This window comes from Coloeus monedula (genome assembly GCF_965178545.1).
Source record: "Coloeus monedula genome assembly, chromosome: 28".
Lineage (NCBI taxonomy): Eukaryota > Metazoa > Chordata > Aves > Passeriformes > Corvidae > Coloeus > Coloeus monedula.
Genome location: NC_138808.1, coordinates 310597 through 382685, shown reverse-complemented (window position 1 = coordinate 382685; position 72089 = coordinate 310597). Strand labels below are relative to the sequence as shown.

At 48.3% G+C, this 72089-nt stretch overlaps 1 protein-coding gene across 1 annotated transcript; it reads right to left on the bottom strand.

Moving 5' to 3' along the window:
* Positions 1-22604: 22604 nt before the first annotated feature.
* Positions 22605-70761, bottom strand: ZMAT4 (zinc finger matrin-type 4). Its single transcript, XM_082298218.1, has 7 exons — positions 70627-70761; positions 54729-54830; positions 43699-43788; positions 38940-39096; positions 33345-33572; positions 27821-27917; positions 22605-23028 (listed from the first exon to the last, which is right to left on the bottom strand). The coding sequence occupies exons 2-7, from the start codon at positions 54828-54830 to the stop codon at positions 23013-23015; spliced, it is 690 nt and encodes a 229-aa protein (XP_082154344.1). The 5' UTR covers positions 70627-70761; the 3' UTR covers positions 22605-23012.
* Positions 70762-72089: the final 1328 nt, after the last annotated feature.

Sequence of the window (72089 nt, the reverse complement as noted above, 5' to 3'; positions counted from 1 at the left end):
GCCACATCCCCGGTGCCATCACCGTGGCACAGGCACTGAGATGCAGCTCTGATGTTTTTCTATTGTTTTTCCATTTCTGGACCTCTAAAAAAAGTGAAGGGAATCAAAGACACTGAAGATAATTGCTTCTTTTTGTTACCATTCCTGCCTGCTGTCAGACAGTCCACAGACTTGCCAGAGGCTACGGCTCAGGGCTGAAGCACAGTCCCAGGCAGCTGTAGGTTGGACAGAGCCAAGGAGCTCTGGAGTGAGGACACTGAACAGGGAATGTTCCTCCCTGCACTCCCTGTGGCTCCATCTCCTTTGCTGGTTCTGTACTGGACAATGTTCAGCCCCAGGACATGTGCAGCACCTGAGATCCCCCCCGAGCACAGCAGGAAGGCACCTCACCGACAGCCACAGCCGCTGGTTCATCACCCGCCCTGCTCGGGGCAGTGGCATCAGGCAGAAGCAGAAAATGTTCAACAAGACTGGCAGCACGAGAAAAGAGCTCCTGAAATCAATCATGCAAGACAGCAGCTAATTACCAGACATCATGCCTTCCCAATCCCTGCTCCCATGGCCCCGGGTGTTACAGACATGGGAAGGGTTTTTTTCAGTGGCTTGAGCCCCTTGGGACAACAGGCTGCTGCATGCTTCCAGCATGGCCAAGACTCCTCTACAACGTTTGGTTTTGGCACTTCAGTCTGGTTTACATTCTCTCCAGTTCACTGGGATCAGGACCTGTACAAACAAATCCTTGTGTCTTCTTCCACAGGTGGGATCAGAGGCTGGGGGGAAGCTTGTGGTGTGAGAACTCACTGCCCTGAAGCATCAAGTGCTAAACAACTGTGCTCTCACAGTGTAATGAGTTGTGTTAATTTGATGCCATTCTTCATCAATCATTAAGGAACTTTCATCAAAGTTTCACCACCAGCTGGATGCTGAGCGGGTGGCTGAGGGGTCCCTGCACCTCCAAAGCTGCAGCAGAGCAGTGCAGGGCACATTCACAAAGACACTGTGAGTGCCAGAGCTCCAGAGCCTCAGAACTTGGGACGTCTGTCACACACCTCTGCTCATCTGGGTGTATCTTGGGGTAAATCTGCAACACTGAACCAAGCGATTTCTCCTCCAGAAAGTTCTCATGGGCTGTTTGTTTATTTTTGTCCAGTCCATCACTGATGGCTCTGTGGCAGAAGCTCAGCCCCAGCTCTGTGAAAGTCCAGAGAAATCACTGTGCAATTCTGCCCTGAGCTGGAGCATCCAAAAGCTGCCACAGTCAATATAATCTGGGCTGCAGCAAACAGCCTGACAGCTGGGTGCAATAACCATTTAGCAGATAACCACATTTTATTCTGACCCTTATTTCATCCTGCAGCAATTAGCCAGGAAAAAAGGGCCTCATGACACTGTCATTTCAGCCTTGTGTTGCAGCATGTTTAGGTAGGCAGAACCTAGACGTACCTTCTGGATCCTGAGTAAAAACACCATTGATGGCTGCTAGTTCACATCAGTTTTCACAACTACAGTGTGAGGGAAAAGCTACTGCTGGGTTTAACCACCTCAGAGGACGATTTTGAACAAACCTGAAGCAACCCAGTGAGCACTGTGAGGAGGCAGCTGCACTCTCGGCAGTGCAGCCACCCGGGCTGGGAATGAGCCCCCCCACCAGCACCCAGACATTTATTCCATGTTAGGTCCTTCCCTTTGCTCCACCTTAAAATAAAAACATGAATTTGATGTCCATATTCTAGTCTTCTGAAATGACATCTTCCCCATAAATATCTTCTCAGTAGTCCCAACCCCAAGCCCAGCTCTAATAAAAGTGCTCTTTATGGTTACTAGACAAGTGAGATGTCACTGGACTGAACAATTACCTTCAAATATCTGCCCAGAACTGGCTGGGAGTGGAAATCAGCTTCTTCCTCCCCAGGTACAAATCCATAATGAGGATTTATTTCCAAGGCAGTGGAAATGAGGTAATCCCTCTCCTTCTTGAGGTGGGATAAGGAGAAAGAAAAAAAAAAACCAACAGAAATAGTACAAGTTAATAGTGAAGCATCTGGAAAAGCAAATGATTTGCAGGAGGCAGGGGCAGGAGGTCAGTAGCATAGAACAGCTTTGAGAAATAAGGGGAAAGTTATGAGTTTGCCTAATGCTGACCTGTGCGGGGGCACGGGCAGGAGGCTGGCACAGGCACTTCCTTGGGTTCAGCCTCCTCAGGGATCCTGCAGCACCTGGGAGCAGGCACCAGCCCTTGGGACAGCCAGCTCCCAGTTACTGTCAGTCTCTCAGTTATTCTTGATTGCTCTAACATCCACCAAAAATAAATGTAATATTGAAATCACCTGAGGAAGCACTGAGGAGCAATGTGCTGTTCCTGCCAGCTGACAGACAAACGCTCAGGACAGACAGACACTGATGGGCCTGGAACAAGCTGGGGTTACTCTGGCACAGGATAAATCTTCACTTGTGGGGATGGCCCTTTTCTGCCTGTTTTGTTTCAGTAAATTAATTACTATAACAACCCTATTTCTGTAAAGAATATAAAATTGCCATGAAATGAAGCAGATGAGGAGAAATTGTATCATTGGGGAAACCAAACTGATGCCCAATCTCTGCTTCAGCAAAGCCACAGTGGATTTGTATTGCCCTGTGCGAATGTAGTGACTTGAGAAACTGTGTAAATTAGGATAAAGGTGTGTATTTATGGGAAGAAATTGAGGAAAACCATCTCATCTCTCTCCTGGGATTCATACCCCAGGTTTGCTATTGGCTTTGCTCTCTGCCGAGCCCCAGCAGCTCAGAGGCAGAATCTGTTGATGCTACAGAAAGCGAAGTCGTGCAGAGCAGTCAATGGGAAATAATAGATATCAATTACACAGCTTGAACTGCCTACTGGATCAGGTTTTATAACTCTTTACTCTTGTGGTCTTCTTAATAAATCCATTGGGAGAGATGTCATATCCCTTATAGCAATATGTTTCAATGTTTTATTTCCTATGGAGGAGCAACTGGCCACTTGACAAAATGCTCCTTGGAGTCTCCCACAGCCTCATCAAGGAATCAAAATTGGTGTGAGATGAACATGAGCTGCTTGTTCTCTAATACAGGGACCAGTTTGCCATAACATTTGGATATTGCTGCTGGAAATCAGACGGATTCCTTCTCTTCTGCTTTACGACACGGGCAGCTTCTGAGGAGTGTGGGAGCCTTCCAGTGAGGTGCTCAAAGCTCAGGTCACCTAAAAGAAAATCACACATTGAGGAGAACCTGCATTTTTGTGGCAGGCAGAAAACAGCATCACTCTGCGGGGGTGTGAGATTTTCCAGCCCTGCAAGTGCAAGGAAAGAGCAGACACATCCCTCAAATGAAGGTAAAAAATTATATTGAACAGGGGTAAAAAAACCCCTCGTTCTTGTCTATCACTTGCAGCCTTTTATCTGCATTTTTATTTAAACCAGCCACCATCTCAAGCACTGGAAGCAGAAATGCAGCCTTCTTCTGTGGCACCTTCCCTATGGTAAATCTAATTAAACAGCCATTAAAATATGTCTTAGCTTGATTGTATCAAGGTGACCTGGAGCTCCTGCTAAACGTTAGCAACAGCATTCCCCACAAACTGGCATCCAAGAGGGAACAGGCAGTACTGTTTCTCCTGATGTGGCCTTTAGATGAATGTGGTTATTAAAGTGCTTTGTGTACCACAGATTTCCAAATAAATGAATCTAATTTTCTGGCAGCTGAAGCGCTCCGTGTGCCCCTCCAGTGCTCCCAGCCAAGGCTGGCATCCCAGTGAGCATCCCGGCTGGGCTCTGGTTCTGCAGCACTCCGAGCAGGATGCCAGCAGCCATGGGGGCTGGCACACGTGGACAAAAATGCCAGGCAGCATTGCCAAAAGCCTGGCCAGAAGAAAAGTGCTAAAATATCAGAAAGGAGAGGAGAGAGGATAGAGTTTTACCTGCAACAGCCAGAGCAGCTTCCACCTCTGTGGAAGGTTCCTCCACCTGCAGACAACAAGGCTGATTGTTTCCTAGCCCAAGTAAACACCTGGCTGGGAGTTTAAATATCTTTAAATCCCTAAGTCTCGATTCAGATTAAAATCTGGAAATATTTCCTTGATTTACACTGGCCTGACCTCCAGTGTCAGAACCACACAAAATTCATACTCATGATGCAAAACTCTGTAGACCAAATTCCACATCCCTCCTCACAACTAGACCTGCTAATGCCCAACAAACAAATATCTGTTTTATAAGCAATTTATCATGCTCAGGTTAATGATAGCAAAATGCTGCTGATGAGATTGAAAACTGGGAACAGTGTCTGTTCATTACTGCAGGTTTTTTCATGCACCCTAAGAAGGATCATTATGCTAAAGAAAATGTTCACCAGGTACTAAATCAGACAGATCTGCAGCTAAAAAACGATTTCCTTTGGTTGTTACCTTATGTTTGACTTCACAAATTTATTCCTTAAACTGCAGCTACAGTTAAAAATAGGAAATATCCCACCAAGCCACAAACTAGCTGAACAGGTGGGAAATGTCTCACTTCCCCCTTGCACATGTCACCAGCCACAATTTGGGCACTGGGGCTACACGACTGTAGAAATCTCCCCCTACGCTGTGTGCAGGGGGCTGGAGAAGCTGGAGACACATGAATGATGAATTCCCAGGTGCAGTGATAGAGGAATGAACTAAGTTTAAAAACAAAATAGAACAAGGAGAGATGGAGCCAGGTGGTAGCACAGAGCTCCTGTTCCCCGGGCTTTGGCAGCCCTGGAAAGCCTTGGAAAGGCAAACACCCTTCCTGTACAGCCCACACAGGTTTGCTCTGGGCACCTTGACAGCGGCCACATATTAAACTCTGGGCTCAGCCCAGGGTATGACAAACATGCTTCAATGAATGACAGTGTGCACCAAGATCACCATAATTTGGGACCAGCTTTACACAGTCACTGAGCCTTTGGAGAAGCCTGGCCAATGCCCTTCCCAACATCACCACGTCTCCAGAGGATTAATTGTGCAATCCAGCATTAGCTGGGTCAGACCTGGGGCTTCTGGCTCACAAGAGCAGCTCACAGGTTTGCTTCTAACAGCAGCACCATGTCCCTGTGGCACTGAGTTTCATAGGGGCAGTTTTTAAAATTCTGGTTTTATTTTCGGATCTTTGTTGTTCTGTCTTGGTTTGCATTTGAATTTCTGATTAAAACATGTTTTTTTATGAATCCTTCAGCTATTATGATACATCTCTGCCGAGTAGGGAAGGCACAGTAAAAACTAATTAAATGCTATCCAAGAACTTCACTCTGCCATTTACAGAAACACATTAAACTATGAGGAACGGCTCCTTCAGAATCATTGCAAGGGATGCACAGCCGGCTGAATTTTCCCATGATGGACAGTCTGGTACCAGGGCAGTCAGCAGGGAGCAGGCTCACGGGCAAAGACCAGCACAGCACGGTACCCTGCTTGGCAGGTGGGAGACGACACGTATCTGCAAGTGCTGGTTTTGAGCAAAGATGCAGCGAGGGAAGGGGATGACAAACACAGCAGAGAAAGGGGGTGATGTACACAGCGAGGGAAGGGGATGACGTGCACGATCCAGAGTCACCATCTGCTCGCCTCCAGCACAGGGCACACGCAGTGTGGGGTTCACAGCCTGTCCCTGCGGGGCCAGGACCCGATGCTGAGATGGGCACAGTGCTGCTCTACCCACCTCCTTCACCTGGGGCAGAGCATGGCCCAGGCTGCTCCCACCTGCTCCCACCAAACCACTTTGTCGCTGTCACCAGGAACACTGAGAGGAATAAGAGCAAAAGCAAGTGAAGGGCCAGCATGGAGGATCGCTCTAGGAAGGGACATGGGGACATAAAGGAGCAGTTCTATGCAGAAATCTACTGTCACAGGGGCTAATGAATTAAATGAAGTGGAAAGCATGGCATGAACGGGAGATTTGTTGTAGTGACTAATGTAATTAACCTCTATTGAAATAATTAAGCCTCCTAATTTGTGCTGCATGAGCAGTACAACTGCAAGGGCAGGTGTGGGCAGCCCTGCACTGACTGTGGGCAGCACCCACCGTGCCGAGGGGCTCTGGATCTCCTCTGCTCTGTGGAGCTCCTTGGCTTGTGCTGCGAATAAACCCCACAGGTTTAGGAAGAAAAAGTTCTGATCACAAATATCCAACAAAATGCTATGGTCCATTCCTCTTGGACTTACCTGCCTCCTCATAAACTGTGACATTTTTTCTTCCTTCAGCACAGGATTGCTTTATGCCAGCCAGAGAAACAGGGTTTGTTGTCTCTAGTTATTAATTTACTTTTATTGACTGCAGTGCCTTTCCTCGTTTTATTACCCAATAGCTCACACCAGCAGAACAGCTTTTCTTTTAGGTTACACATAAACGTTTGACTTTCCCAAGCGGGCACCAAGGAGAGGCAAAACCACTGCAGCTCCTGCTGGGTGCATCTGCTGCCCTGGCCCCTGCTGACCCCAGGGACACCTTCTGCCAGACCATGTCTCTCACAGCCCCATCCAACCAGCAAAAACGCTGATCCCTTTTCCCCACTTTTCACTGCTCAAGGCATATGATGAAAAAGCATAAGATTTAGATTGGGGTTTTTTTCTGTCCTAAAAATATGCTCTGAAATGCTTCCATTGTCCGTGTGCTGCACCCTGTGATAAGACACATTTTCCCTCTATAGCAATTATTTTGAACACCACTATTAGACTGACTGTGAAAACCCAAGAGCACCACAGAAGGTTCTGGGGATATTAAACCACCAGGTTCCCTGCTGCTGATGGACACATCCCGCTGCGGTGCCGCGCTCCGGCCGGCGTCCTGCTGCAGCCGGGACAGCAGGGAGCTGGAGAGATTTTTTATTTTTTTTTGAGAAAACAGACAGCTGAAATGAGTCCTCTACTAAAACAACTATTTGTGCTACAGCTAAAAAACAAAAAGAAAAGTAGCTCAGGTTCTTGGCTGACTTTGAAGCCCAACAGAAGAAATTCCCTGCTTTCCTGGAGCTGTCAGGAATGGGCAATGCAAGGTGGTGGCTCAGAAGAGCATGGCAGCCCAGCAGGGACAAGATGCCTAGAAGCTCTGTCCCACTTCCCACCACATTTAGGGTTGTGCAGGACCCAGCTGGGAGCAGCAGCTCTGGGGCAGAGGATTAACAGTGGGCCAGTGCCAGGGTGAGGGGCAGAGCAGACCCTGGGGATGGCCTAGTGCTGCTGCTGGTGTGTGGAGCTGGGTGAGCACATCCCCACTGGGGCCATCGGGCTGCTGCTGGATTAACGAGAGGCAGCATCAATTCTAATTCACTGCATCCCTGTCAGCAGTGCTGAGTAACACAGCTGCTCTCTAAATTTGATTATAGCTGTATCACCGCTGCAGATAATTGGGGGACATGTCATCAGTCTTACATGAAGTACAGCGTGAATTTTGTCTTTCAGTCGTATTTACTTTAACTTCACAAAAGGATTAAATGAAGTTTACAGTGATATGCAACAACTGTTGTGAGAAGGTGAGGATTCAACTGAGAAAAAGAAAGAAAAATTCCCCACAAATAGGAAAAAATGAGCTCAGCACTGTCTTATCCTCCCTTTCTCACTCTGCTGTAGATGATTTTCCCAATTCTGCTCATGACTCCAGAGGAATTCCTGACAAGAAATTTAGGAGCAATACCTCCAGAAGTGCCCTGGTCCATGTGTAGGAACCAGAAGAGGCACTGCAGCCCTTGGCACACGTGACTTGGAGACACGGGGGCACAGGGCACTGTCCTGCTCCCACACTGCCAGAAACCCACCACTGCCCAGCCCCTGCTGTGGTGCAGGAGCTGACCAGGGCCCAGGTGGGTTCCTCCACGTCTCAGCACCGTTTGCACATGCCTGGCTTCCAACACTTAGGGGTAGTCAGGTGCTATTTTTAGGAGAAAACCTCTCCTGTGGAGGAGATGCTCACCTTTGGGACAGCGATCCATTGCTCAGTCATGCATGCAGCATCTTCCCCCACCCCTTTTTGGTTCTTCTTTTTTTTCAGATTCTGAAGCTGGGACAACTATTTTGCATCAGGCAGTCTGTGTTTTGACAAGTAAAGGACCAGAGCAGAGAGATCTAGGTACAGCAAAGCACTGGCCAGCAGTTCTTGGTCCTGTACCTCCAGCAGCTGCTGAAGGACAAAGCAGGGGCATGAGGAATTCCTGGTGGGTGTAGCTGAGTGCCAAGCCCAGCATCTCCATCTGCTGGCATTCAAAGCCCAGGACATGTTCTGATCAGTAAATTTGTGTGTCTGTGCTGCAGCACGAAGGTGTGCACAGCAGAAGGTGTGAGGAGTTCTCCCTCAGCCCTCCAGACTAACAGGTACAGCACCTCCCCTGGAAATAAGCAGGCACAGAGAGACCCTTGGATGCTTCTCCAGAGCCCCCAGCTCTGCTCTTGAAAGAGGCAGAGCTGAAGATATTAAAGGTTTGTTCATTTGTTTGGGGGTTCATTTCCCTGGAAGACTGACAGGCTCCCACAGAGTGTTTGTATGAATCCATTGAGTCTCTACATTTAATTACACTTGACTGAGTGCATTAACACAACCGTGAATTTTTAAAAGCTATCAGTTTTATTCTGTTTGACTCCAAACCTGACAGTGTGAGTTGCTTTCCAGCATATCCTTTCCTCCAAGCCCTTTTCCCAGAGGTCTGCAGCTGAGCTCTGGCAGCTTCTGAACCTGAGGAGACAACCCCCATACCCCCCTCCAGCAAAGCTACACCACCAGCAGGAAAACACCAATTCCAGCCCACAGGCCCTGTAGGGGATAATACAGGTGCCCTGAGTCATGACAGGAAAGGCTAATTATGAGGGAAGAAATACATTAACAAGTCTGAACTGGCTGAAAGATGAGCCCCATGCACTAGGTCAGCAGCATTTCCCTCTCTAAACCACTGGCTCAATTAGAAATGGCCTTTATTCAGGAATAAATGAATTATGGCATCAAAGTTTGGCTATGAAAAAGTTGACCAACCGTGTCTGTGCCACTAGCAGCAGCAGGTGTTAAAACCTTCGGCAGTGATACTTAAACCTGCTCTCTGTGGCCTCCAATTGATACTGTACAAACATGGCAGCAAGAGATTTGAAAAAGCAAGCAGCAGATTCCAGATTTTGGGACAGAAAAGCACAGTTCAGCCAAAAGGGGTTGCAAGAGAGATTTGTAATCAGGACCTGTGGCATTAGGAAGGTTATTTGCATTTACTCCAGACAAGAAAATACCACCACCTTGCAGGGTAAGTGTGGGTCCCTGAAGGTTTTCATTTAGGTCTTAAAGAACCCCCCACAGAAGGCAGCACACTTCCAGCTTAAATGCATCTCTTTTGAGATAATTTTGTTTACTACACAAAAATATAAACTATCCCAGAAAGCTGCCCTGGATTAATGTAAGGGTTTTTTACCTCTAAAGCAGGTTTCTTGGAAGGATTTCACTATGTGGATGAAAGACTGTTTCAGCCACCTATTATTTGGAACTTATCCCTGTGCTTGCCCCATGGAGAACTAGCAGATTTCCAAAAGTGAATGGCTTAAATGCTACTGACAACACACACAAACACAAGATTTTAATTTCAATAAGCTGCCAATTTAAAAAATGAAGTGGCATAAAGTACAGCAGGAGGGGAGTCTGGCATCAGCAGGGTGGACAGGGAGATTTTCCTGTTAACTGGAATCCTTCCCACAGCCTGGAAAGAGGCGGCATCTTGTGTTATTTTTAATCTGCTCAAACACATTATTTAAATGCTGTGAACTTTAAGTAAAACAGGAACATCTTATAAACATTAGAAAAACATGCAAAAGGCAGCTGCTGCAGGCAGATGAAACCATATTCTGGAGATTAACAGCACCTGAACTTTTGAAAAGCTGCAGTCAGAATGGCCATCGAGCAGTTGTTCCAGGCTGTACTGCCTTGTACCTTGTTTTCTGCAGCCTGAGCAGCCAAGTCAGGCTTTAAATAGTTGTTTAATCGGTTGGTAAATGGGGCAGTTTATTACCTTCCTGCAATTCTACCTTTCACCTGCACTGCAGCAAAGCAGCAGCACTGCTGTAGTACAGACCCTCTGCACCTGCACTTACAGACCCCTCCTGGAGCAATTCCCAGGAGAATGGGGCAGGTGAGGAGCCACCCTGGACACCTTCAGAAACAGCTACACTGGGTGGTGGTTTGAATGGTCTCAAGGTCTTACAGCTAAAAAAGCTTTCATGACCGTAAAAGCTCTCGGTAGCTGCCCTTAAATCCTTTCACAACTTAATGGCATTAGAAGGTGGCTGAGTTATCACAGAATCCCAAAATTATTTGGGTTGGAAGGGACCTTAAAGCTCATCTAATTCCACCCTCCAGCCATGGGCAGGGACACCTTCCACTAGAGCAAGTTGCTCCACAGTCACTGGCAGGGATCTCGGGCACGGAACAGGGGCCATGTGTTGGTGAGGCTCCTCTGTGCTGCCTTGGGGCTGCAGGTGAAGTGTGACCCACCCCAGAAAGCATCCCCAGCCTGGACTGCATCACCTGGCTGCCACCACGCTGTCCCTGGCATGTCTCTCCAGCCCCAACAGTGAGAGATTCCCATCTGTTCCTTGGGCACTGCACCAGCTCTTGCCTTGCATGTGACACTAATTATCAGCATGGACTGATAAGCATCATTAGAACTGGGGAAGTAACAAGGTATCACAAGTGACTCTTTATTAAATTAGTACAATTCTTAACCTTTGATGTGGACAGTTTTCTAGAATTGGTAATTGACTTTGTCTAAACATGTCAGAATTTGACCAGCCAGCACTACACCTCTGGAAATTATCAGGAGCAATCCCCACTGGACGTGCACATCCTGGTCTCCTCACCCATAAGGTATGAGCAGGAAAGGCAAATGATGGACAAAATAGCTCTTTGACTCCCTGTTTTGTGCTTCTGCACAGTCCAGAGACATCTCCCCAGGGAACAAACTCACTTGCAAGCAGATGAGAGCAATGGGGAGACATACAGGGCTGCAGGAGTCTGTCCCTGAAGAGGTTTTGCAGCTGAAGGAAATTAAAGCAGGGGAAAAGTTGCAGCTAATAAAAGAGCTGAAGCTCCCAGTGTCAAAATCCCACAACCATACAGCTGAGTGACAGGCAGTGTTCATCCTATTTAGGAGAACCACAGACAAATTTGTTTTCCTGCCTTAAAGTATATTGACTTTACAAAAACACTTTTCCTTTTAGTAACTACAGGGGTGTTAAATTCAGTGAAGTAGAAGGTGAGGAGGGCTCAGGCAGCAGCAGGACACCAGCAGAGCAATCACATCAGGCTGGAGGGCACAGCTGAACTCCATTTTCCATTCTCTATGTGTCCAGTTTTTGTCAAGTTTGAGGGCTTGCACCCTCCCGCTGAGCCCCTGAATGCCAAATGAGATACAGAGAAGCTGGGTCTCTGGTTTTAGTCCTGTCAGGCCCATCCAGAGTCCTGACTACCACAAGGAAGTTTCCCAAGAGATCCTGGATATTCTGCTGAGGAAGGGCTCAATGCAGTAACTTTAATGGATGCTCTTTTCCCAGCACTTGCTGAGATTTTATTCCTCAATAACTATTTTTTAATAATAATTTCACACTTCTCCATGGAAAATGCACCATTTCAGTGAAGCAGCCATACCTTCCTAACTGTCTGCAACAACCAGCCTGAGTCATCACGATGTAGTTCGTGGGATAAATCACTAATGCAGTAGATGATCTTATGGAATAATTTTGGAGCAGGCACTCTGAGGTTACCAAGCCCAAGATGTGATCAGCAACACTGACATGTGGCCCATTTTTCACATGGCAGAAATATAACATTTGGTGTAAACCAGGAGGAGGTGAGCGATAACAGACGAGTGCAGCCTTCAGCAGCGGCCCCTGTGTGAGGCAGGGCATCGACTCCAATACGATGAGAAAATGAAGAAGGATGACACCTCTTTGTCATTGATCCTATCTATCAGCAATAGCTGCAGGTCACTCCATCCTCCCCAGCTGCCACCTCGCTCATGGCATGGGCTCACAGGGTCTGCACAGGAGGGGATCAGCAGCCTCAGGGAGGTGCATCCTACAGCCACACACTTTTGGCCACAAGGGACATTTGAGGTGGGGATAACACATTTACCTTTATAACCCCAGGTGCAAGGGGAGCAGCTCCACATTCACACAGAGCTGGGCTTCCTGCCAAAACCCCCCATGACACCAGGAGTGATCCTGAGTGCTGCCTTGTCATCCAATTCCAACTCCAGAATTCAGTTGGATAACTGGAGCCTGGAGCTCCTTCATGAACACACTCGATTCATTTCACCCCAAATCCTCTGTGATCTGCTCTCACTTGGTCTGACCACATGAACTGAAACCTGGACTTGTGATGGAGCCCAGATTAGAAAGCCAGTCCTTTGTGAGATAGAAGGTGGTGTTTGGGGTTTTTTTAAAACCTATTTCAAGTTACAGTTCATGCACTGTGGTTTAATTGCATTTGCCCTCCAGCCTTCCCATTAAAAATAAAACAGAAACCAGCACTTCCAGGATGGAAATGAGAATGAGAAAAAGCCCTTTTAGAGAGGGAAATGCTGTGTTTGGAGAGGAAGAATTATTATTGCCACAGGTATAATAAAGAGGGAAGGAGTCTGTGTCATATCCAGGGGCCAAATCCAAGTTATTCAGACCTTTCAAAACGAGGTCACACTGTTGCTGGAGGCAAAATGAGAACTGCAGGTTATGGCAGAGCTCACAGATTGATCTGTTTTACCTGAAATTCTGAGATGCAACGGTAAAAGCCCTGAGCTGGAAAGAATTCAATTCATGATTTTAGGGAACTTCCCCTGAAATTCTGTTCCATGACATCACTGACACTAAACAAGGGCAGTCATCAGGAATGCTCAGGGAAAGCTGGACCCCAAGGCAAGAGCCACAGGGGGACTTCAGGAGGATACAGCAGGGAAACTTTCATCCCAGCACCCTCCCCAGGCTCCAGAAGGAGGAGGAACAAGGAAGCTCAGACCTGCCCAGAGGTTTTCCAGCTTAAATGGCCAAGCCCCATCACCTCTCCATCAGGAAGCCCAGGGCAGGAGGGACACTTCCCAGCCCAGCTGGGGTGCCTTGGGGCAGCCAGGAGCTGTCCTGCCACTCTTCACTCAGGGCTAGTTCTCTTGCCTCATACAATAAGAAATAGTTGTGACTCAAAACCTTGGAGGCTTGTGGCCCTGAATATTAACCACTACATTCCCTGCTGACTGGAATATTTAAAAAATTCTGATTGTACCTTCAGAAAATTACATCACACTTTCTGCAGTGCTATGAACAGAAGATATTTTCATAAGAAAACCAGGAGGGAAGACACCCATTCTTGCTATATGAATAATCTGTATCATCCCCAAACCCAGACCTTGGCAGAGAGAAATAAGTCACCCTGCACAGACTCAGAATAGTCTCATACAAATGCCCTTCTCATCACTCTCAGTCTTTTGCTCTATATCCAGTTGTTCTCTCATTAACTTGGGACTTCTCTGCACTGCTGCGGCAATCACCCAGAGGGACGTCCCATCCCACCACAGGGCTTTTCTCACGCTCCAGTTTGGCTGATCCACAGAGGACCCCCCAGCTCCTCTGGGAGAAGGTCTCCAAAGCAAAGGGAAGGCTCCCAAACCTCCAGGTCCCACCACAGTGGGACATAGCTACATCCTCCCACCCAGGCCTTCCTCGCTGCTGTGTGATGACAAGGGCATTGGCAGTGCCTGGAGAACAGACAGCTGCTCCCCAAACTGGATTCTCATCAGCAAAGTGTGCTTAATTAACAGAGGAGGTTTAATTAGCTGATATTTCTAAGGAGCTCTGAGAGCCTGAGGTGAAAGACTCCAGATAACTGAAAAATGTTCTTGTGCTTCACCAGCAGAGGTTCATCACCATCAGCTCTCCACGCTGCTCTCCCCTCCCCATGTTATGACATCTCTCTAATGCAGAGATCTCCCCTCCCACTCTCCTGCTCAGCCTCAGCTCCTTCTCCAAAAGCCATCTTCCTGCAGGGATGGTGCCTGGTGCTGACACAGCCCTACAGAGGGCAGGGGACAGGGCTGGGGCTTCTGTGGAGGACCAGGCTGTGTGGCTCAGCGATGAGGGAGCTCCCTGGGTGCTGGGGGGCTCAACGAGCACCACAGCAAGGACACACTGACACATGTCACCAGGTTTTGCACTCTGGTAACAGATCTCCAGGCTGGTTTGGTTTTGGGTTGGATTTTCGTGCTGCCACTAATATGTGCTGAAGTCACGGGGAGCTTTTAAGGCAAACTCACCAAGTTTATCTCATGATGTGAAGCATTTGTTCCTCCCACACTTCCCCTCACTCCCAGCTCCCGCCCAGATGGGCTTTGCCTCAGCCCACTCGTCTGTTAAGGAGGCACCAGGCTTGGCAAGAGGAACAAAACACAGCAGCTTTCCACACAGCAGAATAGAGGCATTTGGAAGCAAGGGGGAACAGGGAGCATGAGTTTTAATGGATTGAAGAGGCACAGAGCAAACCAGGCTGCAGAAACTCATTATCCTGCATGGACAAGTTTTAGACTGTAGATTTACAAACTTTGATGCCTAAATACTAGTAAGCATTAATGTTGCTTTCTCACACCCCAGCTCACCTCAGTGAAAAAGCAGCAGCTACTTTGAGTAGAGGCTTTCCTGCCTCTACTCAAGCACTATCCCAAGTCCACACACAGCAGAGACATGACCCATGGGCAGGGAATATTGCTGGGAACCCACTTGAGTAAAAACCAAAACATCACTGAAATAAACATGCCAAAAGCAGGACCCTGCTGCTGTGGAGCAGTAAGCAGTATGTGTTGGCAAACAGATACGGTCAGACGGAAAACAAACAAGATAATTTACTAAACATTAAAGGCATCTCAGCAAAGCACTTCCACCAGAAGGAGACAGACACAGAGAACCAGCTGTAAGGATACTCTGAAACCTGCAGGTTTGCCGTTTAAGGTACTTCTCCTGCAAAATGCATGTGCAGACACACATGGACCTTTTCAGCTCATCACGTCACCTGCCTGTCGCGCCAGGGAGCACAGCAATACCTGTGACAGTGACTGCCTCTGCAACCTCGATAAATCTGCTGCATCACTCTCACCTGACTTGTCACACAAGTAGGTCAATTTACTGCAAGTGATTAACAACAGGGAACCGGGCTGCAAGGTAGCGTGGATTGCTCCAGCACACCAGTCCCCCACCTTACAGTCTGGAGACAAGCGCTGCTCCAGTCAGAGCAGGAGGCCAGCTCGCTCCACAGGTTACACACGAGTCACCCACAGAACAGACCAACCTGCAGGAGCTGGGAGAGATGAGAGGGGACCTGATCTGCTTCTGCTGCAGTAGGATTTCCCTAGCCATCCCTAACTCTGCCTTAATTAACTCCAGGTGTTGCCAGCGGTGCTCTCCTGACTGAGCCAGAGTGCCTGGCTGCAGTTCTGTGGCAGTGACTTACGGTGAGGACAGACAAGAAATACTCCACACAGGAGTTTCCAGAGGGCTGATCCAGTGTCTTTCCAGCAAAAGCCCAGCAGAATTGCCTGTGCCAACTGGAGCCTGCAAGTGCCTGGCAGACATTCTGCTGCCTGTTCAGGGGGATAAGCCAGTTAATGAGCATTTCTTTGTACAGCCGTGACCAACGTGGCAACCCCTGAGAGTGCTGTGTTCTCACTCCTGAGTGAAAGCAGAGACTGACTTTATAAGGCCACCACTCACAACAGTTCTGGCAGAGATTTTGGCTGATTGGGATTGTAAATACCATTGCAGCTATTACAGCAGTGTTAAACATGCAAAACAATTTTCACAGTTTTAAAGCAAAAGCTGCTGAGGTGGCTCGTATGAGTGGTTTGTGCATGGTGCCTGCATGCCTAAGTCATTTGGGCTTTGTGATCTCACTGGTCCAGCCTGGGGCACTCTGTGGTAGGTGCACTCACACAAATGGTGCACTCCCACCCAGCACAGCTGTGTGCAGAGCAAGCAAACGCCCTCCAAGAGGCAGGGAGAGGACCCCTGCTCTGCCTGTACATCTACTGCAGGTGGCAGAAACTGCTCTGCAGCTCAGCCAGCCTCTGCTAGACAATAGGAACAGGAATGTTACGAGCTCATGAGCAGGGAACTACTAAGTATCCCCAAAGTCTGCTATTTTTGGTTGAGGCATGGTTAAACACTAGCACAGACAGCACATAAAAATCAGCACATTTTGCACTCTGGATTCATTCTCTGGCTGATGTTTTCTTTACACAAGTCACCCAAGCTAGTATGCAGGAGGCATAAAAGCACTGTTTCTTCTTTGCTGGTTATCAAATGGAATTGGCCAGGGACACTCTGGGTACACGTTGAGGTGGAGAAGCCAGAGCAGTGAATCTGCATCCTGCAGGAAACAAATGAGTTCAACAGTTCTGCAGCAGATCAGGCAAAGAGCCACCCCTGTCAGCCCCGCTGGGTCAGTTATCACCCTGCCTAGTGCCAGTCTGGGTCAAAGTTTCAGGGACTGTGTCCTCCAGCATCTGTGTTGCCTATATGACAGCACTAGCAACAATACATTGAATTGCCACAGAGTCTTTCACGACCAAGCCAACCGCCCTGCAGACACCCAGGTGTGGCATTTGTTGCTCTCTGGAAGTCAGCAAGTGAAAAAACGTGCAAAGTACAAATACAACCGTGGGGGGAACTGCCTGGCCAAGAAAACTGAGGAAAAGTTTGAGGGGAGAACACCCGGGAGATACTTAATGACCCAGACTGACAGTCTGATACAGCACCAGAGATAACAGCACCTCCAGCCCCCAGGGGTGGCCTGCTGGGGTGTGAAGCTCAGCAATGGCACAGGCAGAGCCATGTCATCCGTGCTCTGTCACAGGAATAAATCTTCCCAAGGGGCCAAATGACTTAATAAGCCTTGGGTCCTTCTCAGCAGCAAATGGGAGGGACTTGCTCTGGGGACCAGCATCATCCCCAAGGGCACTGCTCAGCAGGAAGGAGACAGCAGTATCCTGGTGACACACTGAGGGGCAGAGGAGCCACAGAGCATCCCTCTGCAAACTGGATATATTCTTTAACTGCGTGTTTAATTAAATAGAATACTCGTGTTTTATATTAAACTCACACAGCAGCTGACTATTTAAAACACATATATTGAAACCCGCCAAAAGGGAATGGCTCCAAAGCTGTTCTCTAGATTGACTTCCATGAGAAAATGCTCCTAAATGTCTCTGAGGCCTTTCTAAACGCCCCTCCTGGGACAGGAGCCTGGTGTTGCTATGCAGAGAAATGGATCTGAACCATTGTGTATGAATTTTAAATATTACTTTATTTCTCATCATGAATATACCGAGGCAACTGGCAAAGAGGGGAGGCAGGGCCAGGCGGGCTGTCAGTACGTTTGCCACGGTGCTCTCAGTGCTGAGAGGGTGATGGATTATTTCCTGAGCTCCATTTGCTATTCCCAGCACTGCTTTCCCTCTCCCCTCGCAGTGGCTGCCAGCCCTGTGCAGGTCCGGCTGCTGCAGGAGCCACCGCTCCCACTCCCCGCAGAGCTGGGGTAGATGCAGGGGATATGGGCTCCTGTGTTAAGAGGAAACCTCAGAGAGAAGCAGGTGGGAGAGGGAAGGACTGGTGTGACCCAAACAGGCATCCCACTGTGCCAGAGCCTCTCTGAGGTGAACAGGGTTTGGCTGGGGGAAAAGAGACGCAACTGAAGTAAGTCCTCGAAAACCCGAAATTAATCCAACTATATAGCACAGTTTAAAATAATTTATTTTTAACACTCCTATTGCAATGCATGTCTATGTTTGTGCTCGCTTTAGAACTGGCACAGACAAAAATATCCTGTTCTCAGAACAGAAATCACCACGCTGGGCATTTTCACGTACAAATGCACGATGCTGAATGGCAACAGAGGCTTGAACAAACCCCCAAACACAACCCACAACATGTGCAATCACAGCTGGCAGCTGGCAGTTCCAAATTTCTGTCCAGTGCAAAACAACAAATTTATTTCAAACCCTGTGAAATTAGGTGATGATTGTAACACCATTTAAACTTCCCAAATTTGAAATAATAGATTAGGTTTATACTACTAAATTTTACAGGGACTTACTACCTTTTCCCCCAAACTGTCCAATCTGTTGCCATAATTACGTTAAATTGAAGCTGAATTTTTTTCTAGTCTAGATCTAGCTGGAAGCTTGTTGTTCCTATTCCAGATCCAAAGAAGAGTCTGTTGCCCTAATGCCTGTCTGGTCTCTAAATCTATTGGATACTCTAATTTCACTATACACCTAATTATCCTATAGTCTTAGATCCTCACTATTACAACACCAATAGTAAATTACATAGAACTAATTAGAAGGTTGAAATAACCACCTCAACTGTGCCAGGGAGAAGCTGCAGACAGGATACTTGGAGAGGAAAACGACCTTTGGGCACAAGAGCAGAGACTGATTTCACCTTCCTGTTTCCAGAGCCCGTAGGTACTTACTGGTCAGTGGCCATAAATGCTCAGGACAAGAGAGTGAGGGCTTTGGGGTTTTTATAATTAGCTTTGCCTTTTTGCTGAGATCCATTTTAACGCATCACTGCACTGCTGAACTAGAAATCTGCATTAGAAAGTGAACCACGGTGGCAGCAATCGAGATACCATTCCCATGGTTCAGAGGTGCATGATGGCAGCTGGACTCTGGACAGACTTTTCCAAATCTGCAGCTGCCTAAACCTGCAGAAACGCCAAAGGCAGCACCTGAGCAGCCTGTGCCTCATGCCACTTCTGAGGGAAGAATCCACAGTGGTTCCAGTTACAACCAGAGCACTGCTCCTGGCAGCCCCAACCAAAACACCCGGAGGCACAAACCTCTCCATCTTTGTGCTCTGCGAGGCCAAACATCAGGCAGCATCCTCACAGCATCCATTCGAGGGTCCCACCCATCCCTGGCACTGCACCATCGTGGTTTTGGCACTAGCAAAGATGCTTTTCCATTACTTAATCCTGTGCTCCTGCTGAGTTCCACATTCCCTAACACAGTAATAATTTCCTCATTAGGAGAAGCTATTGAATTGGTAGCATCGAGCAGTGGGTGAATTGAGGTTGTTTGTCTGTTAAGACCAACACTGTTAATAAATGTGTGAGTGCAGCACTCCCCTCGCTGCAGCAGGGCTTGCTCTTCCTCCAGCTCCTTTCGTGGAGCTGGGCTGAGGCAGTGCTTTTTCCTTGGGTTTTTTTCTTTGCATTTTCTATTTCTGTAGCTCTCCTTTACTCAGGGTTTGCTTTGAGCCATTCCACGAGCTCTCTCTCATCCCATTTCTCCTGTGCGTCCTCCGTGGAACAGCAGCCGTGCTCCATCAGCCTCCTGTGCCATTGGCACCTCCGTGGCCCAGCCTCTGGCACTGAGATGGATGGTGAAGCCAACACCTGTGGAGCTGTGAAAGGCTGGAACCTGGAAAGCGAGCAGTACCATGGTTCATTACAGCATATTAATTATTCTTTTGGGTCACCTGCAAAAAATGGCTCCCAGAGCAGGGCCACCTTTTGCCATTTTACAAGTCAAAACCACTGAACAAAACTGCTGTATTTAGCTTGGAGCTGTCACAACAGGCACAAAATCCTGTCCTAGTCTCCTGTTAAATGATCCTTGTTCTAATGGAATAAAAGGAGTTTAATGAATGCATCCATATGAGCCATTAAGAGCAAAATAAAGGCAGAGATAAAGGAAGATAGAGACAAAGAATGGACGATCCTCAGACATGTTTTCTGCCAATGTCATTCTTTACATAATAGATGCAGTTTCTTTCTTTCCTCAGATGGGAAGATGGGCTTGACACCATCTCATCAACAGCAGCTGTAATAACAGCTCCTTGCTATTAACATGCAAATTGAAATGCACACACTGATTAAAAACATGTTAGACAAAGGCTTTTGTCAGAGACCTGCAAGTGGGCGACAGGGCTCAATTAGGGAGCAGTGGCCCACTACAAAATTTTTCATGAAGTCTCACACTTGAGCCCAGTGCAGTAACTTCAGCAGGGAACAAACACACTGTAATGAACATTTGCTCTCTGTCTCTTGCGATCTCGAACGTTCAACCCCTAAACTGGGTCCTGCTTGTCTCCAGACTTGCCCCAGCCCTGGGGATTCTCCACAGCCTCTTGCTTTGGAAGAGGGCTGGCAGCTGGTCAGGTCAATGACCTCAGACAGGTGCAGGAAGCTGCCAGCACAGCCCAGAGGAAGAATCAGACTTCCACATACTTAATTTGGAGATTATGGAAGGTGGTTTTAAAGGCCAGGACTTGCTAATTAAGTTGATGCAATAGGAACTTAACAAAGGAAGCACCACTTACGTACCAGGAGCATTCTTCTCCCATGATTAATCTCTGCACGAAGCTGCATGTCTCAGGGCAGCCTCATGTTACACCCTGTTGCCATAGAGCTCCATTGCCTCCACACAAGGAGCCAGATAAAACCACATATTGTTTGTGTTGAGCTGTGTCTGAGCATAAAACACCACTGAAAGTCAGTGTCCTGCCCCTGAAACACAACCTGACACACTCGCACCAGAACCTAGAGAGCTGCATTAGTATGGGCTACAAACTCTAATGAAACACATCTAAAACATTACAGTTTCAGTGTTGGCAGCCACATTTGCAGCTGTCTCCCACTGCCACCAGTATTCCAGTCAGCACTGTCTGTAAAGTGAGTCGGGGGAGAGACCCAACCAGACTGATGATAAATTATTGAGATTTACTTTCTTTACAGACTATCTTGCACAGAATTTTAAGCCAGAAAAACATTTGGCCAGAACAGACAAAATCAAATTGTTATGTATAGATGTTCTGCATAAAAAATGCTGAGAGTGTTTCTGTTTTTTTTTTTTTTTTACTTAAGAAAATATATGCAAATGTTTTCACCCTTCAGATTAAAGTAACCATGGGGGATGCAATGGTTGCACTGAGCCATTTTCAAAGCTCTCTAATACTCTCTGCTCACACATTTCAGCCTGGGGTCATTGGACCAGGCTTGACATCAGAGATCCGGTGGCACTTCTACAGGGATCACTGACTTACCATGAGGAGATTTGTCTTTTTATTTGTCTTGCTTTGAAGGCCTAATGAACTTAGGAAAAGCAAGAGATTAGAAGGATTTAGGGACCAAAGCATGATTGACTGGACCAGGACAGTATCAGCAACAAATGGAAATATTGCACTGCTCTGTCACTCCAGGCAGAAGTTGGAGAGACAGGGAGATGTGATGGGGCACCTCAGCTGCCTCTTGCTCGCCAGGGCTGGGCGGTGTGGGGTGGGATGTGGGAATCCCGTTGGCAGTGCTGCCCCTCCTGCTCTGCAGTGCCACAAGAAACACCATCTACCTGAGAGCTGTCAGAGTGCCACCAACTCTAGGCCAGGCTGGAGACCCAAGGGAGAACAGCCAGCCTAGCATGGGCTGGGAGCGGAGTCTGGGTCCAACCCAGCTCACTGCAGAGCTGTCTTCACACCTGCCTGGGGAAATAAATTGTGTTTGTGCTGTAATTAATTTGCTGCAATTAGCTTGTTGTGATTACGAGAGCACATAGAAGATTTTTGGGTTTGTCTCCTGACAAAAATGCCTCTGCAGCACCCTGGATGCTTCTTGGCAGAGGGTTCCTTCGGGGAAAGAAGGCTCAGAGAAGTCAGGCTTGAACCCACATGACTGATGTGCCCTATTTCTGTAAATCATTCTCTCTGTAAAGAGGCAGTTTAGCTTCAGGAACACTGGCGGCTTGTGTTATTACCCAAAACACAATAAATGAAACCGCCCCACAGCTATGAAACCCAAGGAGATGTTTACTCATCTGTGAAAAACCCATTCTCCTCCACACATGAAAGGCATCGATGCAAGAGCACAAATTAATCACACAGAGCTTCTGCAGTGGCTCTAACCGTCCCCACAGAGTGAAAGAGGTGATGCTGCAGCTTGCCCGAGCTGTCCCTTCACAGGACTGGAGGCTCAAGTACAGCCCAGGGGGCTGAGGCTGCTGACCAGGGGAGCTCTGGGCAGCCCCTGGGATGCAGAACAGTGAAGGCCTCTCCTCCGACTCGGCTCCTTCTCTCTGCTCAGATCCCCAAACCAGGCAGAGGGAGCGAGCTGCTGCTGGCTGGTGCACGGCAGAGTCAGAGCTGGACTCAGTGCAGGGATAACTCCGTGTCTCCGCTGCCTCTCTGCAGGTGCACAGGTAACCAAGCTTACCTGCATGGGGTGGCCTGGCCAGCTCAGCCTCTGCCATGGCTCTGGTCCCACCGTGCTTCCTGCAGCTCTCCAGGAGGGCTGTGTCTCCCAGAAATGGCTGGTGCACAGAGCAGTGTCCGACCTCAGGCTTGCAGCAAAGTCAATAAAGCAAACAGCTTCTGTTGAGCCTGCAGGAATCCTACCAGCAGGAAAAAGAATTCACACTTTCTTTTCAGTGTTCTTTACTCACGGAACCATTTGTTTCTCTAGAGACAAAGAGGGAAGGAAGAAACTCATCCATTACACAATCCCCACGATTCACTGCTGTTGCTCTTTATGTGTTGACACAAACCATGCTGGAGAAGGTGAAGAAAGTGTGTTTATTTCTGATTGAAGACTGATTACATCACTATCATGGATAATGTAGTAGAATAATCTTATACTCTTGGGAGAAATCTAAGAATAAATATGAAAAAGTAAAATAGTTTGTTTCCACTGTCCCTGAAGATGACTGATGAGCAAGTGCTGTATTTACAGGATAGTTATCATACTCTAGACTCTGTGCTGAATAAATATTGTCTTGAAAGGGTAAAAAAATCCATCGAAATATTTTAACTCACCACAAAATTAAAAAAAAAAAAATCCATGTATGTGTCCAAAGCGAAGGTTAGTTACATGTTAATTATTGAATCCACACAGGATCACTGTCCAAGAAAGCCTCTTCTCCTGCTGACCCGCTCCCCCTCCACAGAAGCAGCGTTAGTGCTTGTCCTCTTCTCCGCTGACGAGCTACTATTGGTTCTTCAGGCTGCAAGACAGAAATGATCCCCGAGTCAGGATCCATCCTGGTGGCTCCCATTCCGCTCCAGAGCTCTGCCTGGGGACCTGGCACTGGGAAAATCTGCAGCTCTCCACAGAATGACTAAAGGAATGTTCTATGTAAGCCACCAGGAGACTGCCATTCTGAAAAAATATATCAACAAACTCTCTCTACCTAAAGCATATTTACAATTTTAAGGACACTATTGTGTTTTATGAAAGAAAACCACCATAGCCATTTGGAAAAAGTCTCATTTCTTTAGGTCCTCAATTTGAATTTAAGAGCCTCACAAATCCTGCCCAACTTGCCTCCTCCATGGCCCAGTGCAGCTCAGCTGATGAGGAATTCCTCACTGGAATTGGCGTTGGCAAGCTCAGGTTTGTGCTTTGAGCAATTAGTCCAATATTTAGGTTTTACATTAAAATAATTAATCCGTACATCCAACACCACAACACAATGCTGTATGGGCTGTTCTGGGGCTTTCAAATTATGATCAAAACAGAAGATACCAGAGATATCTTTATTTTCACTTACATTAAAAGGGAAGGGAGACAATTTAAATCTATAATGAGGGGAAGTATTACATTCTCTCTCTTCACAGGCAGTGTAATTATTCAGCTGCTCTCTGGAACTGAAACTATGACAAATTAAAATGCCTGTCAATTCCATCTACCTTTTGTAACTATTCATCTTCTGGAGTTGTTAGTGCTCTAAAGGCTTCTTTAGGCATAAGCCACTATATATTACAAAAAGCACATAGAAATGTTACCATTACCAAGTGTTACTGTTACCGTGGCCACCAAGGTAAGAACAAAATCATATGGCTTGGGTGTAAAGTACATGATACAACTCATTTACTCTAATTTCCAGAAATTTAGTAGAAATCTTGTATCAAAGAATGCCTTCCTTCTCAGTGAGGATGTGCAGGAGGAGCTCAACCTTCTGGCACCGGGGACAGGGCTGGAAACATCCAGGAGAAACAGAAATAACATTTGGCACTAAATCTGACCCAAGTGGAGCAGGGCCAAACAGCCCCAGAGCCTCCCCTGCTGCCACCCATGTGTTGGCTGTGCCAGACACACAGATCCCAGGACATGCTTCAGCCACAACAGGCTGTCAATATTTGTTCACACTTTCTTAAATAGATGGGAAAAGCGATGTAAACGCAACCACGGGAAAGGGTGACATTTCTCCAGGCACGATATTTACAATATTTTGATTAGCTCATTCCTGAATAGCCATGCAGCTTATGTTGATAAATTGTTCCAATTAGACATCTGTGTTCTCAGCCTGAAAATAGAGAAAAGAAAAGAAAAGAAAAGAAAAGAAAAGAAAAGAAAAGAAAAGAAAAGAAAAGAAAAGAAAAGAAAAGAAAAGAAAAGAAAAGAAAAGAAAAGAAAAGAAAAGAAAAGAAAAGAAAAGAAAAGAAAAGAAAAGAGGAAAGAGCCTGCTCAGGCCCAAGCTTGCTGTCTCTGCTCCTCAACAGGACATCAACTATCTGGGCTTCCACAGGGCACAGCCCAAAGTCAAGGCTAAGAGTTGTGCAGGAAAGGCTGCAGAGCCACCTCCCCTACTGGATGTGACCATTCTTAACCCCTCAGAATTAATTTTGACCATTGAATTGGTTTTATCCCAACGATGGCTGCAGGATTGGGTCCCCTCACTGCAAAAAATCCTGAAATTAACCAGGAAGCCTGAGTTTGAAAGGGAGACCCTTATGTGTATTTGCATCTATGAAAGTGTAAATGAGTAGTTATAAAACCCTGGAATACATTTCTGAGCTCTAGATGTGGCAGAGAGGTCTGGCTGATCAAAGAGACAAAATGAAGGCAAGAAGATAAAATTCTTCTTTATGGAAGTGAGAATCGTTATCCCCACACAGTCAGACTCTTAATTACTAGGGCTGGATCTCAGCCTTCCGTTGCTGCCAGCCTGAGCAGCGGAGGACAGCTCACAGCTCTCTGCTCTCAGCTCTCAGCTCTCAGCTCACAGCTCACAGCTCTCTGCTCTCAGCTCTCGCTCTCCAGCACATTATTGCAGCGGCTGACAGACCCACAGCTGCCCAGGGATGATACTCACCCCAAATGTGGGTCTGGGCTCTCTGCTCTGTGAAAAGCACCTCTGATCTTTCTACCCACGTGCCCAGAGGAGGTACTTCAGACCCAGATCCAGGCCCTCTGGAGTATCTTCCCTAAAGGCAGCTATTTTGTCTGGGCCGCAGTGATGACCCAGCACCCGTTCCCAGCCTGTCCCCAACCCCTCCCCAGGAAGCGCTTTTTGCAAAGCCCCAGGGTAACATTCTGCACAAGCATTGCTTTGACCCCAGAAACTGAATATCCTGTCTCCTTTTACAACTATCTGTGGCTTTAATCCCCATTGTTTTTTGCAAACCACTTTGAGCAGTGATTTTTCATCTTCGCAGTTTGCATAAAGCAGAAGAAGGGGAGGTTTTGCTTCTGCCAGCCCATGGCGAACAGTGAGGAGCAAGGCTGGCATGTGCCTCCCCACCAGTCTCTTGGAAGTAACATTCACAACTGGGATTTTGGCTGCTGCTGGTACCCATAGGAAGGAGCTGTTGGTGCCCACCATGGTTCAGCCAAAGTAGGCACTGGCCCCTCCCTGGCACCCTGCCCAGCACTGCTTCTCTGTGCTTCATGGGGGGAGAAGGGAAGGAGAGAGGAGATTAAAAAAGCCCTCATCTATTTCTGGAAAGCAAGTCAAACAATGACTCAATCATCTCTACACAGTTCATAAATCCCTAATTAAAGGTTTAATGCCCCTCCCCGCTGCAGATGTTCCAGAGTCCATCCACATTCCAAAACTTGCTCCGAGCCAGCACGTGCCCACAGCCAGCGGCATCACCCATCAGAGCCTGAGTTGAGCCCTGTACTCCCCATGCATCCAATGCAGCATTTAACCTTAATTTTCAAATTAAGCTCAAGTACCTGCACCCTGGAGGAAAAAACGGGAGCTGGCAGGTACATCTGCTTCACATACGTGCAGGCTGGAGGGATAAGGACTGGCTCAGTATTAGCTCCCTCTTCCTGCATCTTTTACTCAACACCAAAATACCAGCCAAGACACTTCCAGCTTCCTCTCTAAGCCCTGTTTTCCCCCTCTTTTGGTCCAAACAAATGCAGGCAGCAGCATTCGGGGTAGATGATCTTATGGAAGTTCCTTTGAATGATTCATCTCTCCTGGCCAGACTACTCAAGGAAGAGCTGCTCAGCTGCAGGGTACAAGCCTCAAATTGTGTGCTGCCCATGGAGTCCCAGGACCCCCAGCCCTCCACGGGGCAGTGCCAGGGTCCTGGTTAACACAGCTGCCAGGCTCATGGTGTGTATGGTGGGTTATTTAAGGCAGCTCTAACTGGGGCTCTCAGCATGCTGCTCTCTGCAGAGCTCTCAGGAACAGTAATAAATAACCACAATGCAGCTCATTCCTCATAAAAGTTCTTCTCTCCTGAAGCAGCTTTCCAGGAAACTCATCTGCCTAGTATTTTTTGGGTGGTATCAGCTTCCATCCTGCAATCACTGTTCCCCGTTCACATGTCCCAGAACAAAATCCCTGTATCCCTTCATCCCTGTCCTTCACAAACTGCTGCCCCCTTCTTCAGGTTTGTTTAGTCTTTAACTATATGAAGTATGACAGCTACATAAAATGTTTTGTTGCCTTGGCAACTGCAGTCCAGTGGCTTCAGCCTGAGTTACGAGGCAGAGGACAGTCTTGACATTAACTAACAATAACGAGAACAGCAGAAACCAGTGGGAGAACACTGGCTGGAACAAGCAGGGGACGATCCTCACCTGCCCCCCTGCATGGAGCACACCTGGGAGCCACGGTGCTGCGATGACCCAGTGGGACATCACCGCTGCTGAAACCCGGCAAAGGACCAGGTCTGGATTTCTAAAGTCCTTTTCTTTGTATAGAAGAGGTAATTGCTTGGAAAAGCTAGAGAAACATAGATGCAGCCCTGCCAAAATCTGGTTTTTGTGCTGCCCAACACATTCTTTTGCACTGGGAATGGGCTGAGCCCAGGGCACGTGTGTCATTGGTCACTCCTACAACAGTCAAAGCATGAATAACTTCCCAGCATGTTCATTCACAGCACTAGAAATTAAGATTTCTTAATCTCTGCTAATTGTAGGAGACTGCACAATAGAGCAGAACACCATTAGCAGTCATTGCTAGTTCTGCTCATCCTGCTCACTTTTCAGACTGCCCTCAAAGCTACCTGAAGCACTTCAGGTATATCCCTTTATATTCCTCTCCTAATCTGGGCAGTTCCGAGTGATTCAGCCTGAAATGGTTCCCAAAGCTCACATATAAGTGCATTAAGCGCAATTAGTTCATTAAACTAGTCTCTGATATCATGTATCTCCATCACTTCATTTTAATAATTTGTAGTAATTGACAGAGCAGACTCCCCCCAGTTCTCAGAGATGGGTAATGCATAATTACTCTAAATCACAGAAAAAACTGGTTCACTGGGAAACACCTAATCCCCTTCGGCTCATGGTGTCTCTTCTGAGGTTTCACACATGAAAGAAGCTGCAAACTCAGTATCATTAACCACAAATCAGTGGGACTCCAGGAAGCCCATGTGGATTTGGCCCTGCATTCCTCAACCTGGAGGTGCCTCTGGTATCTGTGTTTTCACAGCAACCAGAGCACAGCCCCCCAGTGCTCCTCTGCTGACAGGGAGTTGGATGCAAAGCACTGTTACAGACAATTCCATCTCGGCAGACACAGACACTGGGAGAAGCACAATGATACTCACTTGGTCTGGTGTTTGGAGCCCTTCAGGTGTGCATGGTACTGCTCTATGGAGTTCAGGGTGACATTGCAGATGTTGCAGGTGTAGCTGCGCTTCAGGCCTGTGAAGAAAACCCAGTGTTGATTAACCCTTGGCTCCGGCTATGCCGCATAGTGAGACCGAGGGAAGCACAGGGCTACACCAGGAGGGAAACACTCCTGTGCCTGGGCTACAGACTACTCAGAGTCAAAATGGCAGCTATAAAGTACAAATAAGTGAAAATGACTGAAGAAAGGGGGAGAAATAGAAAAAAGCACCTATGCCCCAAGCAAACTTCTAATTAATTAGACAGCACTTGGATCCCACATTTCATTTCCAGTTTCACAGAGATTTCTCTTTACAGTGATCCCTCTATTTACTTTTCCAGGCCAGGGTATTCAAGCATTAGAGAAAGCTAAAGAAGTATTTTTAGAACTGAGCAGAGGAAAGCCAGGTACAAAGGCTAATCCCCCCTGAGAGTGTGGTGCATCTCTCTCCTGTGCCCTCCTCAGAGCATCATCACTGTGTTCACACTAACAAGCACTCGAGGTGCCATTTATGCCTCTAGTTTTTGGTAGTGATCACAATACAGGGCAATTCCCCATTAGCATATTCAGCAGCCAGATCACTTAGGAACTCTCTTTTCACCATAGGGATCCATTCTGATGTATCCACCAAAGTGAACCAGCCAAGCACAGCTGCTGGTCTCCAACAGCCCACATTTGGCAGCCCTTGGCTGAAGGTCAAGGCTGGCAGACCGGAGGGGCACCAGGCAGCCACCCAAAGCCAAAGCAGGAGCTCTCTCACCTCTTGGTTGTCTCTTGGCTGCGGTACAGACCATCCCCAGCTGAACTAAGGGCTCTGCTTAAAAACACCGGAGCCATGGGATTCCTTGCAGGGACTGCTGTGCTCCTTAGGAACCGTTCTAATGTTCCTTGTAATGGTCTCTTCTGGATTTCTACAGAATTACTTCTTTGCCGAAATTGTTAAAACAACTCATTTAGAACAAATAACATGTGGCATTCTCAAATTTGATCAGTCCATGCTCACCCTAATTAACTGTACAGGTAATAAACACACTGACCCCTCCCCAGCTAGACCTACAGGCTCTCAAAAAATCCTTTGTCTTGTTTTGAACTCCAGACACCAGCTACACCAAGAGCCCCACTTCTCTCAAACACTTCATAATATCTCTCACCCAGGAATTTGGCACAACATGAAAATCATCCTTAAATAATATTTCAAAATCACTCAGATGAGTGCTTGCAAACAACAAGCCAGCAACACTGCAGAGGTATTTAAGTAGTTTCTGTATTTCTATGTCATGATGTGGCACAGAACAAAAATCAATTTACAGATGTGCATATGTATTTTGTCCTTACAGAATTTATTCCTGATAGAGCAGTGATGGTTTTACAGTCACACCCTTTGCCCATTGCTGGCAGCTCCTGTTTCCTTCATTAAACCAACAGGCATCAGAAGCCACATGAATCTACCACAATGCAGGGGAAGGGATGGGAAGGGAAGGAACGGGTGGGAAGGGCAGTGCACGGCTGGCATGGTGTGTCAGCACAGTGCAGCAGACTGAGAACTTGGACCACATCAGGATCTCCACATGGCAGAGCAGGACTGGGGAACTAAGAAACAGGTGATACTTTAACTTAAGGTAATAAGGGTCTGCTGCTCAGCCAATTTAGCAGCACATTAACAGCAGCCTCAGTGAATCTTAATTACTGGTGTAGGTGGAAACGCCTTCAGCAAATACAGCTCCTAACTGGGGATGATGATTTTCTCCCTCAGCATGTCAAGGCTACTCACAGTGATGAACCAGGGGGAACCCTGTTCCCCCTCCCTGTGTTCTGCACAGGGGAACTCAGTGCTATTCCCTGATGCAGCTCTTCCCACAGGCTGGAACACGCAGCCGCAGACTGGGCTGATTCCATGAACTGGGATGGAGAAAGGAAACCAGCCTCAAATGAACAGCAGGATCAGACCACAGGCAATAATCACTTCCAGGATATCAAAATTACCAGAATTTGACCCCACTGGAGCTCATCAAAGCTGCTACTCGGCTGAAACTGGTTTCGTAAAACTCCCCAGCCAGTGTGCTGCGGCTGAGCTCAGCCCTACGGGCCATCCGCGATTGGAAGGTGGTCCCAGCCTGAGCAGACCATACTGGCAGCTGCTGGGCTCTGGCTGTATTATCATCTCCTTCTGCATCCTCAAGACACATCAGCATTGCCTCCCCTGCAGCGTGACATGCATTCATGTAAAATTGAATGTCCTCCTATCCCCATTAAATAAAATATTAACAAGTCAAGTTATTAATGTCATTCTGCATAAAATGCATTAAAACCCATTCCAGGGGAGTTCTTGTTAAACTGATTCTTACTAACCACAAGTGACAGCACAGAACGAGAAGTATTTGTAAGGCATACCAAGAAATTATGAGCTGAGATGAAAAATGAAACTCAGCTCTTTGCCTGATTCTGGAAGAATGCATCTCCAACACCACCAATTTACCTGAGAACACAAAGGCTCCAGGTGACATCTCCATTCCCTTGTCCATCTGTACTGCAGAGGCTGCTGTGCTTTATTTTAGGGATTCAGAGCACCTGTTGCAGGGTTCGTCTTGGCCCCAGCACCAGGCAGAGCCCGTTACAAACCACCTGCCACTGCAGAGCCCCCCTGCCTCAGAGAGGGAGCTGGAGAGCTCGGCCATAGGGGACACGAGACGCGAACTAAAACTGGTGAGATGTGCCTTGATGGAGCAAACTTGACATTCCTCCTCCCTGTGCGTGGCACAGGCTGGAGAGGGAGAGCGACCAGAAGGAGCCACATCGCTGCCTCCAACCGAGCTATGGCCACTCTGCTGAACAGGCACAAGTTGTCACAGCAGAGTTGGAATTTGGGGGTTGGTACTCACCAGGTTTTATCTTCCTATGATCTGTGCCAGGGTGCAGGGGCAGCCAGGGGAGGCAGCTCTGCAGGAAGAAAACTCCCAGTTTCTTCCTCTTTCAGGGTATGTTCACATGCTTCCCTGTCTAGCAGGAGCAGCAGGGATTCCAGGTCAGCCACAGAGCAGGGTGGGTCCCAAAGCAGCTCTGTGCCACGGCTGGAAAGCCACACAGAACTGCTCCAAGAGAGTGGGCTGGACCCTGCACTCCATTTGGCCAAGGGAAAGGGATATGTGTGTGCCCATGCACTCCCCTGTGCTGCAGCTTTAACTCAACACAGACTGCAGAAACAATGTTCATTTCTCCTTTTTTTTTTTCCCCTCTCCTCATTCTTATTTCTGAGAAGAAAATAAGACTTCAAAATTGCAGGATGAGCTCTTGGTGAGAAGAATCAATGGTTTTGTTTCCTATAAATATAAATTGTCCAAAAATGTATCTCTATTCTTATTTCTCCCAATACACATTCATATTTATCAATAAATATTTTATTACAGCCATTATCAAAACATCAAAGGCTGCTGAAATGTTGTACTTCAACTGACACTGCTTGTTCCAGGCTCACACAATGCATCAAATGTTCATCTCCCACACTAGTCAAAATAGAATTAATATTTAAGCTGTGATGGGAGAAGCCACCAGGGATGAAGAGGAAGGAGATGACTTTGTGATCCAGGGGAAACTGAGGCAGCAAAGACAGTGAGGAGCAGGGAGTATATGGGGATGTTGTCCCCACCATGGCCATGTCCTGCTGCCACTGTTACCTTGTAGTCAGACATGATGTTACCTGCCAAGGTGAGGCTGTTTGCTCGGGCACAAGGCGGATATCATTCCGTGCTGGCCATTGCAGAGACTGCTTTCAACACCTGTAAAGATCTGCTCTAATCTTGCAGCTAAATGCATCCAGGAGAGCATCTCTAGATGGACACAGATGGACAGATGGTCATGACCTAGTTAGAAAAACTGAAAAAGAAGATTTCCCAGCTTGGCAGGCTCAGCCTCCTTGGCTCCCTGGGCCTGACTGCAGCTCGCTGGTGCTGTGGAGCACTGGGCACTGCAGACTGAACCCCTGAAACAGCACCCTGAAGTGTCCAACCAGAGGACCATACCTGTTCCCCTGTACCAGGCACACACATAGCCAGGATACAGCTCTGCTGTCCCCTCTCCTGCCATCCACAGACACTGGCAGGACCACACTGGATCCAGTGCAAACCCCAACCATGCACAGCACCACTGTGAAGGTAAAACCCAACAGCTGATGAGGCTGTGAAGGCCTCCAATTTCAACTCTTCCCAGTAGCTAAATGAATAAAACACTTCCCAATTGATTTATTCACAGTTAATGACATCTTCGGCCACTCTTGAGCTTGGCACAGTTCAAAGTACTGAGTATTTCCATGCTATTGTCCCAGGTTTTATTCCCACATATTTCCAGTAGCAAGCAGTGACTCAGCCAACATGAATCATTGATGGCACTGAGTCACACTAGGTAGCACAGGAGGATCTAGACAACCATTACGAGGTTTTACGGGAGATCAAGAAATGCCCAATATACTCTACAGTCATTAGTATCTCAAGAAAAATTATTTCATTTAGCAAGGAGAAAGCCCCAGGAATATCAAAATGGTACTGCAAAGCCTCACTGGCAAACCAGAGCTCTCCCATGTAGTTCTGAATCAAACTTGTCCTCCTTCCTCAGCTGCCCCAATCAGGTCCCTATGCGCATGTGGGATTGTGACCCAGACTGTGGAGACGAAAGGCTCGTGCCTCTCCTGCACTTACGCCTTAGAGTAAACAGGTACTTGTCAAGATTCAGTCCTGGACACATCCTCAGCTGACACAAATTGCACCTCTCCATCACAAGGAGGGCCCGGGGATGCTGGGGGGCTCCAGCTGCTGAGACTGCCTGGCTGTGGCTCTGCTCTGCTTCAGGGTGGCTCCCAAGGGGGTGCAAGGCCCAAATCTGTGCAACCCCAGGGTGCAGTTCCCACAGGGACCCCGCAGATGCCAGAGTCTCTCCCTGTGGGGCCAGCATGGATGGACTGACAGACAGATGAAGAAAGGCTGCTCTCCCTTCAGCAGGAACACAAAAAATTTCTGTTTAACATCCCTGCAGCAAATGCTCAGCTCCTCTTGCTGCTGCTGACCCAGGGCTATTGAAGCCTAATTAAATCACGGAAGACAGTCATCCTGCTCTCCATCACAGAGATGTAGGGAATGCTCTGCCTCCAGCAACATCCTCCCATCTGCACTTCCGAGCTGTAACGGGCTCTCCTCTCCCAGGGACAGGCCACACTTGCTTGAGGACAGGTGTGTGCACTAATGGAAAGGACTGTTTTAGGAGGAGGCAAGAGAGACACCTAGGAAACATCTGTGAAAGAATGCTGCTAAAACTGCAGGCTGGCATTCCAGAGCAGGGGATTCTTTTACAGAACTGGGAACCTCAGGAAGCAGTAACAGCATCTCGGGCTCCCTGCACCACCGGTTACTGTAATGGGCAAGGGTCACGGGATCCCACAGGGAGCAGGTCCCTCCTCTCCTGTGCAAGTCTCTCACCTCTCAGCTCCCCCAGGTCTAGGGTTTTCCCCAGCTGCTCCAGGAGGTCGGCTCTGGCTGCGTTCTTCTTGTGCTTTTTGCCGTCGTAGTGCTGCTGTGCCATCATGGGGTTGTTGAACCAGGCTGCGCAGAGCTGGCAGTACCTGTCCGAGTCCCTCCGCTGGGGCGGGGACGGAACCACCGGGGAACTGTCCGTGTGCGGGGGCTTCAGGGAGCCCAGAGCGGCTTCTGTAAAAGGGATTGTTCAGACATGAGCTTTCCCGGGTTCGTGCTGCCTGAGGAACGCCAGACCCTGAGGCAGATCCCACATTAGACACGGGGAATAATTAGCTGCAGTTACACGGTCCCGGTGGATATTTTGGATGGTGCTGCTTGGAAAGCTACCATTTCCCATTAAAAAAAGCATCATGAAAGGACAGCCCAGAACTGTTCCTCAGCTTTCTGCATTTCACTAACTGGGGAAGGAGGATGCTCCCAGTGCAGTTATACATCTTATCGCTGTTCTGACTAAATCTGCTAAACTTATCCTGCTTGAATTGCTACTCCAAGGAAAAATCATCAGTGGAGAATAAATACACCATGCAGAGCCATCTCCTTCTCAAGATAGAGAGACATATTTATCATTATCTCAGGATTCTTATTTTTCAATTTATTTGGTCTCAGAAAGAATGGGGAAAGCCATAGTCATTGCAAACTGTCACAGATGAAAAAAAATACTCAATACTCAGTCCCATCCTTCAAAGATCTTCACATTGTGAATTGTCAGGTACCAGCAACACACGACCTTAATTTAGTTCCATTTTCCTTCAGATTCATCGAAAGCGCATCCAGGAACACAAACATGACCCCCAAATCATTCCAAAGAAGAGTGAGTGATTAGTTTTTATATAATAGAGTGCACTTTGTTCGACAGAGTTTCCCAACTTCATACAATACAAGTCACAAACCCATGAAAAAACAGTGTAAAGCAAAATAAAGTTCAGGTAACATTGGGATATAAAAATATACAATGACTAGCACTTAATTATCACACCTCATTCAAAAATTCCCTTTTATGTGGCTTTCCTTTTCTTTTCTTTTCCAGATGAAATGTCTGCTCTTTAAATAATTAACAACCTGCTCTCTCCATGGTACCAGAATAGGCACATTTGGAGGTGGCAAGAGGCATGTGGTGGCTGTCTTTGATCAGGAGATGATCCAGCCGAGCCCTGATGAGCACACAGGGCAGCAAATGCCAAACCCACCTCAGTGTCTGACACCAGGAACAGCAACACAGGGATATATTTAGACATATAATTATGCCTGGAGCCCACTGAGATTGACTCCACAGCTTGAGAAAGTTAATATTGTTATAAATCTTCTGCTGACCTGCTCAGTAAGGGACACCCTTCAAGGAAATTCTATCTTACATATAACATTACTTACAACCTTATCAATTTCCAGGGGTTTATAACCTTCTATTGTTTTTGATGATGACTGCCAAGGTATCAGAGTTCCAGCAGCGATCACACTGCCTCTGAAGAGCTGCTCTGGGCAGGGCCAGGCAGGGTCTGGCTGGATTTTGCTCCTAAAAAAAAGTCTTTTCTATGGTTCCAGCAAGAGAGACACAGCCCAGCCCCTCCAAGGTGTACGCAGCAGAACTGCCAGTGCAAGCAAAGAGCAAAGCCAGGGGCCAGCACAGTCATTAGGAAGAAAACTAGGGAATTGCAATATTGCCTGTTCAAACTGGGATTACACAGACTTTGCACGTGCTTGACTCATGAAAAGCAAGCACAGCTTGCTTATTGCAAATGTGTTTCTGCACTCGCCAAGGAGCCTCCCCGCAGGAAGCAGTCCAGGCCCAGAACCCAGTGATGCCACAGGGACTTGGAACAGCCCTGGGGATGCCAGGGGGACCCAGCCCTCTGCAGCACCCCAGGACAGGGCTGAGTCCAGGGAACCAGACTGAGCTGCAGAGATATTTGGACCATTATAAACAACCAGCAATTTTGGCAGCCCAGGAGCTCTGCGACAGATCTGACTTGCTGTTCCACAAGCCCCAGGCTATAAAGTTAAATCTATCCAATCTTTTGGTCAGCTTTCTCTTTGTTTCTATGTATGCTGCTGCCGGAGGGGAACCAGGGAGGCTGAAGCTCACGGAGCTGGTGATGTCCACAGGAGTTACATCTCCTGCTCACTAAGGAAACCTGACAGAAGCATCTCCACTCTCAGCCACTGGCCAGCCCAGCAGCCCCATGGCTGTGCCTCTGAGCCCCTCTCCATGAGGCTGGTGGCTTGTGCTGCCCCAAACGCCATGCAGGAGGGAGGTTGTCAGGGGGACTGTCACTCCTGCTTCAGGGGATGGCACCAGAGCCCCCCATGCCCACCCCAGCCCTGCTCCAAGCCCACATCCACACCTGGCTGCCATGAGACCATGGGCTACAGATCCACAGCAGAGATCTCCTGCCTGCATCACATGGGAGCTGCCATGGGCAAGGATTTCCTCTTAGCACTCACAGTACAAAACATCTTGTAAAGTCACATTCCTCAGGGCCCACTGACAACCCCTATCAGTCCTAAGGTGTGCTGATCCCAGCCTGGCAATTAATGAAAACATCCCACATCTACCAAATTCTCCCAAAGAGAAATAGATGAAAGTTGACTTCTCTGCAAATGTGAATTTATCATTTTGATATGCACTACATAACTGCTACAGAACAGCAAATGCCATCATTCCCTGAGCAGCGACACGAAAATTAATAATAAACACTCATGAAACGTCAAATGTTAAAAATGTTTCTCCATCTAAAACACAAACATAAAAGCTGAGAGTTTGACTATTTCAAGTATTTCAAAATGCTAAATAGCTCATGACAGTCTGCCTTACGTTCCCTTTCGCTGTGGGAGGGAAGTGAGAAAGTCTTACTTTGCTGCAAGAGGCAAAATACAAAGTTAGAAACACTTCAGCACTCCGGCAATGAACTAATGTTTGACTTCTTTCTCACATCCAAAGCTTTTTATTCCAAGCTGGATTTAAATGGCACCCAATTTTTTCCATTGGCACACTCCAGGAACTCAGCATGAGGACAAGAAACTGAGCCTCAACAAGGGAGCACTGAGAAACTCAGTTTTCTTCAGAAGAAATCCCAGAAATCTAGGACTAAGACAGACTCCAGTTGCTGCTGGACAAATCCTTGCACCCAAACCAAAAAGCCATTTACTCAGTCCCTTCTGATGTCCCAAAGCCAGAGCCATTGCCACTTTCCCGGAATGATGCCTGCAGGTCCTCGCACTTGGATTGATGAAGACAGCAGCTATTTCCCCCACAATTCTTTGGTTTGTAACTCATGGTGATGATGGGATGCAAGCTGACAGAGGATGTTGGAAATGACTAGAGGAATTCGTCAGCAATAGTGATGGCATAAAGCCTCTGAGGGCTACAACCTTGTACAGCAGAGCAACAGGAAAGATCACAACTACTTCACTGTCATGATGAGATATTGTTTTTGTGAGAAACCCAACTGTTGGGCCACTTCTTCTCCTGAAAGCACTGGCACAGAATGAGACATTTGTGTTCCATCTGTATGGTAACAGTGAAGGAGAATGTAGATCTCTGCAAGGGGACTAAGAATAGACATGATTTTCTTCAGGACTGATGAGAGAGAAACCCCAGAATATCAAGCAATAGAATATCCTCCCCAGGAGCATCCAGCACGCTCAGGGCTGCACTTGGTTGGCTCTCAGGACTTGTGAGCAATGGAGTCTCTGAAGCTCTCTCTGAGAGACTTAAAGCTCCCTGGTGCCAGCCACAGAGGACTGGGACAAAAATCCAGTGAAAATTGCTGGGTGACTGCAGGAAGCCCAGAAATGCTGTGTCCAAAGCACATATTTCTGAGAACTCCTGGAGAGCAAGGAGGTGCTTATTAATGTATTCCTGAGCTTGGCTTCATCTTCCAGATCAAGTGGCTGTAAGAGCTGACGAGTCCTTGAGTTACTCCTTCCTAGTGATTAGGATGGCTGAAGAGCCCATTACTCCAGAGCACACAGCATGGCTCACTTAGAGCCTTGTGAGGCTGATCTAGATGATTAAAAAGTGAGATAAAAAACACAGTGCAAGGCTGCAGCTCTTAGCAAGCCCTGCCTTGGCCAGGCCCCACAGCCTGTCCAAACTGTCAACTTACATGGGAATCAGTCCATGTACTATTCTGAGACCCAGCACTCCTGAGAACATCAGCTCACCTGGACTTAACCAGGAATACCAGGGTATATGGTATATATGGCATATATGGTATATATGGTATATATGGCAGGTCCTTCGGTGCTCCAGGAGGAGCTGGCAGGTTGCACATGAGGGATGGGGTTCAAGCCCCGGACAAATAAACACCAAACCTGAGTCTCTGCTGCTCTCTGTGCCGCTGCAGCTATGTGCCAGCTGCAGAGAACAGCCTGAAGAGCCCGACATGAGTGAAAGACCACGACAGTTCATGTGAGAGCCTTCCTCTTGGCGGACCCAGGCGTGGTCCCCCAGGTTGCCACGGCTGTACCCTCACCTCCCACAGGACACACTGGTGCCGGAGTGTGTCCAGTTAAACTGAGCAAACCACCACGTAACACAATTCCCCACATTCCCACAAGCAAAGGGGCCAACAGTTCCCAAGCCCACCCTGGCAAAGGACAAATTATATTCTCTGTATCAGCACCTACAGTCTGTGAAGTTAAAAAGGCAACAAAACCACACACACAGAGTGCCAACCCCCGTTATCTAATCACATCTAGGATTTACGTGCTAGGCAGGGTCCAGTATACACAGCTCCATTTGTATTTTGTGCTGAAGGAAGTGCCACTGGCAGCAATTCTGGGTCACATCTGTCTGCAGGACCTCAGCCCAGCAATCCTTCCCAGAGAACGAGGAGTGCTTTGTTTGAACATTCTCTGCTTCCACAACCAAAGAGGAATTTTTTTTCACAGATTATTAGTGGTTTTCAGGGACTTTATGGTTAAGCAAACAATAAGACGGTTAAATTGTCCAATTCCAACATTTGACTTCTTAAATGTGGAAGTTAATAGGCTGCATTACTAGAATCACTGCAGAGGAAAGCACGAAACCCATCTGGGCAAAAATCAAGAAACAATCAATCCAAGGGTTTTTAAAGCCTGGACTTCCTTCTGTGGTAAGAGCAGATGATGCTCTGTACTGTACAGTAACACCAAAGGTTTATTAAACATATTAGCTGAGCTGATAATTAAACTGCTGATAATTAAAGTCAGGCTTGGCTATCTGCACCCACTGGAGACATTGTCTTCCACCGAGAAAACACTTTGGAACTGTGGAACTGGAGATAGGGCTCTCGCACCAGGGCCAGTCCCAGCTGATAAACTCCTAATCTACATAAACAAAGCAGACAATAATGAGCATCAGGAATTTTTAAAGGCTGTTATGACAGCAACACAAATGAACAGCCACTTCTGTCAGCCGCCACCGCTCAGCTGCCCGTGTTGTATCCGTTTTCTGCCCGCACACGCGGAGCCAGCACCTTGGCCAAGCCCCCTTGGCACAGTGAGCCCGCACCACTCTGCACCAGCCCCTCCTGCTCCGCTCGCTGCCTCTGGACCTACCTGTGGCCTTTAATGCTGGTTGTTCCCCTAGCAACAGTTTTAACCTTTTGGCATGGATTTTCCCTTGGTAATGCGATTCCGCCACCACTGCTGAGGTAAAGGACATGTTACATAGTGTGCAGCATTTGTTCTTATCCACTGAGTCACCATCACTGCCCTGGGTGGAGACAAAAACACAGACAAAAAAAAGAGGTGCATAAGCCCACTAAGCACAATCACAGAGAAAGAAGAGAAGAATAGAAGAGAGGAATCTAGGTTGTTAGCCAAGGCCATGGCTGCCAAGTGTTTCCCTTCCTCGTCTCCCCCAGCCTTTCTCCCGTCTCATCCCAGCCCTGTCCAGTTTGGGGACACCTCCAACGCTCCAGCACCTTCGCTCTCGTCTGCACTGGGAGCTCAGCCTGTCACTGTATCCCATACAGCCACGGAGCTCCCGGCACATCCCTGAGCCTTTATTCCTGTTCTCTGGCTGAGGGAGTCACACAGACCCAACACCAGCCGTCCAACACCAACCCTTCCTCCCGATGCACTTTTTTAAGAGACCCCAAAACATCTGGGGGGACAGGACTGGAGGTCACAACCCTCTCTGCAAGTGGGAGAAACAAATGAACCATCTGAAATCACACAGGTCCCTCCAGCAGGATTCAGCACCAGCCCTGGGCAAAGCTAACACAGAGTGGACACCTGACCCACCACTGAAGGTCATTTTCTTCCCCCAAAAAAGGACTATTGGAAAAACGACTGATTTTCATCACTTTTTTCTTGTTGATAACTGTAAATCAAACCTTAGGGAGAAATCTCAAGAGGTGATTAGTACTATTCTGAGTGTAATTTGCACTTCTTTTAAATAGCTTTCTCTCAAGATATTTTATGTCTTCAAAGGGAAATCACTTGAAAGTTAAGAGCAGAGTAGAAAATTTCCAGTATCTATTGATCATCAGTGGCAACATATAAAGAGCCTCCAACAGAGCTCGTTTGAAAAGCTGATACACTTCGTTGTTAATGCACCAGGGTCTCTTCCTCTGCCAGGGCTGCTCTTCAGTGACATTTTTTTCCTTTTCAACCTACTTTCTCAGCTAGACTGCAATTAAAAATAAAAAATTAAAACCCCCTCAAAGAGCCCTCCAATACCTCATGTAGAGTTCAGGGTCCCATTTACACTGACCCACAGCTCACTGTGCAGCTCATCTGGGTTCACCCAAGTCTCTGGGTGAGTGTGTCTCTCAATGTGTGGGTAGGAGTTCAGCCACCAGCAGGAGAAGAGTGTCCCCAAACCCTTGGTGGGTCTGCAAGCCCCTCTGCACACGTGTGACAGACCTCTGCTCCCTAACAGCCAGTTTTATACACCAAGTGCTATTTGTTGTAAGTGGGATGCACAAGGTATTTGGGCTCTGCCATTATTAAGCATTTACCAAGGTCTGTATCATCCCTTAGCAGCATCACCTCCCTTCCCTCCTCCACCAACCAAACCCCTGCACAGAGCCAGAGGTGCTCTAGGTTGATCCAGCCCTGAAGGGTAATTATGCCTTCTCATTTGTCAGAGGCTGTTTTACCTGAAACCAAAGAGGTTGGGGGAAGTCAATCCGGGTGTCTTTTGTCACCCGCTGAATGACACCGCGCTGACAGGATCGTGCAGGTGATGAAATCACACAGCTGCTCACCCAGGATGCCTGAACTGGGGCACAGGGCTCTACACAGGGCAGGTGGCTGCTCCCTGGGGATGTTCTGCACCCATGTGCACCCACCCATCCCTTCTCACCACTATCCAGCTCCTGGGGCTGAAACAGTGAACAGGCACTAACAGCTCCACTGAGCTTCTGTAAATCTACACAGCAGCTCCTTAACCCTGTGCTGCCAGACCCAGCCAAGGAATATTTCTACATTTTGTTTCTGCAGCTTTCTCCAGCCGATCCTGTCTCGCCAACCTTCACTACAATGCAGCACAAAAGCCACTGGCTTCATACAAACTGAAGCACAACAGAACACATCACTGGCTTGGAGTTAAAGCATCCATCTCCCAGCACTAACATCCCTTCTCTTCCCCCGCTCCGTAGCTGTACCAAGCCAGCCTAATTTATAGGGCTTCTTTTTGTAATATTAGGAACTTCAAAACCAGTCTTGTATATTCAACAGAATTAACTTCAGTTATTTGGCTGCCTGTTAACAAGCTGCTAAAAGGCATAATTCTCACTCAGGGCCAGGCACTTGCAGTCCTTTGCTAGATGTTCCTTAAGAAATCCACAGGAAAAGTAAGGATTTTTATTCCACAGATACAAATCTGCTGTCTTTATTTCCTAGGTTTTACTAAGAAGAAAAGATAATACAAACCCTAGAACACAGCAATATAAACCACAGCATTAAAGTGTTGCAAAGTAACTTTAAAATTTGAATTAATTTTCGGTGCATGAAGGTGCTGCTGTTAAAGAGCTGCTTTCTGTACTGCTCCATAGGAAATTCAGGACATTTCCATTCTGGAGCCTGTTTTTCTCATGGTACTAGCAAAGAGCAAGTACCAGTTCATGGCTCTCTAAAGCTGAAACACTAAGTCTGGAGCCCCTTAGGCCTGAACATCCTGAGGAACAACCAGCCCTAAATGAAGTGCAAGAGGTGTGACAAGGTCAGCACGTGTCCCACGGCATCCTCTCCAGCAGAAACAGAGCTGCTGGCAGCCTGGAGAGGATGGGGTGACCCAGGATACCCCCCACCTGCCACTGCCCAGATGTGGTTCAGTGAGCATTTAAACCTGTCAGAGAATGAAGTCCTCCATTGCTAATTTCTTTCACTAAACCAATACCTAATGCTTTGGACAGAAACCTCTGGTTGGGTACAAAAGACAGTAAGAATGCTGGCCCTAAAACCAGTCGCTACATCTCAGTCTCAGGGTAGGTGCTGAAGATTTCAGTTGCAGCACGTGGTAAAAACTGCCCCAGAAGCATTAAATGCTCTGATTTCCTCACTGCTTGAGGCCAAGCCTCCTGAGGCAGTTGCAGAGAGGCACAAGCCCTTGGCTCCACCACCCCCAGCACCACTTTGCAGGACACATGTTGCCTCAGCAATAGAATCTAATATCATGCTACCTTCCCTCAAACCATTCATCCTCACTGTTATAAGCCCTTTCCTCTTTAAGGAAGACGAAGCTGGTTAAAGCAATTTACTATCTTACAGTACAAGTGGGACTAGAAGGGATTTGAAGGCTTTCCTCCCATCCCAAAAAAGCGCTTCGTATCACATCAGACATTTTCACCATGTCTGTTCTGATCATAAACAGGGTTAAAAGCAGTGAGAATCAGGATTTAAACCTGATTTACCAATACTGGGACTTAAAGAAATAACTCCTGATTTCAGTAGGGCCCTGATACCTTCTCAGATTACTTTCAGTTGAAATGTTAAGCAGAAATTTAAAATCAAAGGTCAAGACATGAGGTTTTTCCCCTCCTCCACACCAAATTAAACCAATAATGAAGAGCACAACAATCGAGTTGTTATCCATTGGAAAACTACTTGTATAAGCCTTCTACTTCTCACTCCAAAGGGCTAGTGGGTGTTTTGGGAACGCAGTGTTTTTGCAATCCTCAAACAACAGCCAACCCCTCACTTCGCCTCACAGAAAGGTCAGGAAGCAGATGCTGTTTCCAATCCCATTGCACAGAGTATCCACAACTCCAGCCACCTCTCCCTCCTGCTGCCACCTGGCAGAAGGACAGGGTGTTAGTTCTGTGGTCAGCAGAACACCAACCCAATGGCATACAGCCATGTAACAGTTTTGATGAAAAAAGGCTAATATTCCCTTTTTAGTTGCAGATACTTCTACAGGAATTTAATTGGTTTTCACAGATTGTTCATAATGCTCATTAAAGTCACTGTGCCATGGCCTGAGTGACACTGCTGGGATTGGGCACTGCACATGCACATGGTAGGGGTGTTACTGTGCAGCACTGGAGATGTCCTTAGAGATGTTCTGCTCTCTCTAAATGCAAAGGCTTGTATAATATCTGATCAGCAACAGGCCTACTTTGAGCTGTAAATGTTGGCAGATTTTCCCTGCTATATTTTTATAACACAAATAATTTTAGAATTTAGGTCTGGCCTAGCCTAGCATTCACCTAGAACATGAGGACACGTTAATCCACCCCCACTAGGGCTGCCCTTGGCAAAAGCATCAGCAAGCACAGAATTACATTCCTTCTTCATATTGCCCTTCACAAAAGCAGTGGGAAATAGTTCAACTTTGACTTATTTGAGGTCTGATTTGTTCTCTGTCCTCCATATCCATGCTGAGGTGCACATGCACCCTTGAGAGTGGTCTTGGAAGTTGGGTGAAGGGGTCTGACCCCAGTGACCCCAGTGCTGCTCCACACAGAGCAACCACAAAGGCCCTGTCAGCAGCACCCTGGAGTGGCCATCACCCCTCACCTGGAGGCACGAGCTTCCCACAGGCATCACCCCTATCACCTGCCCCAATTGCTCACCAGCAAACCCAGCCATCACACTGAAATGGAGTAAGCCCTGAGTATTTGCTATCAGCATATTTTTTCCTATGAAAGGACATTCGAATAACTAAAAACACAATTACTGTTGCTGATGTACATAATAATTCTTGTGTAGTTTATTGAAAATTATTTCCAGTTACTTCGCATTTTGGCTAATCTAAATGTTACCTCTGGGCACCTGATCATCTGTGGCTGTAACAGAGAGAATGCTGTAGCCCAGAGTCAAAGATTCACAAAGCAGCTGAATAAACAGGGACTTGGATTATACCCACATTTTCTGACCGGAGCTTTTTTGCCGGGCAGCCTCCATCGATGGGGTGAAGCATGTAATAGAGGCGGACTTTGCTGGCATGCTTCCGACTCTGGAATGCAAAAAGAAAAGAAAAAGGAGAACTGAAGTTACAAGGAGCAAGAGGCTCTGTTGCTGTGCTCACTACACCAACCCACAGTCAGATTTCATATCCCCTTGATGTATATATCCAACACCAGGGCAGAAAAGGGGGAAGGATCCGGGCGAGGAGCATTTGCACTTCTCAGAGTTTTCACAGAGCTCTGCACCCAGCTGAAATGAGCTGTGGGATGAAACCTGCCATTAGCAGAAGAAGTGGTCCACCCTGGCCCCTCTCCAAGTCCCGCTGCCTGCAGGCCCTCCAAGACACAGCAAGGATCAGACAGCGAGGGAAGGACAGCATTTGTTATCAGACCATTTCCATGGTGGGGCAGATTGAAAGATGGGGGTTACTGAGCTTCAGCCAGAGATACAACAGCATCCTGAGGTGTCAGAGGCACACACACAAACCAAATTCACAGCTCCTATGCTTCTAGAATGATAAAATGTAAGAGGGGTAAAAAAATCTCCCATGAGGGAGACACGAGCAGGTTTCACGCTGCCTTTGGGCACAGCTGGAGTTCACTGGCAGGTGGGGTTAGAAGAGACAGGAGATCCCCTAGTGACCCCAGCAGCAGCAGCCAAAGCAAATCCTTGGGACTTGCAAGACTTAAAGGAAGATTTTAAAGCTTCTACAGCAGGAGTACAGACATAAACCTTCAAAACCCTGACTTACATCAGGTCTTGTCTTCCAGCATATGCAGGGGGGAAAAGCCTGCAACCACAAAGTACCTGCACACCCAGCACATGGGCAGCAGACACATGGGGAGCTGCTACCATGCAAATGTTTCCTTTGAATCACCCTTTCCAACTGCCCCACAGAACAACAGTTCTAATGTTATAATTTCAGATCACAGAGCTGCAATTTAAAAATATTAAATTATCATTAGCATGTTCTGGAACATTCTTTTTCCTGTGGTATAAACTTGGAGCTAAATTTGCAGGAAGCTATATTTGTATTCACATGCAGAAATGTGACTGTGCAATAATTTTTTCCACAGAGCAAATCAGTCAAGATAAATAATGTCAAATATCTGTCCCCAGCTTGTCTTCCTGCTGCATTTAGCAAATGTGACCTGCCATGGTCAGGGTGAAGTGCAGGAAACCCCAAAGCTCCAGCTACCACATGAGCAACCCAGACAGCAACTGCATAATTAGAAAATGACAAAATGAATGTTTGAAATGCACAGGACAGAGGTGCAACGCCACTCCTGGTGCTTGGCCACACTCCCAACTTCCTGCCTGAAGCGACGCTTGGCGGGTCCCTCGCACCACACAAGGCCAGTCAAACATACTGTGAAGGCAATGTGGTCAGAGTTTTTCAGCTGAATTTCTTCCCTGAGCATTGACACCCCGCAGAGCAGTCAGCCTCCCTCGAGTCATCCTCCCCATAGTCACGAGGCTCTTCCCTCGGTTGAGTTCATCCAGCACGTCATGATGCCCACGCGCACACAGCCACAGCCTGCTCAGTTTAGAGGGTAAAAAATTTGGGAGGGGTTGCTGGGTGTGTGTAAGCTGCAAAGATGTTAAGAGGAATAATTTTTACGATTCTGCTCCGTGGAGCTCAGCTGGACCATAAATGATGCCCAAATGTCAGCGTTAAAAGACAGCGAAGCTTCAGCCTTCTGTAAAACACCTCTCACCTTTCTTGACACATTTGTTTGGATTTGTGAAAGACAAGACAAAGAAATAACTTATGTTTGGCGTAATTTAAAACTACACAGCTCCTTACGCAACCTTATTATCTTACGGTCATAAAAGCGGAGCTTAAAATCATCCCTGGCCTCCGCACGCATGTGGTGAGCATCTCCTTCCCTCTGAGGAGCAGAGGAAGCACAGCCCATTTGTCATCCATTTTATCTCTGGCATTTTCTACATTTACATGTGTATTTATCATCCCAACACCCCAGCAGGAGCACGGCAGGAGCACAGTGATTATTCTTAGCGTGCTGCTCACAAACAGCACTGCAGGTTATCCTCTCCCTACTGAAAATCTGCAGCTTCAAGGCACAAGGAGGGCAAGTGCCAGACACACGAGGGGCCAAAGGAAGAACCACGAACAGGAGCCAGAAAACTGGGATAAACTGGGATTAGGCCACCTCCAGCCCCCATTTTGATCCATCTCACCACATGCGCAAGCCTCAGGAAAGACAAAACCACATCTGTAAATCCTCAGTCCGGAACGAGCACACTGTCTTGTTGGAGGCACCTCCAACAGCCACCACAACCTCATTTTGGGTGCAATAAGGGTGTTTCTGTGCTCATGAGTATTTCTTTTGTAGCTGTACAAAGTGTTATGCCAAAGGCATTTTTACTTTCCTGTCTAGTGGGAACAGCACCTTTCAAAGGCACTAAGTCTGGTTTAATACTGCAGGCTTGAAAACCAGCCCTGACCATGCAGGGAGCTCCAACAGAGTCTGTTTTCACTCAGCTGCTGCAGAGCTCTGCATTGCAAGCTCATTTGCTACTGTAAGGCTCATCAATAAAAGTAAATAAATGGATCATTTCTATCTCTATCAAATCTACTCTAATACAGAAGATCGTGGCAGAGACAGCAAAGTTCTGGCAATTCAACCCCAAAACATAGAAGGGCAAAGCAGAGCTAAATTGTGCTATGAAATGCAATTTGATATTGCATAAATCAGGTTTTGCAGCACACTCTGCCTGGAGCAAGCGGCGAGAGCAGGCAGTGAAGTCTCTGCGGGAGCAGTGGCAGCTGGCAGGGCCCTGGGAGCTGTGGATGGGGCTGGTTTGGGACATGCAGCCCTGTTGGCCCTGTTTGATGGAGGGGCTTCTCATCCCTTCTCTGTGGATTTACTAACAGCTCTGGGGAGGACTGACCCATCTCCCTTCACACGGCCAGAAGTCGCCAGCTGAGGCATTATAGCCCGAGGCTTGCCAGGTCACACAGACACACAGATCCTCCCTTCCCTGCGTTTGTCCGGGGCTCTGGGAGAGGAGTCCTCTCACCAGCTGCATGAGCTCAGGCACCCCACCACGGCCCCAGAACTGCTCCCACTTCACATCACTGATTCAAGCTGACCTGGCAGTCTAAAGCACTTTGCTTGTAGAGGGCCTTCTTCCCATCTCCCGTCATCAGGTTCGAATCAACTATCTCTGCAGCTTCCCTCAGGCTGTGCTAGCATATAATCTCATTTCCCAATTCCCCATATAGCCCTTCATCAATCCTTGCTCCCTCCTATGCTGGCAGCTTTATGGTTTTGGGCAGTTTACCTTTCCTCTCCTGCTCCTCCTTCTCTGTGACCTCTTCTCCAGCCAAAGGCCAGGGACCCCCACACTGGAGAGCATGCGGCTGCACCAAGTACCAGCAGAGACACAGGTGCAAGATGAAGGAAGGAGCCACCACGGCAGCCCAAATGGCTGCAGCTTCTGTCTGTAATGAATTATTCTTCAGAAGGCCATTGGTTGGGTTTTAATGCTTTTAGCACACACTGTGTTGATTTTTTTGTGTGCTTGCAGTTTCTTAATTAAATTGCCATGCAACATGCAGTCACATGATTATATCAATTTTATTATCTGTATTGGCCCTACTTGTAATCTCATCAAAAGAGAGAAAGTTATTTTGGCTGGCCCAGTTCTCCAAACCTTGAGCAGAAACCCAGTTACATCGTTCTCCAGCCCCTTTCCTGAGCATGCTGTGCCCAGGAGTTGTGCCAAGCTGGACGGCTCCGGCTCCCCGCACGGGACGCCCGGCACTGCCGTGCCTGGCTCTGTGCTTGCTTCCTCCTGGAAACTTCCTCCACTTTCCCACACCCACAGAGGGTGAGCAGTGACAGTGCACAGCATGTGGCCACTGCCCTTCAAGCACCCACTTGTGAATTACTGGACCTGCTGACCTAAACGACATCATTCTGGAATTTGTAATCGCTGCCTAACAACCTTCCAAATTTCTACTGGAATAGAACCAATCTATTCCTTCCTCTATGATATAACAACATCCTCTGCATTTTTTAAATAGACAAGAGAAGTATTTTCAGCAAATGCCTTCCCTTTTCTGCCTCTACTACCCACACAGCAAACACTGTCAAGATCCCTGTGGCTCGCTGCAGAGCTGAACTCCCGGCTGTTATTCCAGACACTGCTGGATGCCAATGTCCTTTTTCTCCCTTTGTAATTTTTGAAAAGCCTCATTTATAATTTATGGTCGTCTCTATCAACTTCCCCTTTTTCCTCCATGAGTTAATTTTTTAAAAAGTGTCTACTCATGCTTTTGCCCTCCTGGGCACACAGATATGTGTCTGCAATTCCTGAGTGCTCAGCTGAATTCTCACCCCCATTAAACCAGCTGCTACAAAGCAACAGGGAGGCACGATATTGGTTTGGACATTGATTTGTTTACACATCAAGGCAACTACTGAGGATCTGTTCAGCCAAGCAACCACTAGCTCCACTTCCTTACATCTGTGATCATTCCACCTGGCTTGCCAGGCTGACTCCAAGTGGAGATCCTGAGCATGAATTTTCTGTCTCAGGAATCACCATTTCAGCTGTGATCTTTAGCTTTACTGCTTCCTATATTGGTTTTGACTGTAGCCAAAGTATCTCTTGTCCAACACACTGCTGGGTGCCCTGTGGAGAGGAAGCAAATCTTCTCAGAGGCTGCTTCCAGAGCAGCATGGCAGGAGCAGCCGGGCTCAGCACCTGGCTCGCGTGGTGCTGCTGCCCACAGACCTGCACCCCACACCCGGGGCTACCACAGACACCTGCTCCTCCCCAAACCCACTGGCAGTCCCTTCTAACATCACTCCCTCACATTCCTTCTGCAGGTGGATCTTACATCTACACTAATGCAACCATGCATTTACTTCTCCGTTGGTATTAAGGGATTTTTCCAAGCAATGTACCTCCCTGAGCAACCTGATTGAGCTGAAGGTGCTCCTGCTCTTGGCAGGGGTTGGACTAGACCTTTAAAGGTCTCTTCCAACCCAACCCATCCTACGACTCTGTAAACATGTCAAGGGAAAGGGGATGCAGGGACAGAGCGAGCAGGCTGGGAACTTCCGAAACGTGCTCCACACAGCAAGCTAAATTCTCGCTGCTCACCTGCAGCTGCAGCTCAGGTCCCTCATCTCGGACCACACTGCTGTTGGATACCGATGTTCAAGGTGTGGGTGGGCTTCACTGCTGGTACAGCCCCACCATCCCAGTACCAGGTAGGCAACAGAAGAGTTAATGTCTGCTGTGCATGTGAGCTGCCCAGCACCAGCTCCGCAGCATGGCAGCACCAGCAGCAATGCTGTTGCTCCCATTCCATCGTCACTGTCTGAGACAAATCCCTGTTACAGCGCGTCAGTGCCAGTCACTCCTGAGAGCCCGTCAGCCCCGAGCGCACGGGGGCGGGTCTGTCACAACACACGATAAGAACTGAAGACTCTGCTTTCAAACACCAAGAACCCCAATCCAAACATGGGTTGCAAGTTTAAAATATTAAAGACAAGCAAGAGTGAATACCCTGAACAAAGAGGTGCCCTCCTGCGCAGCAGGATCAGGAAGGGAATGCTGCTGCAGGAACTTGCCTCCCGGGGACACTGGCCAGGGTGAGCCAGTGCAACCTTTCTTTGTTTTCATGCCATGTAGCTTTAATATGACATCCCTTATGCCTCTCCATTACTGCTAACCCTGGGGTCCCATTTTCCCAGTGTGTTTTACGGCTGCTCTGGAAAGGCCTTTTAACTTCAGCTATTTTTAGACAGCAATAGGCCTCTGTGCAGAGGTACCTGGGAAGGGAGCTGTGCACAGGGCTTCATCTGCTCTGCTGTTGCTGCTGTTTAGCAATAGATTTTGACACTGGGAGTGCATTAAAAATAATGTTCAGCCATTAATGTTGACAACAGAGCAGTAACATAGAGCCTTGTAAAGTCCCATCCCATCTCCACTGGTTCCCACAGCCCACCGTGATGCAACAGCTGCTGCTGCCCTGTGTGCAGGAAGAAAGCTCGAGCCTTGTGCCCTAAAACACTGGCACCCACCTATCTCCCTCATCTGCAATGGGTGGCCACATTTACCTCAACATATTTTAACTGGGGCTGTTTCCATGACACAAACTGCCCAGGAATATCCGCAGCAGGCCTGCATGTGCACACAAGAGAACAAAGCAGCACATTCATCATCTCTGCAACACAAATACGCTCTCTTTAGCTTTTTCTCCTCAAGCCAAGGTTCTTCTATCGAACAGCAGCACGATCTGCAGGATAACAGTAATGTTTGAGCAGCCACCAAAAACCGTGAATACCACAGCAGAGCAGATTCCAGCAGTGGTGGGGACATGGGAATAATGGGTAGGATGTCCCCTCCTCCTTCATCCTCTGAAGGATTTACATGCTACTGCCACCAAAGCAAGACACAACACGGCAGGTGAGCAGCAACAGTGGCAAAACATACGAGAGAGATCATGGCCAGCAAACATCACTTTCCCTTCCATGATCACTGACATCAGAAGAACCTGACATACAATAGCCCTGTGCAGCCTTTATTTTCAGCTGAAGCACATCCTTTCCACTCCTCCATCCTGGAAATGCCTGCAGCATCTCACACAGGGAGCTGGGAGTAGAAACATAACATTCCAGCTCCTTGCTTTCTAGCATAGCATTTATTTTGTTAAATAGAGTATGTGCTCTTGCAGCACATTAATATTTCAGACACAGGATTGCCTTTCTGAGCACACACATCTTGATCCTTAAGGCACTGATGTGCCAATAGTAAACAATGTTTATTATTCCTTCAGACAAGCCATCGCTTCATGCCGTTTGCAGCCAAGGACAGCCCAACTGGAAGCAGATTAACCCCAGCACCACTCCAGCCCGTGCAGACAAGGAGTATTGATGAGGCTGTCGATATCGCTTGCCTGCTTCGCTCCGGAGACAGAGTGAGAAATTCCAAAGCACACTCAGCTCCAGAGAGGAGTCAAAGGGCATGGCACTTGATTTGCTCTCCCCAGTTTCCTCTGCGTTAGAATTTTAATACACTGCCCTCCCCTACTGCTCCACCACAAGCATTCAAGCAGCATTCCCTCATCCCATAAGGTGAGCCGACGCTTGCACGGCCCCCTCCTGGGCTGCTCTTCCTCCAGATCTGGTATCTTCCTTCATTTTAAATGGAAAAGCAAAGCACTATCTGAACACCTGAAGCAATAAAGATTATGGAGAAAATGGAGAAAAGCATTGCAGCAGCTTGAGGAGCAAATGTGGTGATGAAAGTGCAGCTCAGGGTGAAATCTGAGAGCAACTTTGTATATGAGGTAATTTTCCTGCAGGATTTTCAAGGGGAAACATGAAAATAAATGGTAACATCTTCCTAATGGCTGTGAACACTTCTACATAGAGATGAGGACTCAGAGCTAACTAAGAAACCTTAGCTCTCTTTGTTTTAGCTTTTTAATTTACAGAGCAGGTCACCAAAGTGATTAATACAACCTCTCTCAAAGACAGAGTTGGAAGGAAGTGTTCAATTATAGGTGATCCAGAGAGAATCCAGCAGCAAAGAGGCTTCCAGCTCCAGAGGGAGGAAAGATGCAGAGATACAGAAAAGAAAAAATCAATTTCTGGGGCACAGACTTCCAATGGCACTGCAGCAAGTGCGGCACACTGTCACCCCTTGCTACTGACAGTGGAGCACGAGGTGTGAAATACCCTCCCCGCACTGGCCATCACCCCATGTCTGGCCACCACCCCCCTGGCACCCAGCCACCACCTGCAGCGTGTGGATGCTTCATCCAAACAGCCACCCTGCTCCCTTTTGTTCCCTCCAAGGAGGAAAGGGTGGGTAGCCAGGGTACCTCAGGGACACTCGGCATGTCACAGCAGCACCGTGAATGTCACCCAGGGACTCAGGCATCCGTACGTCGCTGCTTTATTCCAGAAGCAGAAATGGGAAGAGAGTTTTCTGATACTTCAGGGGACAAATTAAGATATTAATTTGCTTTAAGAATTAAAATATGCAAATGCACAGTCTTTTGGGCATCAACACCAACCAGTAATATTTGTCTCATCTCCTACTCACGGCTGCACAAAAGCTGCCCAGCATCACCCCCTTGAGACACTCGACACCGCAGTGTGCATTGAGCTCGTTAAGGCATTTCCTCATTCAGGAACGTCATTACAAGTCAATATCCCAAGGCAGCTACTGGGCTCAGCTCTGTCCTGGGGTGAACCCTGGAGAGGAGGGCAGGACCTGGCAGTTTCACCAGGATGGGAAGGAGAGCCAGGGCGCATCAGACACATCAGACAAAGCCAGAAACACAGTTGCACAAAGCACATGTAAAAAAGGCAGTATTTGCTGTATGTCAAGTCAGAAGCAAAAATATGCTGCAAACACTCTGATCCTTTTGCCATTTTTCCACTACACTTGCCCTTGGAAATAATATCGCTTAATACTGCGTGACTGACATAAAATCATTTTTTATTCCTGGCAAAGTAGCACAGAAGGAAAGTTATTGGTTGGTGATTTGGAGAAGGAGATGAGACAGCGATTGGAACTGACTATTCCTGTTTGGCAAGATAAAAACGTCCCCCTTTCATAGGCTGTTTCCCTCTATTTTCTTACAGAGAAATGTCTTATTTTGCATGCACAGAGAGCCAAGATCCCAGTCCCTGGCACAAGGGCTGTAGAGCTCACTTGACTGCGCTAGCAAGGCAGTGGATCAACTCCCTTTCTCTCCAGGCTCGCTCAGGAAGGATAAGGATGCTGCTGACCAAAACAAACCCAGACAGAGCCCTGGCACCCACCATCCCTGGCTGCACCATCACCAAGGGTCCTCAGCGCCCATGGGAAGCTGGGGTGACCACCCCCAGGACTCCTGAAAACTGATTTGCAGAAAATTTAGTCTTCTGAAGTTGATATTTCCTTTATGAAAAGAATCAGTTTTTAACTATAGAACACTTTTTAAAAGTAAGAAGGAAAAAAAAGAAAGGTGTGAAAATGGTGACCAGCTACTTTGATAATTAGAAAGAAACAGTGAATTTTAGACTCTTACTATTAACTAATGGCCTGCAGCAAGGGCTGGCAGCCTCAGGCAGGATGGAGCCCCCAGCTTCACCTCCCCAGAAAACCTCAGGGGATGTTTTTAGACTCTCACCGTGCCTGGGGGCTCTTGGGACCAGGGTCCCAGAAGGTTACCAGGAGAATGAGCATCATGCTCAGGAGTAGTGACCAAAACAGATGCCCTAAAGGGACACTGCTCCCTGTCAAGAGCAGCAAAGTGTGGCACAGCCATGGGGCAGGGGCACTCCCAGCCTATGGGCCACCAGAGGGGATCCTAACTAGCCTTTACAGCTCACTCACTCCATGCCTCTGCTCTGTGTTATGCAACCCACCAGCAAGGTTTGGAAATGACATTATTGTGCCGAACGTCTACAGCGTCTGCTGGGATTTCACAGCGGATGACAAACGAGCACAACACCTCGTACTAAAATATACAACAGAAAACAGTGTTGTTTTCCACATTTCAAAAACATCTGCTATGAATTAATGATTCAGCTCATACCTACAATGACAGGCGCAGAGGAGGCAAGATTGGCTGAGCACCCTGTGGCTCACCAGGCGCTGCTCCTCTTTCTGCAGCAATGCTCCTGCCTCCTGTAGACAAAATCTGGCATCTGCAGTGCCCAGTATCAAAATCCAGAAGGTGTCCCTAAAACTGCAGCCTTCAGCTTCACCGAGTTGCCAGGGTTCCCTGCTGCACACAGAGGGCAGCCAGAGGAGCAGCTACAGAGGAGCTCCTGAGAAATTCACCAAAACAGACATGTAAAGTGCCCTACAAGCAAATGTGCATTCTTGTTCCCATTGTTAATTAATGCAGCACAGTATCCTCAGATCATGTACATTAAGCTTCCCGTACATTCTCCACTGGCCCACACGTCTCCCTCGTGTATCAATTGCAAAACGCTCGAGTCAAGCAAATGCTTGGGGTAACTTCATCTTCCAGGTCCCTGAGTTTGTTCAACAAACTCTGCACCTGTTGGAACTTTGCAGCCACTGGTAGTCTCCGTGCAACCAAAACCAGGAGCAAAACACACCTCCCATGAGTGCAGAAGTCCCTCACCCCCCGGCTTGTCACACAGAATCACAGAACTATTTAGGTTGGAGAAGATCTCCAAGACCATCAAACCAAACCAATTATTCCATATTATCTCCATATTATATATGATGACTATACAGAATTAATATATTCTCTATATACACACTACGTAATATAGATAATGCAGACATGCATCACTTCTGGAGTCCTCCAGGACAGGCTGGACCATCTCATATGCCCCCAGGGGAGGACAGTCCCTCATGCACAGCCACCACACAGTGATCCTGCACCTCTTCTGAAGTTGAACCTGAAAATCTCTGTTCTCCCATCGGGTGAACACCAAGAGTCCCTCACTGTGGCAGGACCTACACCCAGGTCGTGGGTTTCCTTTCCTGAAGGATTTTACAGCATCATACCCCTCCATAATTTCCTCCCTGTTTAATAGAAATGTATGTAAGTTTGTTTTGAAGATATGCAGTGCTGTTAATTGCTGTTCTAACATGTCTCTAATAATCCATCCTTTCTAATTATTCATTGCTTGCTACCTCTTAAGTGCTTAAATACATCCACAAATTCTAATCTATTCTCTGCACAATCAGTGATTCCTACTCAGCAAACCACAGTGCAGCACATTTAATACAACCTGAGCTTGTTTTGCTGCACTCTTAATTGCTGTCCTTGCTAACTGTGTTTCTTTCAGTCCTGATCAAATTGCAGGCTGACTTGGCAAAAACAGAAGAAAAAGCCAGACACGCAGCAGACACCGCTGCAGTGACATCACTGACAGAGCAAGATGCCACCAGTAAAAACAGTTCTTCGAATCCTGAGTCTTCAGAGCAGAACTGCAATGGTGGAGGGACAGACCAAGAACATCCTACCTCATAATGGGCCACGCGCTGGGACTCGGAGATCAGCTGAGCACTGCACACCTTGCAGTAACTTTCAGTGAACAATTCCTGGTCGATGTCAGAGGATTTCATCTGTTCATGGCAGAGAGAAGAGACAAGAAGCAGAGTCAGTTACAGAAAGCAGGCAGATGTGTCTGACAAGGCTCCTACAGAGCCAAGGGCAAGGCAACACTTGAGCCGAGCAGTTCTTGTCACCATGAGGGAATGAAACCAATGTTACACAGGTGCAAATGTGACACACAGACAGTCCCCACCACAGCCCCAATACCTCCCATTCAGAGTCCCCAGGTTAATGCACCAAGAGCCCATGTCAAGTGTTTATTCCTCGCCCTGGGCAGTTCCTGGGCACTGTTGGGGACCAGAGTGTGCCCCCTTCTCTGCTGCAGTGGAAGCAGTCGGACACAAGAGGCCAGGTGTGCCCAAGCAACACCCGTCCTCTGAATGCCTTCGGCTACAGACACAGCACAGGTTCCATGGCATGGCTGTCCTGCCATGACATCCATCTGTGAGCTACTTGGGAACGGCTGTTCTTCATTACCTTTCCTATCTAGAAACATCATGCACAGAACCAGCTGTAGCAGAGATCACTCATGGCTCAAAACATGCTCTTATGTTATACAACATAAAAGAGCTTATAAAGACTTTTATAGAGAAGGCAAACAGCATCACAACCTAGAGGAAGGTGGTTTTAAGCTGGAAGAGCACTCTTCTGTATTTCTCAATTTAGATGTGGAAGAAAATTGTTTGGATGATTTACTGGGCTGTGCTGTTCTCCAGAAGCTGGTTAAATATTTATGTGTTCCCCAGAACTTTCTATGAGGACACTTGCACCTCTAAAACCAACTTGCTGAGCACCCTGATTCACAGGAACACGTTGCTCCTCTGTTCGTAGCCTCCTCCTTGTGCCACTGCAGGTATACAGCTCTGAACTCACAATCAAGGGGTGTATCAGGAAGGTTGAGGCTTAAAACAGACTGAACCCAAGCAGAGCCAGAAAACAACAGAAGCAGCTACATAGGGAGAATATTTAAAACCAAGCCCTATGCAAAGAGGGAAAAGAGAGGCTAGTGCCTTCTAATGCCGAGATAAAATCTATTCATTCACAATCAAAGCAAACCTGAACATAATGAAGACTGATAACATAGGTTTTATAGAGTTCATTCCACTGATTGGGAAGAAAAATAACATGGAAATGAACAGGCTATGAGCTCTCATTAGCAGACAAAGTCGGGTGGAGAAAGGCTGGTCAGTGTCGGGCTGTGCAGCGGAGCTGGAGGTGGTTGTGCCAAATCCCCAGTGTCCTGCCATCCCACGGTTACTGTGGTCCCTGCATGTTTTATGAAAACAAGCAGCTGAGCTGACACCAGAAACTGCCAGCCTGGAGAGACCAGCCGGCCCGAGCTTCAGGAAAGGTTTGCTCAGGTGTTCTGGTTTACCAGACAAAAGACAAATCTCAGAGCTCCTCTGCTGCTGCGCTTGCTCTTTGATTCTGCAAAGACATTTGCTTGTTTTCTCTTGCTATCTGCCTAGTTTTAATCTTCATTTACTCTGTCCAGAGAGATACTGCATTGAGAAACTTTCAAAGACACCAAAAGACCCTTTTAGGAATACAAGAAGTGTTGCAAAATTGCATCAGAGGCAAAACAAAGTGGGAGGAAGAAATCTCACTTAACTCCAACAGATTGACACAAAGCAAACCAAAGAATCTCATTAAACCTCAATCCAGCAACCAAGCCAGAGACAGGTAACATCACCTTCATTTGCATGCAGCCTGCAATGCTAGTACAAACCCTCATTGCAAAAATCAGAGTAAATCAAAAGCTTCTCAGTATTAGTTCAGCATTCTGTGCTCTGGTAACAGAGTCTAAGTCTATTGTCCTTAAATGGAATCATCTGTCCCCCTTTATAGCAGCAGGGGCTGAACAGGCTTATCCAGGAACTGGATCTCAGGCATTTTCTCTAAGCAGTAAGTTCTGATACAGGTGTGGGATGTGTTTCCCTCAATATCACAGGTTGAGCACCAGGAGAACATGGTGGTTCTGCTGATGATGTGACCGTCGTGTACCACAATCCATGTGTAAATATTCGAGTTACCTAATGTAAGTCTCTCTGGAATAGGAGACCCTCACATAATGCACCCAGAGCACAGTTACACATGACAGAAGCTCCCACTCTCCTGCCTTGCTCCCAAATCCTGGTGCACCTTCCCTGCTGCTCTGCCTGGCATCATTTGAGCATCTCAGTGAGGCACAGCTCCTAGCTGCCTCCATCCCACTCTGTGGAGGACAGGCTGGCACTGGGTTGCTCTGACCCCCCCAAGCAGTTCCTCGGATCCCAGTGCTGCCTCCAAACTGCCACACTCCCGTGGAACCGCTGGCGGAAGGATGGGGTGACCCTTTTCTCCCAGGGCAGTTCAGGGACCAGCTCTCTTCGCTTGGCTTCAAGCACTGGATGCACAGGTGAGCAGCAGCAGATCCTGGTTACCTGAAATCTCCCTGTGCCACCGGGAGGCACAGCAAGCCCGGGATTGACGGAGCCTGCAGCATGGCAGGGTCCCCTTGTCCAGGTGCAGAAATGTAACCGGGTGTCCTCATGCCTGGGATCCTGGCAGAGGGTTTCACTGTTGCTTTTTTCAGGTATTGCTTTTTCACCGTGATGAAAAGGACAGCAAGGCAGAGCAGAAAGGAATGGGGATTAGGAAGAACAAAAGAACAAATGGAAGCAATGCCTCCTTCACACTTTTGCATGAATATATTAGGCTAAACTGCTATGAGGATTCAAGCATATGTAACCTTGGCTACTTAAAATCATTAGAAAGCTCTGGTAACAATAATTGCTCTAGACAAAATTAAATTTTGACAAAAAATAAGATTCACCTTAGCAAGGAAGATTTCCACACAAGCAATCCACTACCAGCACCCATTTATAGAAATCACCCTTGCATAATTGCCACTGAAACCAAGACAGAACAAGTTTAAACTCAAGCACAAGTCACTGACTTGAGAAAACAGACAATTACCTGTCCCACAGAAATGCAACAGAGGAGCAAAAGTCTCTTCCCCTCCTCAGCAGCCGCCAAAGGATGTCCAGATAACACGCAGTGAAATGAATGCATGAACATGCCCCTCTCCACCACCCAGGTTTTAAAGCTGCCACAGTCCCCAGGATGGCACCGGCTGGTCTTGCACCAAGACCACAGGGAAGGTCCAGGGCTGGTATTTGGGGATCTGCACAGGAGCCCTGTTGCATGCAAGAACCAAATGTCTGCTTCCTACAAAGGGACTGGTACAGAGGTGCCACGGCCACAGCAAAGCTGGATGATGGGTTCTCTCTCAGAGCTGCAAGGGCTCCCCTCTGTAGCAAGAGGCAGACTCTAGACATGAAACCCTGGGAAAAAGAACACAGCTTTGTGATGTGAGTGCCCGGCCTAAAACCAGCACTTCTTCCTCTCCAGAAAAGCTCCCTTCCCTGTTTCTGTCTCATCTCAGATACCCTTTGCAGTACTCTTCTGTGGGTTAATCTGAGCAGTGATTTATTAACTTCTTCTGCCTGCAAGTGTGATAAAGGGAGTTCATAACCAATTAATATTCATGTATTTCTAATCACTTAATACCACTGTGACTCTCCCTGCCGACACATGCCTAACTACTCCAGGACTGACCAGCCCTCAGCTGACCTCACCACACAGCCCATCTGTCAAAATGCAGCACGGAAGGGAGGGGTTTCCCTGCCACCAGCCATCGGCATGTCCTTGGCTGTGAGGGACACTCAAGGACAACCGCAGGTGCTGAGCAGGGTGGGACATGTCCCTGAACACTCTGAGAGACTTTTCTTACCGAGAACTGAAGAATTAACACGGGGTTCATAACCTTGTCACCTGGACACAAACTGTCATGCTGAGCAGTAGCACTTGGTCTGCACACCAAGGTATAAATATCTGAAACTCCTAGTGTCCTCCTCCTCAGGTGGGGACATGACAGGGCCTCTACCAAAAATGCCAATTGCTTTGTCTCTTTCAGTGGGGTTTATTATGGCCTCCTGTGCCACACTCCAGTGCCAAGTCCCCTCCCTGCTCCAGATCCATGGCCTCTGCACGTGTCAGCTCAGCATCTCCAGGAACAGCTCATTGTGTCATAGGAGACCTCGTTTGCAATACCTTGTGCCATATGGTTGCGATTCTTCTCAGCAGTTTCAGAGACTGTAACAGTTCAATGAAAAACAATTTGATCAGACTGACTCCGGTTTTTGGCAATGTCCAGAAAGGTGCTAAGCTGCACTAAATTTTAGAGGATAGCAACCCATAATTGACATCAGAAACATATGCAAAATCAAATTCCTTTCTAAGGAAATGCTTTGCACCACCTGAATCCCACCAGATGGGGTGACGTGCTGAATGTGTCCCTGCCACACAGGCGAGTGGTGGAAGTGCCCCTGCAGTAAGTGCTTTTGGGATCCAGACTCAGTAAAATGGCTCCAGGACCTCAGTCAGGGCTGGAGCTCCAGCAGCAGGTGCAGATTGCTGCTGCTGCCATTTGCTACTGCCACAGCACTTGGGCCCTGCTCTCACAGCAGCAGCAGGAGCTCCTAGCAATGCCAGCAAACACTTCCCATCACATTTCTGATAAATGCTGCTGTAATCTCCTTTCCAGCAATCCTCCCTTAGCAAGACACCTCTATTTTTACTGTTACATACCCTATTCTCAAGTTCATTGCCCATTTTTCAAGCAATGAGCTCAGTGAATAGTGAAAGAAGTTTTTTATTAATGGGAAATTCAAAACTGGTAGCAACAGTTCCAGAGTACATGACAAACACGAACAAGATAGAGTCTTTTTAATTCCAAGTTTCACCTTTTGCATCACTTCACAGACCACCCTTGGTGGTGTTCCCTGTCAATTATTTCTATATTTCAACAATAAGCAGAAACTCATGAAAATCCTGGGAAGCTTCAGATGACTTCATGTCACTGCAGGGCAGGAGTTTGAACATCCAGCACCAGCCCTCACCTGACCAGCCGGACGTCAGCAGCAGACAACCCATAGCTCTTCCAAAGGTTCCTCCTGTGCTGCTCACAAACCCTGTCAACTCGGAGCGTTCAATGGGGACAACACAGGAAGGGCCTAAATCTGAGACTGGAGCCAAGACCCTGGTTAACTGCTGTCTGAACTCTACAACACATGCCTCAGGACACAGGTAGAAGGTACCAGCAGACATCCTGGGAGTTGCTGACTTGGCTGCTGCAGCTGCAGAGCCACACACCAACCTCTTCCTTGCCCTGCACTAGGGCTGCCCTGGGGAGGGCTCATGGAAACACAGAATAGTTGAAGTGCCTTTCCTGGAGTCTGCTCCCCAAGGTGCTCGGTCCATCACCTGTTGGTTGCAGGGCACTAGGAATTCCTGTACACTTTCCTGTTTTCTATTGCCCAGTCAAAGACAAGGAGTCCCACAGGAAATACCAGATTCAGCAACTTGCTTTTTTCCAGTCAAGAGGAAAGAAAAAAATTGTGGTCCTTTGTCTGATTTACTCTTGAAGGCCTACAATCACCTTTTCCAAAATTAACAGCTTCTGAAATCTCCATATTGGAGTACAAGAGAAGCGGCAACTGAGCACATGCACGAACGCCAAATGCAAACAACAAGTCAAAAATTAAATGTCCTGATTTTCATGTTATGAATTATTTGTGGCTTTTGCTGCTGTCACTCTCCCGTGGATTAACATCTCGTGTAACACCTCCTGTTTTCGTCTGTTGTTTAATTTGTCTTGCAATAAAAAGAAAAAAAGCCTTTACTAATAATTAATGTGCTTTGAGCAACTCTGTCACTGCACTTACATCGAGGCATCTGAAGAAATGCAAAACTGCCTTTTGAAGTGCCTGATTTCCCAGCACAACAAGACAATGGCTGAGCCTGTTCCATGAGTGCAATTCTCCTCCCGCTTTTATTGCCTTGAGACAGTCTGGGTGCTGGAGGCCATGGCAGCCAGGACCTGGGCTGGGATGAGGCAGACCAGGGCAATTCTGTGCTGCTGGCTCTCCCTGGCAGCCACAGACAGGACAGAACAACCCATCCCATGGTGACAGGACTCTCTGCAGCCCACCCTGAGCTGATGCAAGAGCCCAAATTCACAACCATGGGATCTGTAGACTCAGCCTGTACCAGCTCCTGAATTTCCTTGCTGTCCCTCCATAGTCCCAGAGAGGTGGAGCAAGGGCCTGTAACGGATAATCCCATGTCCCTACCCACAAAGAGCTCCCTACGAGCCACATCTCCAGAGGATGTGTGTGCTATTTTCAGTTTTTCCCATTCTCCTGCCAAATCAAAGATGTTCCGTGTCCCTCCAGCTGTGCTGCACATCTGCCATCTCTACCATGCTTCACCTTCCCTGCAGTTCTTGTTTGGTTTGGGGTTTATCCCAACTCCCTCCATTCCCTAAATCCTCTACAGAGTCAATTTGCTTCACTTCTGCACTGAGCCTTTGATGCATTTTGACACGCTTTATTGGAGCCTTGAAAATCAGAACAAGATTGTGTGTGGCATGAGCTGGGGAGCAGGAGAGATCCTGCACGTGGCTGCTGCATGTGTCAGCACAGAGAAGAGAGGTTGTGGAGAACAACAAGGGGGAGACAGAGCCTCAGTACAGATGAGGCTCAGCCTCAGCACCCCAAATGCCTAACTTCACACAATTTCCCCCAGTGTAAGCAGGCAAGTTGCTCATTTACCAGGGTTGACTTCTTGATAGAAGTGCCCAAGGCGCCAGGCTGGACAGGACTTGGAGAAACCTGGGCTAGTGAAAGGTGTCCCTGCCCATGGCAGGGAACTGGAACAAAGTGATCTTTAAGGTCTTTTCTAACCCAAACCATTCTGGGGTTCTGTACTTGCCAGGACTAAGAAAGGTACAGTCACCCATCAACAGTGCCCTCTCAATGGATGGAGATGGTGTTTTTGAAAAGAGCCTCTCAGCTTTCATGCCACTGTGGGGAGGAAATTGCCAGAGATGTCTCACTGAATTCCCAAGACTCACGAGCTCTGGGCTAGAGGGAAAGCTGCCAGATGTTCCCATCTCCTCACCTGATCATCAAGGTACCCTTTATATAAATAGAACCAAGAAAGAAAACAGCCTGATGAACACATCAGGAAAAGCAGTGCTCTCTGGCAGAGGGAAGCCAGGAGAGACAGGCAATGTCCTCCAGGCAGAACAACAGTAGGGCCAAGTCTCCAGGTGTGCCTCTGCAGCCCCTACCTGCACCACACCAGGCAGCACAGCACCCACCTGATGGGGGAGCAAAAGCAAGAGACTCAAGCGTGGCACTAAAATCCAGACAGTGACCTTTTGATCTACTGCCTGTTTGAAGTGGGAACAAAAGGCAAGCAACAGAAATTACAGGCACATAGATCCAGAGAGCAAAGGACAGATCTGGGCGTGCAGCAGACAAGCCCTCCATGCCCCAAATTGCCTCAGGGGAGATGAGGGAAGGACACTGCCAAGTTTAGAGGGAGCCACACTGCAATTCTGGGAGTAGCATCATTCCTTCCCTACAAATGCAAGTATCCCGTTAAGCACATGAAGTTTTCTAATTATTCATACTACACCATGTAGCAGGGTTTAATTGCAAACATGTGCTGATTTGAATAAAAACGCATTTAAAAAAAAATTTGATATACTGTGATTGTTTTAATACAGTTTGTAGAAACTCAAGGGAGAGCAATCACATTTCACACCTCAGGGTATTGATTCTGCGTCCTGCACACTTCAAGGACGGGGCTCTGTCACTCACTCCAGCATGACCAGGTGGCACAGCTCAACCCTTAGCAGTGGGCACAGCCTAGAAACCTCCTGAAATAAGGATTAAAGCAGACCTGTGCAGGTTTCCCAGAGACTACACTGGAGACAGAGGGGCTGCTGGAGTCAGATGCAGAAGGGAGGGACTCACCTGCATTAGGATGGCTAGGAAAGGAGGGACCCTGACCCAGGACCCAGCTGCTGCAGGCACCTCCCTGTAGGAACAGATTTTCCTTGACTAAGCCCTGGCCAAACCCCAGCCTGGGGAGGATGCCTAGTCCAGCACAGCCTGCTCTGAAAGCCTGGCACCTGCTCTCCCTCCACACATCCTCCCACCCCACCACCCAGGGCATGTTTTTGGCAGCTCTCAGTGCCCCCGGTCATGAGCACTGGCTGCTGCAGCCCCTCAGGGACCCAGGCTCCCCAGGGACCCTGCCAGGCGCCAGGGCGTCGCGGGGCCGGAGCACGGGGTGCAGCGAGGCATCTTGCGGGCTCACATGCTGCAGAGCCAGGGTTACCATGTGATGCTCATGGTTGCTATGGAAACGGTGGTTTCTCACAAAAAGATGCATAAATAGTCTCTGCACTCCTTGAGTGTGGGCGCAGCCAGGCTGTGGGCACCCTGGTACCAGGGGTCACTGCTGCCCGGTCCAGGCCCCGCGGCGCAGGTGGAGAGACAGCGAGTGGCTCTCGCACAGCCCTTCTCTGCAGTTATCATCAGGACAACACGTTTATTTTTGGATAAGCAGGACCTACTTTTTCCAGTGGCTCCCTAATAACACACAAAATGGCAGGAAGCAAGGCAAACTGAATCCCAAGCCGGCAGCCCGTTGCCTCTGGTACTTTGCATAATCAGGGCTTGTCAGTCCCCATCAGCTTCAGCTCAGAAACCCAAGAGGAAAAGCCATGTAAGGTGGCAATGGACTTAGAAGAAGCCTCCAGAGAACAAATCTGTCCATCGCTGATGGGGGATTATTTTAATTCTGGATCCCTGATAAAAGCCTGCATGCTGGCCTAGCTGGCTAAGCTAAAGCACCTCTTCCCAAAACCACAATCAGCCTCTGCAGCACTAACCCCAGATCAGTTTACTGCCCCTGCTAACAGCGCTAAATGCTCCCTGCCCAGCAGCAGTTAACCAAGTTAGAGATAGCAGAGGCAGAGACGCTCCTGGTTATCCACGAGTTTTCAGCCGAGGTGAAGCAGGTGGGCTGAGCTCCTCTCCCCTCCCGAGGATGGTTCCTCTCGAATCCTGTATTTGCCAGCCAGAGATGACTCACCGAGTGCCACCTGCTGAGGATTTACAGGAGCTCAGGTGCCACCAAGGCAGCTGAGCAACTCTGGCCAGGAACCCTCCCTGCTTGTGATGACTGATGGACTCTGCTCCCTTCAGCCACAGCTCCCTGCTACAGCAGAGCTTCTTGTCATCGATGAAATGATGTAGAAACAAGACACCAGGAATGCAAATGTTTCCAGAGTCCCCCAGTTAGCACAGAGCAGCTAAACCTCTAGCCTCATTTAACTGCACATGCAAATTCCACATCCTCTAAAGGGTATCAGCAGATTTCATTAAACTCCTTCTTATTATCATGTAATCTGCCAATTAGTTTTGTGAGCACCAGCAAACAACAAGGAGCTTTATCTTAAGTAAAACATAGAATATTTACATCCTTCCTACAGCATTTTCTTTATCTTTGCCCATCCTTGGTTTAAAAAAGGAAAAACAAACCCCTCCTTTTGTCTGCATTTGCTCTCTTCTAAGAAGCAGGAGCATCACCCACTCCCGGCCACACTAAGCAGAAGCATGCTGGACTTTCAAGTTTTATGTCAGACCTGCCTTCCTTGTGCTTGGGAGCGTCTCAGCAAGACACTTGGATAATTCATGTTTCATTTTCTCCTCTGGAAAAAAACACCATTCCATCCCTTACCAATAGATGAGCAATGAGAAATGGTTCATCAATGCCCACCGCAGTGCTCCAGCCCCATGAACCAAAGGGTCTCCAGAAATGCAAATTGTTCTATTTTTGTGAGAAATTAAACTGCCATTACAGAAAGGCTGGAGCTAGGCACGCTCCAGGGTGGGCACTGGCTGCTCCTTTCAGAGACCAGCTCTGACTCATAGGTTTGGAAAGGTCTCCCTTTCCCTGCATAGTCTGGGGACTCCAATTCCTACACTATTTATTAGGCATCCCCACGGTACTCAGAAACAACAGAAAGGCATTAAAACAAGTTAATGTGTTTCATACATCAGTTTTCCAAGTGGAGTTTGCAGGTCATCCTGCAACCATGGCTGTCAGCCTTATGGTCTGGCAAGGAGGAAAAAAGGCTCAAAAATGCTTCTCGTATGTTCTGCAAAAGCAAAAACATCCCGGCTGCTTTGTAATGTCCTTTCTTACCCACTGTCAGAGCAGAGCACTACAAATCAGCTCCTCACATCCCTCTGTCTTCACTACCCTGTCCCCAGATGTGGGGATCTGCTGGGACCTCCCAGCCTGTGCCTCCAGGAACAGGCAAGGAGAGCAGCCCGACACCTCCTCACAAAGGCACAGCAAGCTGAAAGTGCAGTAAAACCCTCTGATAATTAAATAGAGACAATAACAGGACCCCACACTCTGTGTGGCTCCTGTCCCCGCCAGACTAGCATGAACTACAGCTGTGTGCTTGAAAATTAGACAGATTAATTATTGCTACAATTAGTAGTATCGTGAATCATCTCTGGTGGCAGGAAATAATATTGTCATAAACTTGTCTAATTGCTCAGTATTTTCAAATGAGCAGTTGAATCTGCAGTTATCATCTTGATGCTTTCACTAGTGACACTGTGGGATGGAAAACACAGAATTGATTAATTAGTTTTCATTTTAAGTCAAACTAAACTCTGGCTTCCCTCCGCCACGTGCTGTCACTGCAGCCAAGACTGAAGCTCGGAGGTGGCAAGCACAGACGTGGAAGACACCACCAGCGTCCTGAGATACAGGGTTACTGCTGAGAGCAGGGGAACTGCCAGCCTGAGCACCCTCGTCACACACCGAGGCCACAACAGTTTCTGCCTCTAATACAATCAGCTCACATGTGCTTATTATGTATCAAATAATAGAGGGGCTTGCACAGCATTCTGTACAACAGAGGGTTTAACCGACTAATTTATGGTTTCAAATGCAGTGGGTGTTCAATTCCATCCCGTTCCTGGGGGTTTCTGACAAGCCACTCTAGGTGCTGCAGATCCAGCACTCCAAGCTTTTCCCATTTTCTCGGTGAATTTTGAAACCAGAGCATGTCTCACCTTCACAGCTCGCTGCTGGGTGTCATGTCTCTGGCTGCATCCTCAAGTCAGCTTTAAATACCAATGTCTCACTTCACCACCAGGTCCACCCACTGTTTTTAAGTGGCTGGATCAAATTTAGGAGCAGTTTTGAGTTCACAGAGCGGTTCCCCATGTGTCTCCTCATGTTCATGTCACTTTCTGAGAGCTGTGCATGCAGCTCCATCACAGCCAGCTCACAGGCAGTGGGGACCTTGCTCAGGTGCCCTTTGTGACACACACAAGTAACATGTATGTGACATATAAGCAAGCAGATCAAAGCAGGAGACAAGTGACACCTCTAAGGCCTCAACTGCTGATGCTGACAGACTGGAAAGGTTTATTTATACTCTCCCACCTTCAGGATTTGTTTAACCAACAAAGATGCATTGGCAAAAACCAGGTCTAAGCTTAACTATACCTTCTACCCCATCTCCCCTTAAACAAGGCAAAGTAAACATATTTCTGCTTCAGAATTAAGAGCAGCAATATTCTTCTCCCCTATCGCTTTCTAAATGAAGCTCCTGAAAACTATTTTTGAAGCTTCCCAGATTCATTTCCAGACCTGCTCCCTGCTGTACTCAGGAGAAATGGATTAAACAAGTCTTTTGAAGAGCAGCTGCCCATAGGCTGCTCTGGGGACAGCTCAGCTCAGCTTTTTCCATGTCTCCTGGAAGCAGGACAGCCACCAAAACTCCCAGGGCCAAACCTCCATGTATCGGCAAAATGCTGCCATTGGGTGAGCACTGCACCCCAGGCTTGAGTCCCAGACATCCAGGGCTGGTGAAGTCACCCATGCCCCTGACAGCACAGCAAAGGCCTAAAACCTGTCAAGCATTGCAACAACATGCGAGACTTGATACTGCAAATATCCATCTCCAGCCATTTCTAGTTAATGAAACAAAGCAAACTGTCGAGGAAAATGGGAACACTACAGCAAAAACAACAACAAATTAAACTCTAATGCAATTAGAGAGTAATTAGGGATTTATCCTCCGGGAGCATTTTGGAACTCTGGGTCTTTCTCAAAATCTGATCCCTCTGCAACTTTATTCCTTTCTAGTTAATAAGGAAGAAGTGAGTGGCATGGCTCCCCCTAGTTCCCTGCAAAATGCCATCTTCTGCTCTGCAGGAGCAGGAGGTGGTAGCAGGTAAAGCATTCACACCTCGGGCTGAGGAAAATGCAGGTGTCAGCAGAACAGGGTGCAAAGGGAGAACAGAAACCACTGCCTGCGTCTGCTGCAAGGTGACCAGAAACACAAAGACCCAAATGCTCTTGTGCACAAGCCAGGCTAAGCAGGCACAAGCTGACAGCAGAGCATGAGCCACCCCAGAAAACCCTTTGTTTTCCTGTGCACAGCTCTGATACAACCACAACCCAGAAAAACATGTATTTATTACCTCTTGACTTTTTAAATGTACTCACAAATGTACTCCTACATATGCCTTAACCAAACCTCTCAAGCTTGCTGCAGGACAGAGCAGGGGAGGCTTTGGACATCAGTCCCTGCAGTGCCCTGGGCAGAATACAGGGAGCCCTCAGCACCCACAGGTGCCCCACAACCTGCACACTGCCTGGGCTGCCTCCCTGCACCCCAGCAGATTTGCAAAGGAGCGTTTGGCATGGCCTTCCCCAGAGGGCAAGGGACATGGAGTGTGGTACCAACAAAGCATCCAGGAAAAGGCATGAGAACTGAAACCAAGAGGCAAAGATGCACTGTCCCATTCAGCCATTTCTCCATCCAGGCTCATCCACACGGTGCCTGAGGGTTACAGCAAAGCCTGGCGCTGTTAAACCTTCCTCTGGGGGATGCAGACACAGTGAACGCTCTCTTCAGAGGGTGAGGTGGTACGGCAAGAAGAAAAGCTTTCTCTCCATTCCCTTAGGCTGCTGCTATTCCTGGGGGCAGCCCCGTCTGCATTTCACAGCTCCAGTACCTCTCAGCAAGGGGTGTTTTTCATGCTTTGAAAGGAATAATAAAGCTATGTCCTGCCATATGTGCTGCTACCTGCCCAGCAGATGCCAGGGAGATAACCCCCTCCATGTTCAGCAGAGGAAGGCACCTGTGCAATGAAGGGAGGTGAGAACCTTAATCTTCAACTGTTTCTGTGCCCAAATCTGCCCTTGGGACACCCAGAGCCCTGTTCTGGCCTAGAAATTGGCCCAGTTCTGATCTCTCAAACCAGTTCTGGATCTCTAGTCACACCTCCTTCCTTGGGAGCTTAACCCAGATAAAGTGAGAACCCCAGATTCTAAAGTGCCCGGGGCAACAGGGCAAGGACCAGCCAGGACCAGCCCCAGGACCCCTCTCAGACCCCACAGCCATTTCCTAGAGGGTTTGAAGAGCCTGCCCAGTTGTGAAAGAACACCTTGCAATGGAAAAGGGTATGATTAGAGACTCATGGGTCTCAAAAAGACACCAACTCTTGGTCAAAAGTTGCTTCTTGCAAAGGAATAATTCTCAGCAAACCCTCACTATTGTCATCTGCACTTAACCACTGATATGAGGCATGAGGGCTGTCTGTTGGGGGGCCTGGGGATCTTTCCTTCTTCCCTGCAGGGAGGGATTATAAATCCACCACCAGATCAGCTCAGCCATCAGCATTCCCAGGTATATCCCCAGCATGAAAAGGGGGAGAGGTGGTGTAGAAGCCATAAATCCCCAGAGAGAGGAAGCCAGCTGCTCCTTGTGAGCAAGGTGCTCAGTCAGCAAGGACCAACTGGCTGCACCAATTCCTCTGCAAACTGGAAGCAGCAAATAAAACAAATCCAGGCAAATATCAGCAAAACAACTCCTTACATAGACACCTTTTCAAGTGGGGGCAGTCAGCAATGCTGCAAATAGCTGGGGAGGCCTCTCAGGGTGCAGTACACCTGGAAAAGTGAAAGGCAGCAGCACTGCACCTCCTCTGTGCTGTCCAGGGCAGGAGAAGGCAGAAAAGCCTGAGGAAGGAAGGCTGGATGCAAAAGAAAAGTTAAGACTGAGCAACTCAGCGCCAAGGGAAATGACTTCTGAAACACCCCAGCCAGGCACACGCAGAACCATGGTGCAATGTATGGACAAGGATCAATTATTTGGAGTGACTCAGAAGTGACTAAGAATGATCAGATAATATCGACTGTGAGGGCTGGAAATCACCCCAAATTTTGTAACAGTCCCACCCCAGGATGTGGCCTGAAGGCAGGAGCGTCCCCAGGGACAGGGATGCAGGAGGTGCTGGTACAGGGACACTTGCATCAGGAGGTTTATAACCTACACATCTACACTGTTCTGGGAGTAAGAAAGGATTCCTGACCTCCTGCTTCTGATAAAAAAAAGGGGGAAAGACCCATTTGTACTCTAGAAAGCTCCTGTGCTGCCTCTCCTTCTTGTCCCTTCCTACAGTAGATGAGTCACTGTCTAGAACCTTTAGCAAAACACCTCTTATTGTTTATCGGGTCCCTGCTATTCCCTGCCCCACAACACAGTGCAGTAAGTGTCAGGCAATGCTCCAGGTCACCATCCCCTTCCTGTAGAATGACGAGAGCCCCAAAGCTGAAGCCCCTCTGCCCAGTGTCCTCCTTTCCAAGCTGCTCTTCCCCAACAGCATCCCCCTGCTCACCGTTCACCTCTCACCTTCCGGGGCCGGTGGTTGTGTTTTGCAGAGGGATTGCACGTGCTCCTGCAAGAGCAAACAGCACGACCTCATGCTGAAAATGCAAACTGATGATTTTTAACTCAACACTCCTCAAATCTTGTTCTTCATCAAATACCACCCACTCAGGTCACTTTACCATCGCAGGAGGTTAAAAGGAGTGTACGGCTGCCCCAGGGGGAGCCACCCAAGCACGATTAGCATCAGGAACCAGGGGGGCACTGCCCAAGTCCGGTATCACTAACTGAGGTATACAAACCGCTAGCAATCCAGACAGCTCAAGGGTCAGTTGCCAGAGATCCTTCACACAGACCAAACCAGGTTAAGTTCGCTCACGCTGTGTCAGGGACAGCTCTGGCTGGGCTCTGACCTACGGACACCCCCAGTGCAACACGTGGGGCCAGGCAGCCCCACGGCGCTGCTCGGACCGATCCTTTCGTCGGCCGGAACAGCCGCTGCAGTCGCTCAGGGCTGTCCCCAGGGACGGCGGCCCCGGCCCGCAGCTCAGCTGCCTCTCTGCAACCGAGCTTTTGGTCTCCAAGCCCTGCTGGCTTAGGAAGTTCTCCAAACTTCCCAAACAACACAGAGAACCTGCTTGTTTTCCTGCATCTACAGACATCCACGCTCGTATCCCAACAGCCCCGGAAGCTCCCGTTCCCACGCCGGACCATGGGGATGCCTGTGCACGGTTCATTTCGGCAAAGAACCCCGAGGTGCACCAACCACCAGCACAGGGGCTGCTTCCCAAGAGTCCTGCACCCAGAGGCCTGGCTGCCTCCGGCCGCCGCCTCACAGGTGAATGCAGCATTCCGTAAAAACTCCACCGGGAAAACACTCCTAGGCTTGGCTCGGGTCTGGACCCCTCGCAGGGCGTGCGCCAGTCACCACCGACCAATGCCGTGGGTCTGGGGGCGGCACGGGGGCAGAGCCGCCCGCTCCCTGACGGGTCGGACCCGCATCCCGGCTCCATCCGCAACAGCGCTGGCATCGCCCGAACCGCCCCGGCCGCCGCTCCCAGCCGGTACCGGATCGCCTCCCACGGCCCGCACTGACACCGCTATTAACAGGCTCTGATTTCTCTGCAAACTTTCCTCCAACTCCCATCAACAGCTCCCCGCAACAACCCCCGCGCGAGCCGGCGGGTCGGTGCCGGTACCTTCGGGTCCGGCAGGTGCCTCCGGGGCCGGTGGCCAGTGACTCCAGGGCCGGTGCCTCGGGCGCGGAGAAGCCGCTCCAGCCGAGCGCCGGGACCGCTCCCCCGGGGTCCGGAGCCGCCGCAGCTGCCGCTGCAGCTCCCGCCGCTCCGGCGAACCCAGGCCGAGTGCGGCGGGGGGCGGCGGGCGGGGCCGGGCCGGGGCCGCGGCTCCTCCCCGGCAGCGCCATTGGCTCCGCCGCGCTCCGCAGGCCCGCCCGCCCCCGGCCCCGCAGCCCCCGGCCCCGCAGCCCCCGGCCCCGCAGCCCCCGGCCCCGCGGCCCCCGGCCCCGCGGGCAGGTCGGGGCACAGCGGAGCCGTCCGGTCTGGTCGCTACCCGGGGGACAGGTCTGACACGGGCAGAGAGCGACAGGACTCGAGGAAACGTCTTTGAACAGAAAGAAGGAAGATTTGAATCAGGTGTATGAAGAGATTCCTCCCTGTGAGGGTGGTGAGGCCCTGGCACAGGTTGCCCAGAGAACCTGTGGCTGCCCCATCCCCGGAGGTGCTTAAGGATCGGTTAGCCGGGACTTGCAACAACCCGGTCTAGTGGAAGGTGTCCCTGCCCATGTCAGGGGGTTGGAACTGGATGATCTCTACTATCCCTTCCAACCCAAGCCATTTCGTGAGTCGGTAGCTTCCCCCACTGTGAAAACAGAAGGATGTGCATATCTGATTTGCAGGGCAGTGGCTGTGAGGGGTATCACAGTCGCCAGGGAGAACATACTTCCAGACTCTTACTTTTGCAGATGAGACACACTCATTTTAATAGCCTGGATTTATGGAGCGAGCATGCCTGGCACTGCAGGCGCCCACCACACACAGCACGCGGGGACAGTGGGAGGCAAATTCCTGCACGGGCAGGAACGGCTTCCTCAAAGCAGTGGCTGGAGGAGAGCGAATACCAAAGGGAACTGGATGGGTTCGTCTTCAGTCAAAGGTTGTTCACGGCCTCAGGGGAGGCAGCAGGCAATGAACAAGTGCCCCAGGCCAGGGTCAGAGCAGAGGAGCAAGGCAAGGATCAGAGCATGGCAATAAACAGGGGAAGGAGCAATCGGGGGACACAGACCCCTGCAAACTACAGGATGGGAAGACAATCCCTAGAACAGCGCCAGGCACACATGCCTGGGAGTCTGGGATGCAAACTCAGGCTCACACCAAACTGTCTCCCCACTCTGAATCCACTAAGGTGGATTTCCCTTATCTTTGTGTGCACTATCCCCAGGCAAAGCCACTTCAGAATGCAGACTGACAGTCCTGGAAGCCCAGGTTGTAGGTGACCACAGTCCTGTTTTTGCTACCAGTTACCTGGGGCCTCACCTCAGTGGTGAAATGGACTTCAAATCACCCTCTATCACACAAACATTAGAAAGAAGAGAAAAGACTTCACCAGCAAATTTTCCATTTCCAGCTTAATCTGCTTGACA

Coding starts and splice junctions, on each gene's coding strand:
- ZMAT4 (XM_082298218.1), bottom strand. CDS start 54,830: ATGAAATCCTCTGACATCGACCAGGAATTGTTCACTGAAAGTTACTGC. Junction 39,097..43,698: donor AAAAGCTCCGGTCAGAAAAT/GTGGGTATAATC, acceptor GTCTCCACCCAG/GGCAGTGATGGTGACTCAGT. Junction 27,918..33,344: donor AGACCTGGGGGAGCTGAGAG/GTGAGAGACTTG, acceptor TTTTCTTCACAG/GCCTGAAGCGCAGCTACACC.